This window comes from Pteropus medius, unplaced genomic scaffold (genome assembly GCF_902729225.1).
Source record: "Pteropus medius unplaced genomic scaffold, Ma_sr-lr_union100, whole genome shotgun sequence".
NCBI lineage: Eukaryota > Metazoa > Chordata > Mammalia > Chiroptera > Pteropodidae > Pteropus > Pteropus medius.
This window is the reverse complement of record NW_024344378.1, coordinates 24,381,888-24,453,976: the sequence shown is the minus strand read 5'-3', so window position 1 is coordinate 24,453,976 and position 72,089 is coordinate 24,381,888. Positions and strand designations below refer to the sequence as shown.

The 72,089-nt window shown below is 36.7% G+C and overlaps 2 protein-coding genes and 1 non-coding gene across 3 annotated transcripts in view; all 3 read right to left on the bottom strand.

Moving 5' to 3' along the window:
* Positions 1–16,326: 16,326 nt before the first annotated feature.
* On the bottom strand, positions 16,327–55,032 carry LOC120608941 (cytochrome P450 2C42-like). Its single transcript, XM_039870906.1, is given in 9 exon segments — positions 16,327–16,397; positions 16,400–16,486; positions 17,198–17,334; positions 23,072–23,190; positions 23,192–23,265; positions 24,659–24,800; positions 38,291–38,459; positions 39,655–39,808; positions 54,978–55,032. Coding segments are annotated over 9 exon segments (1,008 nt in total).
* On the bottom strand, positions 31,045–31,118 carry TRNAA-UGC (transfer RNA alanine (anticodon UGC)). Its single transcript has one exon. It is a non-coding gene; the product is annotated as a tRNA-Ala (tRNA).
* A 15,555-nt stretch (positions 55,033–70,587) lies between the features above and the next one.
* The window catches only part of PDLIM1 (PDZ and LIM domain 1), a 42,313-nt gene continuing 40,811 nt past the window's right edge, over positions 70,588–72,089 (bottom strand). The window contains exons 6-7 of the mRNA XM_039871686.1: positions 71,540–71,657; positions 70,588–71,130 (exon numbers count right to left, since the gene is read on the bottom strand). Coding sequence (XP_039727620.1) covers positions 70,944–71,130; positions 71,540–71,657 — 305 coding nt within the window. The 3' untranslated portion in view covers positions 70,588–70,943. The remainder of the gene's footprint in view (positions 71,131–71,539; positions 71,658–72,089) is intronic.

Below are 72,089 nucleotides of genomic sequence, written 5' to 3'. Positions count from 1 at the left end.
ACATGACCCGAGATGAGAAGTCTATTAAATGGAATAAACAAAGGAATAAACAAAGTGAATAAAGGATCAAATGAGAAAGCCAAGGACACGCAATCACAATTTTGTGATATAAGTATGTCTCTATAGGACATACTTAAAAAATAAAGGTCCTTATTGTTTATCTGAACTCACCTTTAAATCAATGTCCTGCATTTGAATTTATTCAATCTGGCAATCCTATCTACAGGAACACCATTGGTGCAGATGACAAGGAATTACTCTTGTCCACGACTCATTATTTGGTTCCACGTCCTTTCAACCAAGGAGTAAATCTCACCGGCAGTGTCCCGCCTGTCCAAGGAATCTTTCGACATCTATTTCTACTACCATCAAATACTTCTTCAGTGTATGTGACAGAGCGATCATTGTACAAGAAAAATAGGACAAGGTTAGTACCAAGGAGTTACGGAGAGTTCTGTGCAAGTGACTGGTGTGACCAGAGGTGTCATCCCACGTGGAGGCGGGGGCAGCAGGGGACGGGGTCGGAGGTGATGGCCCTGTGTCAGTTGGAGCAGAATCCATAGGTTTTGGCTTCTATACCTGGCTGGGAACGGAGCCCTCAGAGGGAGCCCTAGGGACTTCAGGCTTTAGTTGGACATCTGGCAAGTGTGACTGGAGGGCTGCCTCAGAAGTGAGCACACAACTGGGTCACAGGAGATGTGGGACGACGAAGAATTTGGTGGTGTTCATGATGCACTGTGGTCCCCGCAGGTGGAAAGTTCAAGGAGTCCTTCATCTAGAATCGAATCACGCATCCTCTGTGCAGGGCCTCCCAGTGTGAGGGGAGGGCTGACCCAGCTCGAGGTGACAGCTCCCAAAGCGGGCTCAGGGAACAGGAGGCAGAAGAAGTCAACCCTGGATTCCCAGGGATGGGGTGTTTGGGCTGCCCTGATGGCTGATTGAAGGGCCTCCTGAATCCCTCCAGCTTCTCAAGGGGAACACATGAATCCGGTGAGAGCCTGGGGCTTTCCTGGGAGTGCCTCGCCTTGGAACCTTCAGGAAATGGAGCCATCTTTGAGTGGAGAAGGGAAACCCCTGCTGAGGTGGAGTCCATGTGAGGAATGTCATTTCCAAGCCCACCCGCCACAGCGCTCAGACTGCTGAGCAAGGCCTTGTGCTGCAGGGGCCCTGCATAGCCAGGGCACTAGCCCTGGGCTTTTCACAATTGTCCACCACTCAACACTCAGTTCAAAACTATTCTTTAAATCAGCAGATATTTATTAAGGCCCAGAAGTATCGTTTGCTTTCTCTTAGCACAGTGTTTCAGAAAACATTAAAGAGGGCAGAATATATTGATATTTCAAGGGATTCTGGTGGCTGAACTTCTCACAGAAATATATTCCTTAGGGAAAGTAAGTGACCTGTCGGATCAAGATTTGCACTTCGTTATTTAGATAGTATAATAGAATAATAGCAGTATAAAAGGCATTTGCTTAATAAAACTATTCTGAAAACTGTAATACAGTCAAGTTACAAAGTGAACACAAGTGAAACCAGTCAGGAGCCTGTTCTTGGCTGAACAGTTTCACCTTCAGAGAATCTGGCCTTTACAGTTTTTTTCACAACTATTTCTTCCGGGGTCTGCCACAGTTGGGTCACTGTCCCGTGACTTCAATGAACTGTTTTCTTGAGTTTAACTTCTCAAGATTAACCCATTGTTATCCGTGGGAAAATGAAACTTATCAAGCTTCTCCATCATTACCAGAAGCATTAAGTTCACCTCGTCATTGGACTCAAGTGAATGGGAACTACTTCCATTTATCACCGCAGCTCCTGCCCTATAAGGAGCCACGGGGAACAGGGATGGGCGGCTGGTTTATCCCGTTTTCAGTCCTGCCTTCCGCATGTCCCCACTGTCAGGAGGGAGGGAGTCCAGCGGCAGTACAGCAAGAGGTGAGGTTCTGCACAAAGACTTTTCACTCTCAGGACCTGCCCCAGGGACTGGGCCTTCCCGAGATTGGTTGTAAGAAGAACGGAGACACAGGTTGTGGTCGTGCGGAAAGGAAGCGCTCCGCTTTCTTTGAGTTTTCGGACCAGTTATTTTGGATGCAGGGGAAACTTCAGATTGGGAATGAAAGGATGAGGACAGCCTGGCACTCAAGGAGAGGGTCCCAGGAGAAGGACATGGAACCCTCCTGTCTTAGAGAAGTGGCTCCCTGTGCACAGAGATCAGGGAGCATGGGGTGCTGCTTCCTGTCAAATGCTCCAATGGGATAATGAACTACCTGAGACTCCATGTCTGGAAGCTGCAAGGTCATCAGCGTTGGGTAGTTTCTTCATGTCAAGTCTGCAATCTCCTCTCTGCAGATGGTGAGGTGTTTTCCAGCCTCCTGAGCTCTCAAGCAAGAGGACTAACTTCTTTTGGTGACTGCCGCATAAGGTATATGAACATCAAATTGCTGTGTTGAACTCCTGAACCTAACTTGATATCGTATGTCAACTGTAATTGAGAACAAGTTTTAAAAATATCTCCTGGGAAGTTCGATGGCATAGGAAGCGCTAACTCAATAGGTTTCCTATTGCTCAATGCTTTTTCATTTCTGCACATTGACTTTAATTCAAGTTATTCCTAATTATATCAATTGATAGGAAACGGGGGGCCTTATACATATTAAGTTCATGGCTCATTTGCATACGACGATTTTATATTACAGGTCTCCTAGCAAATAAAGAAAGCCTTTCCACTAATTTAATTTCTTTGTCTGTGTTTTTTTAACCTGTTTTCTGTGGATGGCAATACAGAGCAATATAATAGAAGTCCACAAAAAGGCAAATCAATTAAATTCCAAGCTGGTTGGAGGTGATGGACACCGTCTCCTCGAGAGGGAAATTCTTTTTTGCTTATAACGAAGTGAAGAATTCAAAAGATTCCACTACTCAATTTAATATTTGTGGTTGCCCTCCCAATGACTTGAATTTGAGATAAAATTTTCTCATTATACTTTTACTTTAGGCAATCCGTTCGGTCCTTATTTTTTGTTCATTTGTGTTAGTTTTTCTTCTCAAACAACATGGGTGGCTTCTGATTTTTTACATTTGTTCTTTCACATACCTGAATTTACTCATAATTTCTTGCTCTTTAAGGTTTGTCTTTGATTATTCTACACATGGATTCTTTAACTATTCATTATCTCTGAAAAGTTCCCAGGTCACTAAACATTTTCTTTCTCTGTCAGTGTTTAATTGCCTACAAGTTTGGCAGACAGATATGACTCTGTGCTGACAACTTGAATTACTAATCTTTACAAAAGAGGCCTACGAGGTATGGGAGCATAAATAAAGGCCCTGGATGAGAATAATGTATTAGAAAAAATACTTATTTAGCTAGAATGTACGGTCAACTCAAGTTTAAGGAAAAAGTCATATGCTGATTTTATGCATGCTGAAATTTTTCTGATAAGAGCATTTATAGGTAGGTATTTCTTGGAAGCTTCTAAAGTTACCTTTTACCTGATATACCAAAGACAAAGACTTTTTCTTTGTGTATTTAATGATTTAATAAAAATGTTTCTAATTCTTTAGCCTCGCCCTGTGATCCCACTTTTATCTTGGCCTGTGCTCCCTACAATGTGATCCGCTCCATTATTTTCCAAAACCGTTTTGATTATGCAGATCCCAATTTTCTTATCTTGATGGGAAAAGTCAGCGAAAACCTCAATATTATGAAGCTCCTCGTAGATCCAGTTTAAGCCAAGATCCTTTCTTCCTGACATACCATTAATGCTCTTTTCTCTGACAAGTCCAAAATTCTATATGGACCAAGCCGTGAGGGGAATGTTTGAACACCACAGTCCTACCCAGAGCTTAGCATTATGGAGCGCACATATGGGAAAGATGGCCGATCCATTTACTTCTCACACGCACAAAATGAATGTTCAAACACAGAGCTGGAATTCAAGCCAACTGACTCCCTGTCTGGTGGTTTTTCCACTAAAGTGCAGCTTTCAAAGCCCAGTTGCCATGAAGTACTTTAGTAACTGTTTAAAAGCATGGCTATGGCACTAAATGGACATCAGGTCCTTTCTGAAAGGCTTTCATTACCCACAGCACGTGGAGACCTCTTCTTCACATTACTTGGCAGCAATATCCTAATTTAGGGTATCGAAGAGGGAGAATGTTTGGGACCACAGGTACTGCCAGCAAACACTGACCAGAAGAAGAGTGTTGGATTCTTCAGCTAGGATTCTAGCTGACAAAGTAAGTGGGTTAGTGATGATAAATCAATGGGTTTTAAGGCATAGTAACCATTAACAAAAATCACAGTTTTACCCTGTGCTGAGCTGACATGCCTTGTATTGTGTCTAAAAGATAATTGTGTGATCTTAGGGCAATCACTTAACTGCCCGTGTGCACAATTACTTTATCCATAAAACGTTCAGTTGGATTTCTTGCTGTCTTCAAGTCTCATGCAATTCTAAACTACTGATTTCATTTCTGAGGCTGCTCGATAAAAGTCAAAACAGTAGGGACCATCTTTGTGCTCTCTATCAGGTTGCCCAAACTCAATCTCTGTTTCATCTACAAAATGTATATCATAGTAATTCATGCCATCCTGTTCAAGGCTTTAAGGAAGAAATGATGAAAATAAACCCAGATAATTGGTATAAATATGCTTTAATACTCCAAAATTATGTGTGAGTATTGAAATGATTATCATCTTTCATCCTCTGGTCAAAATTTTCTTCCTCAAATCTTTCCACCATCATAGAGAATTAGTTTATATGTATAGTAAAATGTTCCTTCTAAAGAAGGAGAATATTTTGTAACTATCTTTGTAGCTTCAGGATCTAACCAGGGCTTAACATATGGTGTATATGTCTTCGAGAAATATTTATTTAGTAAATATAGTTTTTCTCTTTTAGGTCTGTAACAATTTCCCTGCTCTCATTGATTATTCACCAGGAATTCATAACAAATTATATAAAAATTGCTTATTTAAAAGTTATGTTTGAGAGAAATGCAAATTAAAACCGCAATGAGATATCACCTCACACCTGTCAGAATGGCTATCATCGATAAATCAAAAAACAGCAAGTGTTGGCGAGGATGCGGAGAATAGAGAACCCTTATGCATTGTCGATGGGATTATACATTGCAGATTGGTACAGTTGCTGTGGAAAACAGTATGGAGGTTTCTCAAAAATTAAAAATGGATATACCTTTTGACTCAGCAATTGCACTTTTGGGTATTTATCGAAAGAACACCAAAACAATGATTTGTAAAGATCTATGCACTCCAATATTCATGGCAGCACAATTTACAATAGCCAAGATATGGAAGCAACCTAAATGCCCATCAACAGATGATTGGCTAAAAAAATTATGGTTCATATATAGAATGGAATATTACTCAGGCATTAAAACAAATGAAATCCTACCATTTGCAACAACATGGATGGAGCTAGATGTTATTATGCTGAGGGAAATAAGTCAGACAGCGAAAGAGAAATACCATATGATTTCACTTATACGTGGAATCTAAGGAACAGAAAGAACAGACGAATCAAAAACAGACTCACAAAAATAGTGGACAATTTGGTGACAGACAGAGGGGAGGGGGTTTGGAGGCTGCGAGAATGTGGTGAAGGATTAAAGAAGTACAAATTAGTAGTTAGTAGTTGATAGCTGGGCACGAGCATGAGGAGCACGGCCCAGGGAATGCAGTTAGCATTAATATGATGGCTAAGTGGAGGGCAAGGGGAGGGAGGGAGCAATTGGGGGAATCATTTTATGAACAAGGTAGATATCTAACCAATGTACTGTATACTTGAAACTAATTTAAATAAGTTCATTTAAAAAGTTCTGTTTGGACAATCATTTAAATAGCTTTACTTGTATTATTTAAACACTTTGCTGTTATGGTATGTTTCTCTGAAAGCAAACAACACAACATAAAGTTGGATCTGAGGAAAATCTTCATGCCATAAAAGAAGTCACAAAATGAAATTTAGTCATTATATTTTATTTTCTAATATAAAATGTTCAATTGTCTCTTTAGGTAACATTTCTATCATGAATTAAAATTTATAGTGAACTTAAAAAAAGTTATGTTTGAAAGAAAATGAAAGATCACTAAGACAAATCGTCATACTTCATTGATTATTTTCTGATCAAAATGGAACAGATACATTTTGATTTCTTGTGATTTTGTGGTTTATTATTTAATTCTGTAGTAACTAGGGTTGTTTAAATAGTGAGGCAATAAATGCCTGACTAGCATTTTAAGTACCTATTGTATGCATGAATCTGCACTAAGCATCATGGACCACATAGAACTGAAGTATTAAATAACTAGAAGACATAGACCCTGTCCTTTAGATATTAATAATAATCTACCTGAGAGACAGAAAGCATATATCAGATGAAATGTAAACAATTACAAACAAGTTAGAAAATATAAAATATTATACTGTAATATGAAAATGGTTACGATCGATACATATGGTATGTGGGAGAATGGAAAGGAATGGCTTAACTTAGGTAGACTTCCTGCGTGTCATGATGTTTGATGTAGATCTTAAAGTATTTGCAGTGGTGGACAGTGTAGGGAATTTCAGGTGGGCTGAATGATGCAGGTAAAGGTTCAGAGGTGTGTGATGGAAAAGGTTTTAGGTGGGTGGTAGAAAGTAGACTTAAGAATGCATCCAAAAATAAATTTGGATAAATATGAGGTTGAATGCTGGCATGGAAAGTTTTGATTTGATCAGGCAGATGCATAACTAGAACAAGAACAGAATATAGATAATAGAGAAAACTATTCTCTTTCTGTAGAACAATCTATACAATAAGAATGAAGCCTAAGGACAGGCTGAGCAATATTCATTTTTTTTAACTCGGTTCTTCTGAGAGAATGGACCATGGAAATGCAGGGGAGTCAAAACCAAAGTTATCCCTCTTGTCATAGTCTCAGAATTCTAGGAACAGAATCAAGTATGCAGTCTCATGGACGTCAAAGAATCAGCACCCTTTTAGAAAAAAAAAATCAGATATTAGATAAAATTTGGAAGTAAAGATGCTATACTTGGGAAGGCCTTTTAAAGTGGTTAAGAAAGTTTTAGAGCAGCTCTGTAGAGAAAGGTTTTAGTAGAGAGAGGACGATGAGAGCCAAGTTATAGGAGCTCATGTGAGAAATTTCAGCATGAGACCAGATACCCTATTTGGAAAGTTTAACCAAGAAAGGAAAGATTTAGATCATGAATTTGAATAGCGGTAGGATTGAGTTCAAAACCTGTGTGAGCGGGGAAATATAGGTACCATAAAGACACTAGTGTAGGTGAACTGAGGCAGAAACCAGAACACACTTCAGAACTAGTTTCAGAGAAGAAAATCCTTCCTTTGAGGCCACGATTTTTTATTCAACCACTTTGTAAGAATAGGTAGAAATGAAAAATTATCGAGAAGGCCAAAATGGCAAGGAGCCAAAAATATTGAAGGAGATAACTTTAAAAGAATTATCTATGGAATTTGAGCTAGATATTTTTGACTCAAGTGTTGCAGACGGCATACCATTAAGAAGCTGGAATGGTTTAAAGAAACTGGAACAATGAAGAAATTACTTCCATTCTCTGCCTTCTCTTATGGTAGGACAATGATTCTTATCCTTTTCTGTGTGTTTTTAATTTGAGAATATGATCAAATGTGTGAACTCCTTCCCATATTCTTCCCAGAAGAATGCACCTACATGAGTTCTCCATATTTTGCACACATTTAGAAGGGTTTCCTTAATGCTATGAAGCCTCTTTATTAATCAAGGAGAGATCTAAGATCTCCAGAATTTCAATTTCAAACAGCCGTTTTCTGAATACAGTATTTTAAAATAACATTGTTTTCTGTGTCTTACTATTGCATTTAGTCTGCCTAAATTTTTTTTTTTTGGTTACAGATTTATATTGAGATACAATTCACGTACCTTACAATGTACCCACTAAAGTGTACAATTCAATGAGTTTTAGTATATTCACAGAGATGTGCAAGCATGACCACAATCAATTCTAAAACACTTTCATTGTCCTGAAAAGAAACCTCATACCCTTTAGCAGTCATCTCTCATTTCCCCCCAACTAGACAGTCCTAGGCAACCACTAATCTACTTTGTCTCTGTATATCTTCCTAATCTAATCATTTAACATAAGTAGAATTTATACTATATAGTCTTTTATAACTGGCTTCTTTTACTTAGCATAATGTTTTCAAGATTCATCATTGTTAAAGATGTATCTATACTCCAATTTTTCTATAGTTGAATAATATTCCATTGTATGGATATAACATTTTATTTATTCATTCAGGTGTTGATGGACATTTTAGTTTTTCCATTTTTGACTGTTTTGAACAATGCTCCCATGAACACTCATTTACAAGTTTTTGTGTGGGCATAGTTTTTATTTCTCTTGGGTATATATCAAGGAGTAAAACTGTTGGGCCACATGGTACCTTTTCACTTAACCTTTGAGAAACTGGCTAAATTAAAGACCTAAACGTCAAAACCAAAACCATAAGACTGTTAGAAGAAAATATATATGTAAAAGTGGATACAATATTTTAAATTTTCCCAATAGTGTCGGAGGGTTCCCGTTTCTCCACATTCTTTGCTATGAACATCGGAGTGCAAATATCTTTTGGGATATGGATTTTCAAGTCTTTGGTGTAAATACCCAGTAGATGGATTGCTAGATCACATGGTAGATCAATTCTTAGTGTTTTGAGAAACCTATATACTGTTTTCCATAGCGGCTATACCAATTTGCAGTCCCACAAGCAGTGTATGAGGGTTCCTTTTTCTCAGTGTCCTCTCCAACATTTGTTATTACTTGTCCTATTGATTATAGCTATTCTAACGGGTGTGAGATGGTATCTCATTGTGGTTTTGATTTGCATTTCCCTAATATCTAGCAATGTTGAGTATCTTTTCATATGTTTGTTAGCCATTTGTAAGTCGTCTAGAGAGAAGTCTCTGTCCAGGTCCTCTGAAAATTTTTGATTGGATCATTTGTTTTTTTTTGTTGTTGTTATTGAGTTGTAGAGTTCTTTGGATATTTTGGATATAGGCCCTTATCAGAGGTGTTGCTTGCAAATATATTTTTCCATTCGGGTGGTTGTCTCTTTACCTTGTTGACAGTTTCTTTTGCAGAGTAGAAGCTTTTTAGTTTGATGTTGTTTTATTTATTTATTCATTTATTTTAGCTTACTTCTCTTGCTTTTGAGGTCAAATTCATAAAATCCTCTTTAAGTCCATTGTCCTTGAGTTTAGTTCCTATGTTTTCTTCTATGCATTTTATTGTTTCAGTTCTTATATTTAGGTCCTTAATCCATTTTGAGTTAATTTTGGTGTATGATGATGGACAACAACCTAGTTTCATTCTTTTGCAGGTGGCTTTCCAGTTTTCACAGTACCATTTATTGAAGAGGTTTTCCTTTCTCCACTGTATGTTTTTGGCTTTTTGTTGAAAATTATTTGCCCAATTTAAATATGGGTTTACTTTTGGACTCTCGATTCTGTTCCACTGATCCGTGTGTCTGTTTACTGCCAATACCATGCTGTTTTGATTACTGTTGCTTTGTAGTATAATTTGAAGTTGGGCAGCATGATGCCTCCAGCCTCATTCTTTTTTCTCAGGATGGCTTCGGCAATTAGGAGACGTTTGTGTTTCCATACAAATCTGATGATTTTTTTAACTATTTCTTTTAAAATGCTGATGAGATTTTTATGGGGATTGCATTAAATCTGCATAATGCTTTAGGTAATATGGTCATTTTAACTATGTTGATTCTTCCCATCTAAGAACACGGAATATCTTTCCTTTTCTTTGTATCTTCTTCGATTTCTTTCATTAGGAAGTTATAGTTTTCATTATATAGGTCCTTCACATGTTTTGTTTAATTTATTCCTAGGTATTTTATTCTTTCTGTTGCAATTGCAAAAGAAATTATTTTTTCCACTTCTTTTTCTCACCCTTCATTATTATAGAAAAGCTGTGGATTTTTGAACGTTGATTTTGTATCCAGATACTTTACTGTATTTCCTTTTGTTTCTAGTAGTGTTCTTATAAAGTCTTTAGGGTTTTCTATAACGAGAATCATGTCATTTGAAAATAATGAGAGTTTGACTTCTTTGTTTCCTATTTGGATGCGTTTTATATCTTTCTCTTGTCTGATTGCACTCGCTAGGACTTCCAATGTTATATTGAATAACAGCGGTGATAGCGGGCAGTCTTACTTTGTTCCTGATCTTAGAGGGAAGGTTTTAGTTTTTCACCATTAAGTATAATGTTGGCTGAGAGTTTGTCATAGACGGACTTTATTATGTTAAGATTCTTTCCTTCTATAGCCATTTTGTTAAGGTTTTGATCATAAATGCATGCTGTATGTTGTCGAAGGCTTTTTTCAGATAGGAATTAAAAAATAGGAATCATATGATTCCTATTTTTTAATTTGTTTACATGGTGTATCACATGAATTGATTTGCATATGTTGAACCACTCTGTGCCTCTGGGATGAAGCCCACTTGATCGTGGTATATAATGTTTTTAATATGTTGCTGTATTCAGTTTGCTAGTATCTTATTTAGGATTTCTACATCTGTGTTCGTGAGAGATATTGGTCTGTAGTTTTGTTGTGTGTGTGTGTGTGTGTGTGTGTGTATCTTTACCAGGTTTTTGTATCAGAGTGATACTGGCCTCAATACATGTCTTGGGAAGTATTGTCTCGTCTTCAATTTTTTGGAAGATTTTGAGGAGAATAGGTATTAAATCTTCTTTAAATGTTTGGTAGAATTCACTGGTGAAGCCATCTGGTCCTGGACTTTTACTTTTTGGTAGTTTTTTGATGATTGTTTCAATTTTCATCCTGCTGATCAGGCTATTTAGATTTTCCAGTTCTTCTTGTTTTAGTCTTGGAAGCTTGTATTTTTCTAAGAACTGGTCCATTTCTTCTAGGTTATTAAAATGGTGTTATATACTGTTTCATAGTATTCTTGTATGAGCCTTTGTATTTCTGTGATGTCAGTCGTAATATCCCCTCTTTCATCCCTGATTTTGTTTATTTGTGTCCTTTCTCTTTCTTCTTTAGTGAGTCTAGCCAGGGGTTTGTCAATTTTATTAACCTTCTCAAAGAACTAGCTCTTTGTTGCATTTATTTTTTCTATCTTTTTTTTCAATTTTATTTATTTTTGCTCTAATTTAGATGATTTCTTTCCTACTGTTGACTTTAGGCTTCATTTGTTCTTCTTTTTCTAGTTTTTTAAGATGAAGTTTTAGGTTGTTCATTTGTACTTCTTCTTGTTTTTGGAGGTAGGCCTGTAATGATATGATCTTTTCTCTTATGACCATTTTTGCCATGTTCCACAAGTTTTGATATATTGTGCTATTATTATCATTTGTTTCTGTGTATCTCTTGATCTCTCTTTTTATTTTTTTCTCTGACACAGTTTTTCTTCAGTAGTATGTTGTTTAATCTCCATGTATTTGTGGATCTTCCTGCTTTCTTTCTGCAGTTGATCTCTAGTTTCAAAGCATTATGATCAGAGAATATGGTTGGTATGATTTCAACCCTCTTCTATTTGTTGAGGCTATCTCTGTGTCCCAGGATGTGGTCGATTCTTGAGAATGTTCCATGTGCAGTAGAGTAAATGTATAAGCAGCTGCTTTGGGATGGAAGGCTCTGTAAATGTCGATTATGCCCAGGTGGTCTAATGTGTCAGTTAAGGATGTTATTTTCTTATTGATTTTCTGTTTGGATGATCTGTCTATATCCAACAATGGAGTATTTAGGTCTTGTACTATGATAGTGTTTTGGTCTGTTTCTCCCTTTAGTTCTGTTAGTAATTGCTTTACATATTTCAGGGCTCCTTGACTGGGAGCAAAGATATTAATAAGTGTTATGTCTTCTTGGTGCATCATTCTCTTTATCATTATGAAGTGTTCCTTGGTATCTTTTTTTATCTTTTTTATTTCGAAGTCTATTTTGTCTGATATTAGTGCCGCTACTCCCCCTTTTCTCTGAATGCCATTTGCTTGAAATATCATTTTCCACCCTTTCACTTTGAGCCTATATTTGTTTTTGGATCTGAGATGTGTCTTCTGAAGGCAGCATATGGTTTTGCTTTTGGGTTTTGCTTTTTGATCCAATATGCAACTCTGTGCCTTTTTATTGGTGAGTTCAGTCCATTTGCATTTAGGGTGATTACTGAAATACGAGGTCTTCTTATAGCCATTTTATCTTTTGCTTTCTGGTAGCTCGGTGTTTCCATTGCTTCCTTGTCCTTGTGTTTCTGTTTTCTTTATTTTGGTTGGCTTTTATGGGTTTTCCCCTGGTCCTTCTGAATCTTTGCAATGTGGTTACTATTACGAATATGTAAAGGATAGTTACATAGATACAGTTGTCCATTTTCTTCTGTGCGTGCCTTGTCTTCATTCCCCTTTGCGAATTTGGATCTTTGAATCCTCCCCTTTTCTGTCATTGTTGCCTCAGTTTGTCTCTATGTATGCTGAATGTTCATTATTATCTTGCTATAGTAATTCTCTTTTTAATGTTTTGCTTATAATGCCCTGTTCTTAGTAACATTGCACTCCTCTGCTTCTATTTGCCTGATAGTCACTTTACTCCTAATTATGGGTTTTTGTTTTGTTTTGTTTTTTGTTTTTTTGTCATTTTGTTTTAGGTGAGCTGACCCCTTTCAGTATTTCCTGTAGTGCAGGCTTTGTAGTGGAGAATTCCCTCAATTTTTGTATGTCTGGAAAGGTATTAATTTCTTCTTCATATCTAAAGGGGAGCTTAGCTGAATACATTATTCTAGGTTGGTTGTTCTTTTTACTTAATAGTTTAAATATTTGATTCTGTTCTTTTCTGGCTTGTAAGGTTTGTGTTGAGAAGTCCAAGGATAATCTAATGGGTTTTCCTTTATAAGTAACCATTTTCTTCTCCCTGGCTGCCCTGAGAATTCTGTCTTTGTTGCTGATTTTTGATAATTTTAATATAATGTGTCTTGGTGAAGGCCTTTTGGGGTTGAGATAAATGGGTGTTCTTGAATTCGAAGCTCCAGCTCATTCCTCAGATTTAGGAAATTCTTGTCTACTATATGTCTTAAAATGCTTTCTGGTCCCTGCTCCTTTTCTTCGCCTTCAGTAATGCCCATTATTCTTACGTTTCTTCTCCTTATGGTATCTGCTAGTTCTCGTATTTCTCTTTCATTATTTTTTATTCCTTTGTTTCTCTCTTCTTTCTTCTGATTTATTTCTAGATTTCTGTCTTTGATATCACTGATCCTTTCCTCCACTTGGTCAACTCTATTTCCCAAGCTTGCTATTTCATTTTTCAACTCTTGCAGTGTGTGTATGTATTTCTTTTAATCTCCGGAAGAACTATTCTGTTCTTTTTGAGAGATTCAATCTCCTTGCTAAAGAACTCATTCTGTTCATCTAGTTTTTTCAATTCCTGAAATTGTTGACATGATTTGTTTTAGAACTCACTGTGTTTTTTCAGAAGTTCCATCCTGAATTCTGTCATTTAAGTTGCATATTTCTATGTCTGTAAGCTTATTTTCTGGAGATTTTTCTCTTTCTTTCTGATATGCCCTGTCACCTTGGTTCTTGATGGTGTTTAATGGACTATTTCTGGGCATTAATGGAAGTGTATTCTGCTTTTTTCCAGAAAGAAGATTTATTATATAAAGGTCTCTCTTTAGCCTGTTGCAAAGAAGGCGCTTTTCTTTTGGTTTTCAGTAGATGGCGTCTAAGCCTCTAGGATCCCTGCTTCATATAAAGTCTTAATAATGCCTTTTTTTTCCCCCCTTACAGAAGTTCGATCACACTCACTACCCTCAATCTCAATCCTTGTCAGTGTTAGTGGCAGTTTCAGTAGCGTTAGCTCAGATTCCCCTGGGGCTCCGCAGTGTTCAGTCTCGAAGGATATGGAGGGAGTTCCCCTCCACGTTGGAGAATGTGGGCTGCAACTCAGCCTCACCTGTTGCAACAGAGGCTGGTAATATCAACTGATGCTTCTCTGTCATCCTGCTTCTCTGCTTTCTGCCTTGATGACTAGGCCCTGTTGCAGGCCACATGTAGCTCACAGTACTCCTAGGCAGGGCTATTCAAGGATCTTACCTTCTCCTCCTCCTCCTACAGGGAGCTCCAGTGGCTGCGAGGGGAAGCTTCTTTATTTCTCCCAGTCCACCGCCTGACACCCAGGGTTCTAACCTGTGGTAGCTCAGATCCTACACTCAGACGTGCTGGTGTGCAGTTTGGGTGTTTTTTGTTGAGTTTTAGATGTTCAGCTTATTGTTATTTCAAGGGGAGAGATCTGAGGATGTCTCTCACTCTGCCATGTTTCTCTTAATCACCTCTTTTGACCAATTTAACTACCAAAAATAAAGTCTTGCTTCCACCCAACATGACCCAACTATTCCTGGTACAACCAAAAATGCCTTAACTCTCTCCCCAAAAGAGAATAATGATGTCCCTTAAATCACTTTATCCACCTGAGAGAATGTTTAACCCTTTCATAGCTGAGTCACACTCTCTTTTTAACATCCTGACATACAAGCTTAACCATTATTAACACATTTTATACTTGCTCATGGGGAACTAAGAAGGGGACAGACATGGTAAAAGTGTTGATATTATATTACATATGCGAACAAATTCATATCAAACTAAAAAAAAACTACTTTAAACCATATCAAACTAAAAAAAAACTACTTTAAACCAAACTAAAAAAAAACTTTTTAATTCTCATTTCTGTGATTGGTCACATGGTTTTAACTCATCTGTATAACTTCCTTCTTCTACTATCCATTCCAATTTAGACATCGTGATGCCTCGTGCTCATTTACATGATGGATGAGGTGACCCAGGACTTTATTCTTGAAGGGTCAATGCCATTAGCAGTTCTGTTAATGCTGTTTTTGTTCTAGCAGACTCAAGGTATCTAGAGTATGCTGAGTCTTCTCAGTGTTTAAATACAAGTAAGACAGAATCCTGTTCCTCATGCAACTCTCTGCAAATGTTATGAAAGTTTGAGATGACAGATGTGTAGTCTCACTCCTCTGCTCCTCAGGGAGAAGCTGGGGGCTGTTGGGTTCCTGCCCAACTCTATGGCACTTTGCTAGTGTTGGTAGTATGGCCAGAATGTATCTCCTCTTTTCTTTCTAGCTTTCAGGTGGCTAGATTTACATTGGCTCAGGGTACAGGAGTCTTCCAACTACTTTCTGGATTTTTACAAAGGGAGTTGATTCACGTCTTGTCATCAGTCAGTGTGTCCACTGGGGGAACAAGAGTTCAGGGCTTCCTATTATGACATGTTGCCAATGTTACTCCCTCTTGCGTCATTTTAATGGATTGTGTACCTAAGGAAATGACCCATTTCATCTAAGTTATCAAAGTTGTAGGCATAGAGGTGTTCATAATATTCCTTTATTATCCTTTTAATGTCTATAGCATCAAAGCAATAGGCCCTCATTTACCCTGATTTTTAGTCTTTTGTGATCTCTCTTTCTTAGGGGCAGACTGGCTCTGAATTTATTAATTCTATTGAACTTTTCAAGAAAACCAGCTTCTTTTCCCATTGATTTTCTCTATTGATCTCCTGTTTAACATTTTTAAATTTCAGTTCTGATTTTCATTTTTATTTTCTGTGGCTTATTTTGCATCTAATTCCTCACTATCACTGTTCTTAATGTTTCTCTATGTGATGAAGCTGCTCCTGAACACAGTTTTTCTCCCTTTACATGCATATCTCAAGTACCTCTAAGTGACACAGAGCCAAGAGAGCTTTCCTGCCTCATTCCCTTTGTCTTTCTCTGTGAGTATCCTTATGAGGATGAGCACGGCCCCTTTGGATTATTTTCTTTAATTTCTTACCTGCACTATGCACAAAGGAAGGAAAGTCTGAGATCTTATCCAGCAAATCATGCTTTTTAGCACATGCAGGAGAGAAATGGCTCTGCATTGGCATACACAAATCATCTTGCTCTATTTCATGTTGGCTACGTAGTACCATTCAATATCAGATAAGTTTTGTATAGGTGATGGCCCATACAAATGTTTCAGAGTATGAAGAATAACAGACACATTTCTGCAATGAAACTCAGGAAATTCTCCTTTAATTGAGGTTGAATGTTTCTGGATCTTGAGAGAATAAATGGGTGATGAGAGAGGAAAGGTCAGAGAAGAAACTCCGTGGGTAGGGATGAAAAGGGAAGCAGGTGAATGACGTCCCGGATGATAGGGAGTAGCAGACAACATCTCAAGAGAAGACCTATGGTTTCTCCTTTCTCACACAGAAATGAAACAGCTAGTAAGGAGGTGGCACAGAAACCAATTCTTTGGCAATTGCCATGGTGTCAATGTCTTTTGGATCAACCCAGATTTCAGGGTGAATTTCTCCAAAATGATGGTCAGGAATAAAAAGAGCTCCATGCGGGCCAGGGCCTCTCCTACACACATGCGTTTCCCTGAAAATAGCAAACACGGAGACACTAAGTTTTTGGATGCTGGAAAGAGAATATGCAGTAAATATTTGATTAATGGTTGAATAATGGACAGAAGGTAGAACGGCTCATACACAGATGGACAAAGGTTGGATGCACATGCTAGCCACCTAACATCTTATCCTAATGAGTATTCTCCTTTAACAACTACTATTGAGTATCAGTACTATGCCAAGCACTCTATTAAGTATTGTCACATTATAACTGCTCTTTCAAGTTTCCAGCAAGCTTTTTGTAGAATCGTACAGACATTAGTTGTACGTTCTGTCCCTGGTCTGATGTTTCATGAATTTCTTCACATTCTTCATTGCCTTTGTTCTCGCTCTCAGTATACCTACTCTTTATCAATTTCCAACGCACCGCAAACTTTCAACTTTTCTATAACACTGTTCCTTTTTGGCTAGGATGCCCTTCTCTTATTTGTTGAGGACCCAGCGCAAATTTTAGTTCTTAGTTTGGAAGACCCGAGTTAACTCTCCAAAGCTCCAATGATCTGGCCTCATGATGAGGATGTATCACGAGGCGGGAATGTGCACGGGCATTGGTATCGGGTATCGTGGCCCGATCATGGACGAGTGATTCTACTAGTCCCCGAGTGAGGATTACGAAAGATCCAGCTGATCCCCAAAAGGTATTCTGTCTTCTGAAGTGCTGAAGGGAATAAAATTCTATTACCTGCTGAGAAAGCCATGAAGTAGTCACTCTTCTTAAAATTGCCACACTCGTCCAGAAAGTGCCCGGGGTCAAACACCTCCGGGTTGGGAAATTCTTTGTCATCATGCAGCACAGATGTCAGAGATGTTAATATAGTTGTGCCCTGGACAGAACAGATGAAGATAAAGTGAGCGATGAAAAAGTCATGGGGCTGGAAGCAATGTTGGAAGTCACTTAGTCCGATCTTATGATCTGTACATGTGAGACCCAGGTCCAAAGAAGGGAACTGGCATTTTGAGCAAGAGGTAACAATAAACAAGGACAGGTTTAAGACTAGTGGCAAAGAGGTTGTTAAAGTGGATGCCAATAGGGTTTGAAATTCTGAATCCACAGGTCTCAGGGTGCCCAACCTTCTCAATCCATCCTGTTGATCACCATGTTTGGACAGTAGGCTATGTCCCCACCAGTTGCTTTATTTTATCTCTTCACTTTTCATTCATCTCAAATGTGGAATTTTGTTTAAAATGAAAGTTTCTCTTAGAGTTTGAAATGTCTGGACTTATGTATTCATAGGGCTTTTGTAAGTAGATGTCTGATCAAATTAAATATAATCTTTTCTATGATAATAACAATAAGTATAGTAATAAATATTAGCATTATCATTGTCATGTAGAATGTTTGTCTCAATTTAAAACCATAGAAACAAAGAACAAATCAATGGTTGTCAGAGGAAAGAGGGCTAAAGGAATGGATGAAACAGTAAAGGGGAATATAGTCAGCAATAGTGTTATATGTTCATGGTGACAGATAGTTACTAGACTTAGTGTGGTGATCATATAAGTATATAAATGTTGAATCACTATGTTATACACCTGAGACTAATATAATACTGTGTACTAACTATACTTTAATTAAAAATTAAAATAAATAAATAGGGTAGATTTCATTGCCAATTAATCCTTGCTTGTAAAAGCAGAAGGAATGATAAAATCAGAAATTCTTCAATTTACAACAATTCAGTTTAGGATTATTAATTCGGGAAAGTTTTACCAATGAATGCTAAAACTATTGGATAAGTAATTGGAAAGCATTATATTCACAGAGTCCTATAGTACCATGCCACAGATTTTTATTAATCAAATGTAAAAAAGAAACTTTGCCATAAAGAGAACAGCAGATATCACTTTATTAGATGAGGAACATAGCATAACCAATAAGAGCATTATGTGACCCACCTCCCCAGTGAATTTCAGTGGGACATATAAAGCATCTATATAGTTCTCTTGCCAAAATTGTAGCTAAAATCTAATATCTAGAAAAAAATTGCACAAAAGCAACCTGAGAAATATTTTACATGATTACTGGCCTGGTTTCTCCATGAAGTCAAAGGCATTGAAAGAAAAGAAACAGAGCAAAGGGAACCAATCGCAGGAGACTAAAGGGAAAAGAGAATCAAATTATCTGCATGTTCCTTGGCTGAATACTGAATTGCAAACAAAAGAAAACGATAAACATTTCAATAGAAAATATTGTAGGAAAATATGGAAAATTTTGATATAGGCTATACATAAGATAATATTGTATCAATGATAACTCATGATTGTGAATGCTATTATTATCTAGTATACAAAAATCATTGTCATTGGGAAATGCATACTGAAGTTTTAGGTGTTGATAGACAGATACGTGAATAAATAGATAAGTAGAAAAGTAAATATATTCACAAATTTATATGTTATATATATATGTATATGTTTTTAATGTTTTCAGATTTTAAAAAAAGTTTCATACAACATTGGGGGGAAATACCATCCCCTAAGTTTATCATATAAAAGATGTATAACTCTTTTTATAAAAAATAATCTCTTGTATATTTTTAAACAAGCAATATATGAAAATTTCTCTGAGTTTTATGATTTATAATTTTTTAAAATAAATTCATTTATTTAAATTAGTTTCAAGTATACAGTACATTGGTTAGACATCTACCTTGTTCATAAAATGATTACCCCAATTGCTCCCTCTAAAGAAGGGCACTGGCACTTTGAGCTAGAAAGAACTGGCCCTCCCCTGGCCCTCCACTTAGCCATCATATTAATGCTAACTTCATTCCCTGTGCCATGCTCCTCATCCTCATGCCCAACTATCAACTACTAATTTGAACTTCTTTAATCCTTCACCCCATTCTCCCAGCTCCCCAATCCCCCTCCCCCTCTGTCTGTCATCAAATTGTCCACTATATTTGTGAGTCCATTTTTGATTAATTTGTCCTATTTGTTCCTTAGATTCCACATATAAGTAAAATCGTGTGGTATTTCTCTTTCTCTGTCTGACTTATTTCACTCAGCATAATAACTTCTAGCTCCATATATGTCATTGCAAAAGGTAGGATTTCATTTTTTTAATGGCTGAATAATATTCCATTGATCAATGGAACAGAATAGAGAGCCCAAAAATAATTCTATGCCTATATGCTCACTTAACATATGACAAAGGAGATAAGACTATACAATGGGGTAAAGACAGTCTGTTCAATAAATGGGTTGGGAAAATTGTACAGATACATGCATAAAAAGAAGCTGGACTATTTTCTTACACTGTATACAAGAATAGACTCAAAATAGATTAAAGAATTAAATGTAAAATATAGGCAGTAAACTCTCTGATATTACTAACAAGAATTTCTTTTCAGATATATTTCTTCAGGCAAGGGAAACAAAAGAAAAAATAAACAAATCGAACTACACTGAACTAAAAAGTTTTTGTACAGCAAAGGAAACTATCAACAAAACAAAAAGACGACCAACTCTTTGGGAGAAGATATTCGCTAATGATACATCTGATAAGGGGTTAATATCCAAAATTTATAAAGAACTTATACAACTCAATAACAAAAAGAACAAACAATTCCATTAAAAAAAAAAATGGGCAGAAGACCTGAACAGATACTTCTCCAAAGAGGAAATACAGATGGCTAACAAACATATGAAAAGATGCTCAAGGTAGCTAATTATCAGAGAAATGCAAATTAAAACCACAATGAGATATCACCTCACACCTGTCAGAATGGCTATCATCAATAAATCAAAAAACAGCAAGTGTTGACGAGGATGTGGAGAAAAGGGAACCCTCATACATTGTTGGTGGGATTGCAAATTGGTACAGCCACTATGGAAAACAGTATGGAAGTTTCTCAAAAAATTAAAAATGGATATACCTTTTGACTCAGCAATTGCACTTATGGATATTTACCCAAAGAAAACCAAAACAATAATTCGTAAAGATCTATGCACCCCAATATTCATGGCAGCACAATTTACGGTAACCAAGATATGGAAGCAACCTAAATGCCCATCAACAGACTATTGGATAAAGAAATTATGGTTCATATATACAATGGAATATTACTCAGCCATGATATAATTTTTAAGATACAAGAAAAGAACTGAGACATATATATTTCACCAGTTGTTGTTTGAATTATTGGCTATTCATAAAGAAATAAAGCATGACCATTACTCTACACCATATGTAAAAGTTTACCTGAATGGATCCACGATCTAAATTCAAGTGCTAAAACTGTAAAGTTTAAAAATAGAAGAGAGTATTCTTTGAGACCTTGTTCTGGCAAATATTATTTAGACAGGAACCCCCGTCCCCCAAAAAAGCACTGATTAATCTCACATCATTGCAAAGTATTCTGTTAGACAGTTTTGGACACTGACCAATACCATCTATGTGTAAATCCAGCTTACCACCTGTTTTTGTACAGCTCATGATCTAAGCATCTCAAACTGAAAAAATCAAGGAAGAATAAAATTGTGTGACACACAAAGATTATATGAAGTCTAAATTTCAGTTTCAAAACAATTGAGATATAGCCATTTTCATTTGTTTACATGTGCTCTATGACTACTTCCATGCTATGATAGCAGTTTTGGATACCGCATCAGACATTGCAAGGCCCACAAAATATAAATACTTACACATTCACATTTTGAAGGAAAGTTGACCAACTCTTGTCTTAGGACATGATATCCACCTAGCTCAGTGGGCTCCAGCCTTCGGTAGGAGAAATCACTTATTTCATTGGAAAGAAGGTAGAATCCGCCACCCACTATGGCATATTTCTACACTGGGGTGTCCCATGCAGAAAGAAATGGTCATTCCCACATCCGATGTAGTGGATAAAGGGGCAATTCCATTCCATTTCCCCGTCAGTTATTTCCCATTTACTTAGAAACAGGAGAAATGAGTTTTAATAATTACTCTGAGACCACAATATTCAAATAGAAAAGTTTTCTCTTCATTGCAGTCTATGTTGAAAATACAGTGGACTTGAAGTCCTAGTCCCTGTACCCAATTTGTGATCATCGAGGCAGTCCCTGTTACCTCTTATTAAAGTCATCAATTCAGTCTTCTCCAAAGACTGGCATCAGCACTCGGAGCCTTACTAATCTCATTACTTTCTTTCACCAAAAAACTACAAACTTTGTCATGTTATTTTTAAAAATGAGATAGTTATATGTTGTGTCTTTGAGTGAAATATGGTAGCTTATAGTATACCAAATGGAAAAAATGGAAATATATACAGAAATTATGTCTTAAAAAGCATTGGAAATTTGCTCCATTTAGTTTTATTATAACAAAGCAACTTGTACACTTTTAACATTTAAAACTGAGCATCTTTCTTTTCCAGTGAAACAAAAAGAAAATTTAAAAATAAACAGAAACAAAACTACGATAGAGAATATAAATTCCGAATAAGATCTTACAGGTTCTGCTGATTCTCTCATCTTGGACATCATTAGGAGAGAATTTTATTTTAAAAGTGTCATCTTAAACTGCAAGGATATCCATTAAACATCACAATTAAACATGCCGAAGGAGAAGCCATGTTGTCACAATGTCCACTTAACCCACCCAAACATCTCAAACTCACCCTTTGCTGACCTTCTATAACCTCATTTTTTTTCTTTTTTTTAAACAAGAGAAAGAAAATGCTAACTGTCCATATTCACATAGGGACACAGTGTAATCTCTGAGCCCAATATACAGAGAAAGGAGGAAAAAAGCTAGAATTCTATGCACTACTACACAGGGGCCTAGCACCCTCCAGCTGCCAGCAGAGCTAAGGGAGCAGAAGGTTTTTCTTTTTTCCCACAGAGCACGGTGAACTTCAGAGAGAAGCTGATACCTAAATTAATTTTAGTCTGTGTCTATGTCCAAATTCTAATCAAAAGAAGATGTTGCATCATTCTGACTGCCTCATAGGAGAGGGATGAACCCATTCTTGAAAAAGATAAAGAGCATCTAAAAAGTTTTATAATCCAATAAAGTTTACCAAATGTACAGAAAACATCATTCTATGTGAGATGTTAAACCTCCACTCTCCTGCAAATCAAACATGAAAGAAAGATGAAACAGGGATATTGACTCAGGTAGCAGCATTCTGTATGTAGTAACTGAAGAATAACAAAAAGACAAATTACTAGCATGACTTTAAATTTACCATGGTACTATATATGAGTCATAAAATGATAAAATTGATTATATTTGCACGTACCAGAGTAAAAACATGCAAAGAAAGATTTTAAAAATTCACGACAAAAATAATAAGTACCTAGAGAACAAATGAACGAAAAATTCACAAGCCAAAGCACTAGGGAAAGAACGTTATTGAGAAAATTAAAGAAAAGACCCCGAACTGGTAGCCTATACCATATTCTTTAATGGAAAGATTATAAATCCTTATAGTCTAAATTGAAGCCAACACAGTCCACCAAGCTGCCACACATACGATTTTTGTACTTGTCTCATCTTTTCTTCATAAAAGACTGGACCCATACCGTGAAAATAGGAACTTCCAGACCACTGAGGTATAGAGAAGCAAATGTTCCCCTGGGGATGAGGTAGTTTCTGGAGTTCACATCACAGGTCACCGCGTGAGACAGGTTGATGGGTGCGAGGTCCATGTATCACTGGATCTCGTGAACCACAGCATCCGTGTAGGGGCATGTGGCTCCTGTCCTGTATGCAGGGGCTCCGGTGTCTGCCAATCATGCGGTCAATCTCTTCCTGAACTTTAGCTGAGAAGGCACAAGTAACAGTGACAGAAATATGGAAAAACACACATCACATTACATACCAATTCAGGGATGCATGAAGCACTATGAACATATCCCAACATCATTATAAACATCAGTTATATGCCCAGAAATACACCTAGACACAGGGAAATAATTGCCTTAATAGGTACATATAACTCTCCTACAAGTTATGCTTAAGATACATCAACACGCACCTGAATATCAGCATACATGATAATACAAAGAGAACTGATGGAATGTTTCAAAAAATAAACAGAACATCATTGTCAAGAAATTACAGGCCTTCACGAAAGAGTTAAATGTTAATTTTATATCAATATAATATGTTTGTTGAAAAATTAAATTATAATATATGTGTATTGTGTACTTTGTGTACTATGTGTGTATGCAATTTGCAACTCTCTTTATCTTCCAATTTTCTAATGTTACTACTTTGAACATCCTAGAAGATTCTTTGACAATTTGTTCTCTTTCTAAATAATGACTCTTTCATTTCTTACTTACCTATTCTTAGACAATATCTGATTTACTGGTATGGTAGGTGAGAATTTACTTCTCCATCTCCACCTCACACAAAATATACCCAGACAATTTCCTTAAATCCATTTTCCCCAATATAGTTGGATCACAACTTCTGGCTCTTAGAATATTCATGTTAACATCATTCTGACTACATGAACAATGCTCCTTGGTAAGACAACGATGATTATGTTTCATTTTTGGTTTTTCTTGGACAGAACCATGTCTTTTTCATTCAAAAAAGATAAAATTATTGACACCCTTCTCAAAAAATTTTATCGTGACAAACACCACCTTTCTGGAAACAGATCCCTGAAATAACAAAATTCCTTTAGGCAATACCTTAAGCCTGAATACTAACACATTCAATGTGAATCTAATTTTCATAACATTTCTTAGACTTGGAAATTATCTCAGGCAGCCTCACTAAATCTAGGGTTTCCATTCATGTTTCAATAAGCAGAGTTTCCATTAGAACACTGCACTTTCAGAATGAGGAGAGATCTCTGGAAGAATATAACTACTGTTCAAAGTGAGTCGCATTTTGTAATAAAAGCAATATCCAGTCCCAGGTCAGTACATGCCACCTGTGCCTGGCACAGATATCCTCCCACTAAATAGAGACACTGATTTACTTTTGCTACTTCCCACAGTCTCTTCACTCCTCTCAGGTATCAGCCTGTATTACATAAAGATGTCTCATTATTAACCCTTCTTTAAATTTGGAAAATTAAGCAGGTCTAACAGAAATTTCAATAATGAAGCTTCTCTAAGAGAAATAAGATAGAATGTAGTAGCAATGTCTCCCCAGCATCTTTTCTGAAATTCAGCCCGCCCGCCATGTTGGGCATACCTGTGACCTCTGGGTGCTTCAGCAGCAGGAGGACAGCATGTCTCAGGGTGGAGCTTGTGGTTTCTGTCTCAGCTCCAAGGATATCAAATACAGTGGTTGTCAAGTTTTCGAAAGTAAAGTCCAAATGTGGATTGTCCTTTTTCTAGGAATAATTTGATGAAATTATTTGACAAATTAATTTGCCAGAATTACAGTTAATCCAAAATAACTCACTATTATAAAGTTAAGCCAACACACAACCTGTAAGGTACACTTTTAGAGAAAACTACTATGTTCAATGGTAAGAGACTATAAGTTAGTTGACTCAAGCATCATTTCCTACTGCCTTATCCCTCATTTGCTTGAAGTTCCATTCATCAGCCTCTTTTGCATTAAGTAGCCATGCAGCACAGTTTTTGCCAGTGAGATATAAGCAGAAGCTGTTGAAGTCACTTTCTGTCTTCCTTCCTTCTTACTTAAAAGAAAGATGTGAAGGAGGTGGTAGAGTAGACACCATCTTGGGTCAAGAGGATTTAATCATGAAGTGTGAGGCCCATATACTAAGTCTGCATGATGGAAAATGGAAAGTATTTCACTCTCTGACACTTTAGGGCCTCTGTACCCTAAACTGACACATCACAAGTCTCCTTTTATGTGAGGTAAATAAACCCACTATTTGTTAAAGCCATTGTTAATAGGTTTTCTTTTATTTGCAGACAAATACAATCTTAATTAGTGGGAATAGGTAACTTTGGGCCATATCATGAAAAAGATGTTATAATTGTCCTATTTTACTATTAATTATTGTTCTTAATCTCTTAATGTGACTAATTTATAAATTAGAATTTATCAGTTTGAAGGTACAGGAAAAACATGGTATATATAGGGTTCAGTACTATCTGTGGTTTCAGACACCCACTGAGGGCCTTGGAACATATTCTCTGTGGATAAGGATGGACTACACACCAGGCAGCTGCTGATCACAGCACATGGCCCACTCAGGCAGGGAAAGAAGTTCAAAGTTCTGGTCATCTGAGACTACTCGGAATCCTCCAAAAGAACATACTCTGTGGCCTGCATTGGCAGGGAAGGAAGTCAGCAGCCTTGCCCCACTGCTGAGCATCGCCTCCAGTATACATGTATAAAAATGACATGCTGTACACTTTAAACATATACAATTTTTATTGTCAGTTATTTTTCAACTGTGTGGGAAAATGGGAACCTTTGTACATTCCTAGTGAGAAAGTAAATGTTGAAGTCACTCTGGAAAAGTTTGGCTGTTACTCAAATGTTAGACATAAAATTACCATATGTCCCATCAAGTCCACTCCTAGAAATGGACCCAACAAAAATGAAAACATGTCCATGAAGAAACTTGTACACAATGTTTATAGCAGCATTATTTATAAGTGTCAAAGGTAGGCACAACACAAATGTCCACCAATGGATGATGGATAATCGAATTATGTTAAGTACATAAAATGGAATATTATTCAGCCATAAATAATAACAAAATGTTGATATATAGTACAACCTAGATGAGCCTCCAAAGCATCATACTATGTGAAAGAAGCCAGAAAAAGAAATTCATAATGCTATGGGTAATTTATATGATAAATCCATAACAGGCAAATTTATAGAGACATAGAGCTTTTTATAGGTTACCACATGATGGGGTGGGAGGAATGAGGAGTGATCATTTAATGGATATGGTATGTGTCAGTGGAGTAATAGAAAAGTTTTGAGATTAGAGAGAACTAGTGGTTGGACAATAGTGGGAATGCACTAAATACCACTAAATTGTATACTTTAAAGTGGTTAATTGTATGCTATTTTAATTTCATCTCAATTTTTAAATTGGCATTACTCCATGAATTGATCCACAAATTCAATGCAATTCTCACTGACTTCTTTGCAAAAATTGACCAGTTTATCCTTGAATTCATATGGAAAGTCAAGGCTCCTAAAATAGCCAAAACAATTTTGAAAATCAAAACAGTGTTGGAGGACTCACACCACTTTACTTCAAAACTTATGAAAATGCTGGTAATTAAGACAGCCAGCCAGATGATGTGCTGCTGGCATAATGACCAACATATATGTTACTGGCATAGAACTGCAATCAAAGAAGTACATCCTCACATTTGAAGTTAAGTGATTTTTGACAAGAGAATCAAGGTAATTCACATGGGAAAAAATAGTCTTTTCAACATATGATGCAGGACTCATGCTTACAGACACCAACCTCCAACTCCATCCCTATGCCGATTCATTTTATTTTACACTCAATTAAGGTTTCTCTTTTTTCCCCCTCTGGCTTTATTGAAATATGATAGATAATTTGTTGCTCGTATTTACATTGTACAATTCTATGATTTTTTTTCAGTTACAATTGGCATACAATAACATACCACTTTCAGTTTTACAGCATAGTGATCAGAGATCCACATGACTCAAAAAGTGATCATCCCACTAAATCTAGGACTCTTCTTCCTCCTTACATATTTATTACAACATTATCATCCATCTTCCTCATGCTACACTCTACATCTCCATGTCTATTCTGCAACTATCCATTTGTACCTCTTAATCCCTTTGCCTATTTTTTTTGCCATCCCCCCCAAACCCCCTTCCACCTAGGAGCCCTCAAAATATTCTCTGTATCTATGAGTTTATCTCTACTTTTGTTGCTATCGTTGTCTATTTTGTTCTTTAGATTCCGCAGGTACGTAAAATCATACATTATTTGTCTTTCTCTATCTGACCCATTTCATTCAGTGCAATGTCTTCTAGATCCATCAAGGCAATATCTTTTTCCATCCTCTTCCTTTTAGTCTGAGCATGTCTTTCAATCTGAAGTGAGTCTCTTGTAGGCAACATATGTCGGGGTCTTATTTTCTAATCCATTTGGCCACTCTATCTTTTGGTTGTAGCACTTAAATCTTTTCCTTTTGAGGTACTTGTTGATAGGAATGTAGTAATTACCACTCTTTATTCCTGTTTTTGATACATGTTTTTTCTTCTTAAAGTTGTCCCTCCTACATTTCTTGTAATATTGGTTTGGTGATAATAAATTCCTTTAGCTTATTTTTGTCTGAGAAGCTCTTTATCTGTCCATCAACTGTAAATGATAGCTTTGCTGGATAAAGTATGCTTAGTTGCAGATCCTGGGTTTTCATCGCATTGAACTTTTGTGCCAAGCCCTTCTGTCCTGTGTTGTTTCTTTTGAGAAATCAGCTGCCAATCTTAGGGATGTTCCCCTGTAGGTAACTAACTGCTTTTCTCTTGCTACTTTTAAGATTCTCTCTTGTTATTTAACCTTTGGCATTTTAATTCTGATGTGCTTTGTTGTAGCCCTCTTTGGGTTCATCTTTTTTGGGACTCTCTGAGCTTCCTGGGATTGTATGTTTTTTCCTTCACCAAGTAAGGGAAGAATTCCATCATTATTTTTTCAAATAGCTCTTCAACTTCTTGTTTACCTTCAAGTAACACTATGACACAAATATTTTTACATTTAATTGTGTCCCATAGGCTCCTTAAATTATTATAGCCTTCTCTTCTTTTATTCTTGCTGTTCTGATTGAGTGTCCTTGGCTTCCCCATCCCCTATATCAGTGGTTCGTTCTTTCCTATCTGCAGCTGCCAGTTGATGCTGCTATAGCTTCTGTCCTGCTCAGTCGCTCAGGATCCGGCAGCCTTGTGACGTTGCCCCTTCCTAACTTCTACCTTTGCATGTTGATTATTTCTCTCCCTAGCTGTAGAGTTTCTATTCTTATAGATTTCAGGTGACATTCCTTGCTGTTTTCTTCATGTTTCTGTCGCCACTTTGATTTGGTCACAAGAGGGATGAACAAAGCCTCTTTCAAATATGCCATTTCTTCCCAGCAGAGTTTCTATCTTTTATCCACTTAGTCTTTTCCACAACAACCCATGCACGTCTACATACCTCATTCACCCATCTGAAATTCCCTCCCCTGTCCATCACTGCAAATATGCTAAGGTTCATTTCAAGACACCAGACATGAAGGAAGCCTAGCTAGGTTAAGCCATTCTTTCCCATTCTCCTACACATTGTGTGTAATGGCCATGTCCATCCTTACATTGCAGCATTCTATTATGCATTTTTTAACTTGTTTGTAATTGTTTCCATTTCACCTGAGGTGTCATTCCATCTCTCCTCAGGTAGATTATTAGTACCTAAAGAACAGGATTAACGTATTCCACTTATTTAACAATTTTTCTAATTTAACAATTTTATAGCTTCCATAATACTTAGTGTAGACTTATGCACTAAGGTCTTTAAAATGCTTCTCAGAATTTCTTGCCTGACCATTGAAATATCTCAGGTAAATACAGAAATAGTCAATGAGCCACAAAGTGTACAAGCAATCAACTGAGTTCTTGTTAACGTCTTACCTGCTCCATTTTGATCAGGAAACAATCAATAAAGCCCCAAGGATTGTTAATGTCCAGGAATGTTTGATGTTCCCTTCTTTTCTCCATAACATAAGTTTTTTATTTAAGCAATATTTTTCAGTAATTTGTTATGCCTCCCTGGGATATAATGGAAAATAGCAAGAAAAGATTTGGAGAGCTAAAAAGAAAATGATACTTTATTAGGTAAATAAAGAAGTTAACAAAGACATATATCATATGCCAAGCTCTATGTAGATATTGTACTGTAAATATTAATTAATATTAACAAAAGATGGCTCCTGTATTGAGGGGAATTTTATTTTACAAACATGTAATTTTCTACACTGATAGGTATACTTGAGGGAGAAAATTCTGACCTGAAGATCACAGATGATAATGATGTCCTATACTCAGACATCATGTTTATAGTAGAAAACCATCTTTTTATCATTTCTTTCATTTTTTACATCAGTTGTTCCCTATAATCTTGAAATATGGGATGGCATATAATACTATGATTCACATTTTGCAGATGACAACAGGGGCAAAGGAAGTTTGGGCCACCTGATGTAGAACATAAAATTTGGGCCGCCTGCTGTTTCTAGTTATGTCTAGTAGCCTCAGACATTGAATCAGTTTTTTAGGACTGGGAAGATTCTAAAGATACTATGAAACACAACTGAATATTTTATATATAAAGCAACTGGGCATCAGAGTGACTTCTCTAAGATCATATCATTACCTTTTAGGCAGAGTACAGAACATGTCAGTTAAGCATAGGTAAAACTGTGATTTTTGGTTATGGTTTGTACACCACAGTAACCAATCAATTTGTCATCCTGAAAATATTTACCTTGTCAGTTAGAATGCCACCTGAAACCTCTAACACTCCTACCTTAGTAGTGTTTCCTGGGAGCATCTGTGGTCCTAAATAGTCCCCCTTCTTGAAGGAGATATACTCTTCCTTCCTAAATGCTTATATTACTACCAACCAATGTGTCAAAGAAGTCACTAAGTGTTGACTGGAAGACAAGTTTTGTGAGTAACGAAGCCTTTCACGAAGAATCCAGAAGTCCATTATCTAAGCATACTAGATAAAGGTAACTTTGGAAACTTTAAAGCGATGTCTTACCTAAAAATTCCCTTACCAGCAAAATATTCAACATGCATAAACTCAACACATCACTTTTACCTTCACTTGAGTAGAGTATTTGAACCCAGTTAGTTAAATAATAGTTTTCTAAAAAAATATTCAATGCACATTCACTGGCGTTATTTGTATCCTTTTCTCCCAAAGGGCCTGTTAATTTTCAGGGAAAAGGAAGAAGAAAACATCTTTATTGTCCACGTAACTAATAAAGTTGAGTATCTTTTCTCATGTTTATTGGCCACATGAAAATCCTCTGTTGTAAAGTGACTATTCAAACATTTTGCCCATTTAAAAAATATTTGAGGTATCTTTTTTTCCTTTGTTCTTTTTTTTTTTAAGCGAGACAACCCTTGGTTGACCTCACAGATTACAAGAACCTTGTCAGCATACAATCCCTTATTTTTTTATTTTTTTATTTTTTACACCTACAGTAACTGGTCTTCCTAGGTGGTCTTCATCCAACTACTAACCAGGCCCGACCCTGCTTAGCTTCCGAGATCAGACAGGATCGGGCTTGTTCAGGGTAGCATGGCCATAGACTTTTCCTTAGTTCTTTATATGGTCTGGATATAACTCCTTTCATGGATATATATTCTTTTCCCCCACCTTCTTTAATTCCCGCCCCCCCACTTCCACCCCGACCCATGGATGTTACTGTTCCCCCACAAGAAGTGGATCTCTGAAGGCAGGATGTTCCCTCCCAACGCTCATGGCATGCACCCAGGGCTTGGCGCACCTGGGGCCTGACACACCTGGGGCCTGGTGCACCAAGGGCCTGGCAACCCTGCCGCACTGAAGAGGCCTGGTGCACCAGGGCCTGGTGCACCCGGGGTATGGTCTGTGGCTCCACCTGGGACTTGAACCCAGGACCTTCTGCGTGCAAAGCAGACGTGCTAACCACTACACTATGGAGCCACCTTCTCATGGATATATATTCATTGCCGATATTTCTCCCAGTCTTGTGATGATCTTAAGTGATATCTGTTGATGAATAGATAGTTTAAATATTAAGACCTATTTATAATTGGTGCTTTTTGTGACCTATTTTTAGAAACATCTTTGCAGAGTTCAAGATTGAGATTACTTTCTCTTATTGATGATAATGTCAACTGTAATTGAAAAAAATATTTTTAAGGAAAAAGAAAAACAGAAATAAGACTTTATGTTTCACACTAGAGGTTTTATAGTTTTATTTTTTAAAGGATATGGCAAATTTGAGGAGATAGCTCAGGAATGTCATTACTGCTGTTCAGGGAGAGATGGATAATGGCTAACACACTAGACAGAAAGCATCCGGCTTGTTCAGGTGAGGGTGGAGAGACTTGCTCTGCAAACTGGTAGCCTGCTCTTTCATCAGATTGGAATGAAACAGAGCTCATAAGGGGGTGCTATAGAGCCTACCCCACTGAAGGCTGTGGTGGTGTCTATGTCCTTTGGATCAACCAAATGTTTTAAAATAAAATGCTGTAAAATGTGGGTCAGTATTAAAAACAGCTCCATGCAGGCCAGGCCTTCTCCAATACAAATTCTTTTTCCTAAAAATGACACATAAATTAAATATTTATTTAATGCCGTTTCTGTGTTAGCATGCAGGGAGGCTTAAAAAATATAGAACAAATAAATAAATAAATGTCAGTAAAAGGCTAATTAACCTATGTCTTCTCCTATCTACATTGAAACCCGGTTTCTTTCATTTCCTCAGCACATTATTTCTACATGCACGCTATATGACTAAATATTTTCTGGATTTGCTTTGCTGAGTCTCGTCAGTGACATTTTTCTACACGCACACAGACACACACACACTTACGTATTCCAATTGGCATGAGATACACACTGTACTTTTCTATCTACCTCCAACACACAACTCAATAGGTTTATCTCTCCTCATCCTTATTCTAAAATATAACCTTAACCTTGTCGTATCTCTGCTTTAAAAAAGTTCAAGAGCTTACCATTACTAAGTATAAAAAGAAACATCACAAACTAGCCACAAGCATTACTACCTATCCACTAATCTCAAAACAGACTGGCAATTTCGACTGTTATCTCACATTCCAGTCATTCCCTCAAATGAACTAGTCTTCTCCTCTGCTCTTCCTGCTGATATTCTCCACATCCTTCTAGATCTAGCTCAGATGTCATCAATTGTACGCAAACTTCTTTGACGTGCTCAGGGTATGTAATTCACTCCCTCTCTGTTTTCCACACCCTCGTTAATGCTCCTGATACAGCACACTTCACGTGAAATTATAATTATTCATCTATCTCACAGACTGGAACATAAGCTCTTAATGTAGGGCCTTAGATCTTGTAATGGTACCCACAGTGTCAGAATAAAAGTAAGCCTGCAAATGTGAAATGAATAGAAATCTTGAGCAGGCTCGTTATGCAACAGTGGGCCCAAAATACAAGGAGAAAGATAAGGAACAGTATAGTAGTGTCTTGTTTTGGGATCATCTCTGGGTATTGCTCATAATCTTGGGATGACAAGACCAAAATTTTCTTGATACTTATTTTCTTAGATATTCAATCAGGAGCAAATCTCCCATTTTTGTCTCTGTTTCAGTGACTTCTATAGGAAAAACCCTTCACCCTCTACTCTTCCCACTGTTTCTCCTTTGGAGTGTGCTGAATATTCTTTGTTTCTTCATCCTTCCAGGCCCATTCTGTGTGTGTTTGTCTTTTATGGTTACACTATGTTAAGAAAGCTGATTTCTACAGAGTGCATAAACCCAGAAGTTAGTTCTCTCTCAATTCAGAGGATTAGATATTAAAATGACCAGAGTATGATTTCCTTAATTTCACCCTGCCAGGCCACAGTTTAGGCAGTGACTATATTCCTCCACCTATAGACACATCTCCTGTTGAGGCATACATTCTCTCTTTGCTAAAGATCTACTTGGGTTCCAGTAACATCTACCTTCCCTTGTTTCTTCCAACCTAGGATGGTAACATCTTCCTGCCGGTGCTAGTCCCTGAGTAATTTACCACATCTTGTTACTTCCCTTAATCCTGTTCACACCTCTGAAAACATTCTTTTCATTAAACTTTCTTTAATTGGCCTTTTTGAGTATGCCACCTATTTTTTCCAGGACCCTGACAAATTGAAGGGTGATACTCAAATGCTACTTTCTGCAAGAAATTTTCCCTTACCCTCCAACTACTTTGCCCTCTGCTCCTGCCCCACCCCCCCAAAAGGCAAGAATCAGGAGCTTCTCTTTCTGGGCTCCCACAACGTCCCCACAAAGAGTATTTGTCTCTTTGGAGTCTCAATGCCTGTTAATTTGCCTTCCTCTCTCTTAGAGAAAAGATCTGTTTCTTATTTACATTTGTATCCTTGGGTCTGAACATGAGTCCGCTCCACATAGGGTCCTCAGTGAAGTGTATTGAGTGAACTGGCCTCCCTGGGTGGGTAAGGAAAGTATGAGTGGAGTCAGGCTTCTAGGAGGAGTTCTTAAGAATCTCAGTGGTGGGTTATGGAACAGAACTCAGTGATCAGCCTCCAATCCAATGAAAACCTAGACTTTGGGGGTTGTGCCTCTGGCCTCATACAAATGACTATTTGTCTAATGCAGAGTCACCTCCATGCAAAGCCTTCCTCATCTAGTTTGATCCCTGATGTATAGATAAAAATGAAGCTTGCTTGCCTGCTGAAAAAGCTATGAAGTAATTACTCTTCTTAAAGTTGCCCCTTTCATCCAGGAAGTGGCCAGGATCAAACTGATCTGGGTTGGGAAACTCTTTGTCATCATATAGGACAGAAGTCAGAGATATAAATATACTTGTGCCCTGATTTAAGAAGAAACAGATAAACTAGATTATAAAGGAGGTCATGGAGCTTGGAAAAAAGTCCTTTAACTTATCCTTTTGTTTTATAGTGAGGAGATTGAGGCATAAAAAGGAGAATTTATTTATTTCATGTCACATAAATTAATGACTAAGCCCAACAGGTCTTAAATCATATAATGCCAGTCCAGGGCACTGTTCATTGACTCCAAGGCCATCCTCTCCAATTTGTAGGCTGACCCAAGTACTTGCTTTTTAGAAAATTAAGGAAGCTCCTTGAAGTACATTGTTCTCAACAAATAAATTGCACTATTGTCTTAAAGTGTTGATGTCACTGAAAATCCAGCTCATTCTGTTTGGAACCGAGTATGAGGTCTTCTTAAAAACTCCTCTTAAGTGGCTGTATTCTGAAAACCCTTTACTTCCCCATCAGGATGAGAAACTATTAAATATTCCCTCCTTCTACTGTGTTCTTTCAATTAAATTGTTGCATATTTTATTTATGAAAAATTTGACAAGTAAGTGATACAGATAGTTGAGGAAGCAAGGAGAGTATAAGATACTGGTTAAGTGGTAGGAATATTAAGACATACACTGTAAAGCAGAGAAGTAGACAGCAGATTGGGCTAATGGACCAGCAGAGTGTACTAAAAATCCTGTGGTGATATAAGCAATATTATATCTATAAGATTGTATCAATGAACTAGAAGGAAAGGAGCATGTGATCAGAGCACCAGTAAGATGCCTGAGTTATGATTAGCAATACCTGTAGGAAGTTAGGCAACCTGTAATTCTACTACTGTGATAGTTGATAACCTAAGATTCCTAAGAAGGAGTATCAGTGAAAGATCTCTCACCTTGGGAATAAGATATTCTCTGAACTTAATATCCTGAGTAATCTTATAGGGTAGGTTGTTGGGGATAAGGATAATGTATCTCTGGATCTCATGAACCACAGCATTCATGTAGGGCATGTGACACCTGTCCTGCATGCAGGGGTTCCGGTGTCTGCCAATCACAGTCAATCTCCTCCTGGACTTTAGCTGCAAGATAGGAATCAGAATTTATGTGAAATGGGAAAGACCTTTAAAATAATCTTCTTAATTATGGTTACATTGTGCTGGGAGATGGGGAGACAGAAAATTACGTATGGCTATCTCCGTAAGGGAAAAAAAAGAAACAATTTCAATTTCCTGGACAAATTGTAATCTCTTTAGAGACTTAAATACATGTGCATATAAAACACAATTGAATCATGAACTTCATTTCTCAACTTCGATTTTCTATTTTGTGTACTTTTGTTTGATAGACTTAGGGGTCTGCAATCTTGAAGGCTCACTATAAACCATGTAGTATAACCTCTTTGTGTATACCAGTTGTTTTATTTTAAATACATAAGTACCAAGAAGGTAAGTTCTACCCACTGTAGTAAATGGTTCATAAATAAAACAATTAAAAAAGATGTTTAGTTGACTCAGCACATAGGAACAAGAAGTAAGTTAACATTTATTTAGAATGCAAAATTCGAAAAGCATGCTGCATTATTTATTATATTACTTTATCATTCCTTAAAATGATTCTATGTGTTGGGTATTATTTTGTGTATCTTAAAAATTAGAAAACAGGTTCAGAAAAGTAAATATATTTCTTAAGTACATCCAGATATTATGTGGTCTTTCTGATTCCCAAAACCACAATCTTAGAAATCGAATAAGATTACTGAAAGTAATTTGTGTTAGTGAATTATATTTTTCTTTTACCTATAAAATACATGTTAATAATATATAGTTTAAGTAGGACTATTCATTAGTTAAAACAAATACTTATTAACTTTTTTCTATGAGGAAAAACCATTGCTGATAGAGTCTATAAACCATTTTCTCCAATACCATGTTGCTATTTGGGTCAAATGGTATTTATCTACAACCTGAAGAATGTTTTTTTGTAAGGAGCATATAAAACTCTGTGACTTAATAGCTATAAAATAAAAGGTTAGGAATTTTAGAGAATTTTTACACTTTCTCAGATTGAGAGGCTGGAGTTTTGTCTAGAAGAAAGTGATTATATAAAGTGATTAGGAACTGCTTATAAAACCAGATGTTTAGTAAAATGGTACAGTAAGAGATGAAGGTGGGAAGAAAAAGAGAAAAATATAAATGATATAATGCAAAAAATGTTTTTCCATTTGAAAAAATCCAATGGAAAATGAAAATGGAAGCAATGGGGAGATATGACATGAGAAGGGCTTTTGCAACGTATATAAGATTTAAAAGTTTAAAGAAAAAATGTCATATACTATTTATAATCATAATCAACGTAGGTCTTAGAAGTATAAGTGAAGTTATTTGGCTAAACGAGTCCGTGTCACATGAAAGAAATATATCATCATATCTCACGTGTGCACAAGCAAAGGAATTTGAGGCTATGCTTTTAAATTGTACCATTTGGAAAGAACCTCATTCATACTGGGAGGGAAGAAGGACTTTAAACAAAGTAGAAAATCTGGTGTTGATGTCATGGAGATGAGCTTTGTGAGATTTAATTGTACTAAAAGTGTTTTAATGTGCCAAAACACAAAATGTGATATAGTGGTGATAGAAATAATCCTCTTAGATGAGGACTCAACAAAAAAAAAGAGGAGGAAAAATGGAAAAGTTGCATTTGCAGGAGAAATCATGTTTGTGAGGAAAAATCTGTTTGCCCAAAATGGTATATTTGAAAAGAAATATTCGTTTGTGTAATTTTTTACTTAGAGAGTAAGTCTCTTTGGTAGAAAAAGAATGTAATTTTGTTGAGTCAATCTTTAGATTGCCAGTGCATTTGAGTAGAAATATCTTTTGATGAAAATATACTTATCTGGACATGGAAGGTATATCAAGTGCTATCTTTTCAGGGAAAGAGGAAGGCAAATTCTTTCCAGATCATAAGACAACTCTGTTTACTTCATCCATCCCAATGCAAATCAAGGACTCTCCACCATAGCAGGGAAACAATGACCTTTCAAATCTCTGCTGCTATTTAAATTGTTTTTCTCTTTTTGTACTATAATCTAATTTGAAATTAATATATCCAATAATAGGAAGATGTACTAGTGAAATTTTCTCGTACATCGTTTAGGCAGGTGAAGAGTGGAATAGTTATCAATGTTGCCTGCCAATTTCCACCTGGAATTTCATTCTGCGCATCATCTGTGATCATATCTGTGACCTCTGGGTGCTTCAGCAAGAGCAGGAATGCATATCTCAGGGTGGCGCATATTGTCTCTGTTGCCCCAGAAAATATATCCATTACCATAATGATCAAGTTGTCCATGGTAAATACAGATTGTTTATTGTGCTTTTCCTAAGAATGATGTGTTAGAATTGCCTAATAAAAGAGCCTTAGAGATAACATAAAATAGCTCAATAACATCATTATTTGCTTAATTTGCTTATTTGGAAAATTAAGCCAGTCATCAGAGAGTGCTATAGCTGAAAGATAAAGTTAGATGAGTTGTTAGGATTCCTTCAAACAGTTAAAATAAATTCAGTTACAAATTTCCAACAAGTCCTTTCTGATTCCTCACTTTCTTACCCACAAGAGCCAATGAGTTACTCTATAATTTTTTTTGGACATAATTTTTATCAAGTCATCGCTGCTACTGTCAATTCTATCAACTATTGTCTATTTTATCATGTCTAAATTTCTTATTCAAGCCTCCAGAACCACCTACCCCCCAAACTGCATCCCTATTCCCAATGTCATCAGTTATTATACTCTCAACAGTTTCTCAATTACAATCAAGATAACCCTTTTGAAAATTCCACATACTTGATCACTGCAATTTCATTCCCTAGATCTATTTTGTCTTCTCTGTTAATCTAAGCCAGAGTTCTCACTAAATCTGTGTCATCTGGGAAGATTTCTCAGTGTTTTTCCAAAGGCAAGCCTTTCTAGATTCCTATCGATTCCTATGTTCCCTCATGTGTTACATCTTCCATTTATGGAACTTATTTTATGAACAATAATATGTTGCTTATCATTAATAAATAATGTGTATGTGCTTGTTTGTGTGTGTGTGCTTTAATCTGCTTCTAAATAAAGAACCAGCTTTAACATGGCAAATATAAAACCTTCTAAGTCATTTTAGGTGAGAATTTAGAAGTATTTCAAGACACTCAATATGGTTTGCACAAGCAATTAATACATCTTTAAGAAGAAACACTGTTTTACTATCCCAATTTCATCAGGAAGATCAAAGCTAATCCATGAGTCATATCACCCACAAAGATGAAGTAGCAAATCTGGGTCATTTATACCTTTTCCATTTTAATCAGAAAATAGTCAATAAAGTCTTGAGGGTTATTGAGGTCCAGGGATTTTTGGTGTTCTTTCACTTTCTCCAAAATAAATTTTTTTTGTTCAATAATTTTTTCGATTAATTTATTATGACTTCCTGGGAGATAATGTATTATAAAAGAGAAAGCACTGTAGAGATGAAAGAGTAAAAAAATTATTCGTTAATTCACTCAGCAAACTTTTAGAGTCCCATATTATGTATCAGACACTCTTCTATGTGCTGAGTAGATAAAGATGAATAAGACATGCTTCCTGCACTTGATTCCAAGAACATACTTGGAACTTGAAGGAGAGGGAACTGATATAATGGCCAGAGTTACAGTATACACAAGTTGTAAAGCAATTCCAAAACTATTTAAATTTATTTCGTAACCATAATTATCTGAAGGAATTCAGGAGCATAGCATCTCCTTCCAAATGAGGATACTGAGGTTCAGAAAGGTTAGTCAACCAGTCTAAGAAACCAAATTAGTGATAGAGCTAGAACCCAGTGTGTATCCCAATTTACCATACACATATTTCTGCAAGTCACCTAAAAAGTCAGTAGAACTTATATCCCTTTTTTTGTAATGAAGAAACCATGCATTAGAAAGATTAAAATTACTTAGTTTATTTTTATTTAGGCATTTTTATACTCCCAAGAATGTGCACATTGCCCTCCTTCATCTGGCCATTCCCAATCTTAAAGTTTGCTGACTGCTTTAGACAGCACCTTCATAACTTAATACCCTCAGTAGGCACTGAAGCATTTTATTCAGGCTGGTAGCTTGTATCAAACTAGATAGATAATCGAGAAATCTAGATCCAGGTGTAGCTCATTCCTTGTCTAGGCTAGGCTACTTTGGAAAATATGCTTAATATCTCCAGGTGACAGTTTCCTGTTCTAAAAATGAGAGGTCGACTATTTGTTCTCCAGGGTCCTTCCCAGGTGGAACACATTATGACCTATGATCCACATTGAATTTTAATTGTTAATGATTGTATATTATAGGTTACTAACATTTTTGACAATGTACTATAGTAAGAAATATACTTTACACCACCACCTTTTTCATCTATAGATATACAAATCAGGAAAAAATTTTTCTCAAAAATACCTTGTTATTTTTTGATGCACTATGACATAATATTTTTCTTTCTATTACTATAGTTCATGTTTTAAAATTCCTTTCAACACATTAAATTGATTTGATAACTCACTAAGTGGTTACAAATAATAGTTTGATAAACATTACTTTAGCCATTTTGAGAAAAAGGCAAAGGGATGGGATAGGCATGAAGAATAAATTACCTAGAAAATTATTTCCTATTTAAAGGAAATGACTTTACCTGTATCCAGGCTGTGCCTAGAATCATGAAGTTTTCATACAAACACTTTATAACTTTTAGAAATATCTCATTGTTGTACTCAAAGCGATGCTGGAAAAGTATGGAACAGATCACATTGCAGCGAACACAGCCCAGAAGGAAAGTAGGATCTCAAAGGCAGATGCTAAAAACAATGTAAGTTAAAAGCTAGAGCAGAATTTTCACATGAATCATAAGTTGATTGTTTAAAATAATTGAGAAGGTTGACTTCTAAGATTTTTTAAGTATAGGAACTACCTGGATATGCCATCATCATTAAAAAATCAACATGCCTAAAATAAAATTTACTGTGTTTCCCCAAACAAAACTGTAACCCAGTCCAATTTATTTATTAATTCCTCCCCTGCCCCAGTAGTCTCCCATTTACATCATTCTCCAAATAAGAGCCACAGATAATTTACAAGAAGGACTTCACTTAAAGATATCTTTAAAGGCGTAAAATTTAGCTCTCAGTGTGACTACTTCCTGATGCCCACAAGAAACTGAGCAACCTAATAAGAAAATAAGGAAACTGAAGACACTTGAAATCATATTTTATAAAACACAGTTGAAAAAAGTCGAGTGTGCTTTTCTTATAGAAGAATAATGAAAAAACCCGAAGGTACATTCAGATATTTGAAAAAATATGTTATAGTATGGGAAACAGGGTCTCTATACATGATAAATATGACTCCATTTTTTGGTGTTTGGCTGTTGGCAACTTCTCAGCCTTACTTTTTCTTCTACTCACATCTGGATAAATTGATATAAAAAAAATTCTAGTAGTCTCTCCGTTGGTACAAGCAGAGTGTTTAAACCACCCAAGCTCTGACGGGCATACAGAGCTCTCATCCCCTAACCTTGAGCCAGTATTCTTTTCCTGCTGTGTCAGGACATTTTGGGATCTACTTAGGGACCACCCTAGCCTCCACAGAAAGCTTCATTATGTCAGTGATAAACTTTTTCATATCCTATTGGGGTGTGCATGACACCTTTGATCTCAACTTCTAAATCAAATTTGGTGCAGGAGGTCCATCCTGCCTCTGTGTGGTAACTGCCACAACACTACAACTCAAAAAGAAAAACTTAGCAGGGATCAAAAAGTAGAAGTTGCAAGGAGAAAAGGTTCTGCTCAACATGTGAAAGAAACTTCTAATGGTTATAATTATCCATTGAGGAAATGGGATACCCCAGCAGTGTGAAATCCTCGTAGCTGGGTAGAATCAAGCAGAGTCTAGGTGATCATAGGTCAGGAAACCAAAAGGTCATATTCACTATGGAAAAAGTTGAACCAGTTAATAATAAATTCTGCTTGGAATATGAATTAAGTGCACAAAATAATTTCCCAGGTAATATGTATCAAAACTCAAAATTTATTGACTCACTAATTCCATTTCCAAAGTTTTAGTCTAATAAAGTAGTCAGAGATGCACAATAATTAATACTAATTGAATTTTAAAATATTAATAGCAACAACTGAGAATAGTTTATCTAGCCAAAAATAAAAGACTGGTTAGATAAACTATGATACATCTAAAATAATGGAATACTGTACATTTCATTAATAATGTTATTTTAAACATTTAAAATTAAACATCTGAAAATATTTATTTAATATATTAAATTTAAGCGTAAGGTTACAGAACAATAAATGCAGTATAAGCCTCATGTTCTTATGCTTTCTGCTAAGTCTCCCTTCATTCCTAGATAAAATGTGTCAAAAGTTCACACAATGTCCATTGATACACTGCTATCATGTTCAGAAATTTATTCTAAGGAAAATCCCAAGAATTATGAAAATATTTGCAATAATTGCATTTTAAATATTAATATCAGCAAAAGAAAAGGGAAACACCCCATCTGGACAGTAATATAACATTGGTTTTAAAAATAATAATGGTGTCACCATAAAGAATATAGTATTATTGAGTTGATAATGTTCTTGAAAAATATTTAAATATTGAGGTTAAAAACCACATGTCTCATGATTTTGATCTTACTCCTTTCCTGCTAAGTCTCTAGCCCACCCCTTTCTCTTCTACCCCACTCCAAGTCCTGCATGTGCACACACATAGGCACACACCAAGCAGATTTACACTGCTGTTTCTCCATCCCTTCACACCTACACTCCTCCGGGTGATCTGTAAAGCAGCCCTACGCATTGAGAAGGTTTTGGTGTGAACCACCAATGCTTTTTCCCCTCAGTCTTACTGAGATAAAACTGACATTCAGCACTGTATAAGGTTAAGGTGCACAGTAGAAGGACTTGACATACATATATTGTGAAACATTTGCAATGTTTATCAAGAAGCTACTAAAGAAGTTGCTTAGTTTTTCAAGTTATTGTGCCCAAAACTACTAGCTGATTACCATAATCTATGTTCTCTTCTTCTTCCTGGGCACACAGATACCCACATTGCCCAGTTCCTCTGAGATTTAGGTATAACCCTGTGACTAAGTTACAGCCCATGCAATGTAAAAGAAGTGTTGTGTACCACTGTCATATCCGATCCATTAAAAACACTATTTGCTCTTTTCCTTGTTCTTAGCTCCCTCCACTACCATGCAAAGAGATGAATCCTGGGTGACACTGGAAGCCACATGTTGAAGATATCAAAGCCCTTATTAACTTGGTGTCTAAAAAGGTGAACCACTCCACTTCTTACTACTGTTATGTGAACAAAAAGTAAAGATCTATGCACTCCAATATTCATGGCAGCATAATTTACAATAGCCAAGATATGGAAACAACCTAAATGCCCAGCAGACGACTGGATAGAGAAATTATGGTCATTGGAGGTCCTAGCAAGTGCAATCAGAAAGTAATAAAAGGCATCCAAATAGGAAACAAAGAAGTCAAACTGTCACTATTTGCAGATGACATGATTCTCTATATAGAAAACCCTAAAAACTCCACAAGAACACTAGTAGAAACAATAAGCAAATACAATAAAGTCTCTGGATACAAAATCAATGTTCAAAAATTTCATACCGTTTCTATACTCTAATAATAAAGTGTCAGAAAAAGAAGTGGAAAAAATAATTCCTTTTAAATTGCAACAAATTGGAATAAATTTAAAGAAACATGAGAAGGACCTATATAATGAAAACTATAAGACCCTATTAAAAGAAATTGAAGAAGATACAAAGAAATGGAAAGATATTCCGTGTTCTTGGGTGGGAAGAATCAACATAGTTAAAATGACCATATTACCTAAAGCATTATACAGATTTAATGCAATCACCATCAAATTCCCATTGGCATTTTTTAAAGAAACAGAACAAAAAAACATCAGATTTGTATGGAAGCACAAAAGACCCTGAATTGCCAAAGCCATCCTGAGAAAAAAGAACGAGGCTGGGGACATCACACTGCTTGACTTCAAATTATACTACAAAGCGATAGTAATTAAAACAGAAAGGTATTGGCAGAAAAACAGACACACAGACCAGTGGAACAGAATTGAGAGTCCAGAAGTAAACCCATATTTATATTGGGCAAATAATTTTCAACAAAAAGCCAAAAACATACAGTGGAGAAAGGAAAGTCTCTCCAATGAATGGTGCTGGGAAAACTGGAAAGCCACCTGCAAAAGAATGTTGTCTATCACCACACACCTGTTGTCTGTCACCACACACCTGTTGTCTATCACCACACACCTGTTGTCTATCATCACACACCAAAATTAACTCAAAATGGATTAAAGACCTGAATATAATACCTGAAACAATAAAATGCATAGAAGAAAACATAGGAACTAAACTCAAGGACCTTGGACTAAAAGAGGATTTTATAAATTTGACCTCAAAAGCAAGGGAAATAAAAGCAAAAATAAATGAATGGGACTACATCAAACTAAAAAGCTTCTGTTCTGCAAAAGAAATTGTCAACAAGGTAAAGAGACAACCATCTGAATGGGAAAATATATTTGCAAGCAACACCTCCAATAATGGCCCACTATCCAAAATATACAAAGAACTCGTACGACTCAATAAAAACAAAAAACCAAATGATCCAATCAAAAAATGGGCGGAGGACCTGAACAGACACTTCTCCTGAGATGACATACATTTGTCAATAAACATGAAAAGATGCTCAACATCGCTAGATATTAGGGAAATGCAAATCAAAAGCACAATGAGATAACATTTCACACCTGTTAAAATAGCTATAATCATGAGGACAAGTAGTAACAAATGTTGGAGAGGATGTGGAGAAAAAGGAACCCTCATACACTGCTGATGGGACTGCACATTAGTACAGCCACTATGGAAAACAGTATGGAGGTTCCTCGAAACACTAAGAATTGATCGACCATATGATCCAGCAATATCTCTACTGGGTATTTACCCCAAAGACTTGAAAACCCATATCTGAAAAGATATTTGCACATTGATGTTCATAGCAGCATTATTCATGGTGGCCAGGACATGGAAGCAATCAAAGTGTCCTACGACAGATGATTGGTTAAAGAAGCTGTGGTACATATATACAATGGAATAATACTTAACCATAAAAAGAGATGAAATACTGCCATTTGTGACAACATGGATAGACTTCGAGATAATCATGCTAAAAATTACATGATATCACTTATATGTGAGATATAAACCTAAAAGCAACATATGAACAGGACAAACAAACAGAGACTCATGGACATGGACTACACAGCACAGTCTGAATTTTCATTGGCCTGGTGAGCCCTGCTCACTCCACCCTGGTGACTCCCTGGGACTCTACCTCTTCCAACTTGCACAACACCAGAGACCTTTTCATGACTGACAGGCAGCCGTCGTTGGCTCCCACTGTAGTTTTTCTTGGACAACTCTTGGGGGTATATGGCCCCCAGGCAAACAGCAGCTGGCCTCAGTGGGCTCTGAGACTTCTGTGGAGTTGCCCCAGGCTCAGCACTTGTCCCAAATCTGAATCTGCATTAGCCCACTGAACACCACTTGCCCCACACTGGTGATTCCCTGAGGCCCTGTCCCACCCACCTCCCATACCATCCATACCACTGAGGCTCTTAAAGTGGCTGAGCCTTATGAACAGATAGCAGGCAGTGGCAGGCTTAGGGGTTCTCTGGGAATTTTGCTAAGCTTTCCCAAGCCTGGTACTGGTAATGGCTGGCTTCAATTTGGAGAAACATGGCCTCTCTCATGCACCTCCAGGTCTAGCACATGCAGCAACAAACCATGGATCACTTGATAGCTCCTACCAGATAGCCCCCAGACCAACTAGTCACAGGCAGCAGCTTCCATGAGGCTCCAGAACCAGCACACGCGAGAGCTGGCTTCAAACCATAACAGACCATCAGTAATTAGCCCACAAGCAGCACATCCAAAGAGGGTTTCAGCAGGCACCAGAGCCTGCTGGGGTAAATCCCACTCCATCATACAGCAGCACATATGCTGTAGTCGTGGCCAGTCCTCACGGCCAGTAAGCTTGAGGGTTAATTCCACCCACTGATGTACTAAGAGCAATCAAGGCTCAACTACAAAAGGAAGGCAAACAAAACCTACACAAGGGATACTCCTGGAGCATTCAGCTCAGGTGACCAGAAAGACTGCACCACTGGGCTCCACAGGACACCTACTACATAAGGCCACCTTCCCAAGACTAGGAGACATAACAGTTATACCTAATGCATAGAAACAAACACAGAGAGGCAGCCAAAAAAAAGAAAGAAACAAACAAACAAATAAACATGTCCCAAATGAAAGAACAGGCAAAAACTCCAGAAAAAGAACTAAACAAAATGGAGACAAGCAATATATCGGATACAGAGTTCAAAACAATGGTTATAAGGATGCTTAAGGAACTTAGTGAGAACTTCAGCAAGGAGATAGCAAACACTGAAAAGGACATAGAAATTATAAAAAAAGAACCAGTCAGAAATGAAGACTATAGTAACCGAAATGAACAATACACTAGAAGAAATCAACAGCAGATTAGATGAAGCAGAAGATCAAATCAGCAATTTAGAAGACAAGATAGCAAAAAAGACCCAATCAGAACACACACATACATACAAATTTTTTTAATGAGGATAGTTTAAGGGACCTTGGCCTGCACAGGAGCCTCTTCGAGTGTAACAACATTAGCATTATAGGGGGTACCAGAAAAAAAGAAGCGAGGGAACAAGGGATTGAGAACCTATTTGAATAAATAATGTTGGAAAACTTCCTTAACCTGGTGTAGGAAATAGACATACAAGACCAGGAAGCACAGAGAGTCCCAAACAAGAGGAACCAAAGAAGCCCACAACAAGACACATCATAATTAAAATGTCAAAGATTAAAGACAGAGAATCTTTAAAGTAGCAAGAGAAAGGCAGTTAGTTACCTACAAGGGAGCCCCTGTAAGATTGTCAGCTGACTTGTCAACGTAAACTTTCCAGGCCGCAAGGGATTGGCAAGAGATACTCAAGGTGATGAAAAGCAAGGAATTACAACTGAGACTACTCAATCCCATGAGACTATCATTTAAAATTGAAGGAGATATAAAGAGCTTCCCAGATGAGAAAAAACTAAAGGAATTCGTCTCTAAAATAACTAGTATTACAAGAAATGTTAAGGGGACTTCTCTAAGAATTAGAAGAGGGAGAAGAAAAAGAACATAAATATGAATAATAAATGGCAATAACTATGAACCTACCAATAACCACTTTAAATGTACATAGATTAAATGCTCTGATCAAAAGACATAAAGTAGCTGAATAGATAAGAAATCAAGACCCATACATATGTTGTCTCCCAGAGACCCACTTCAGATTGAAAGACATACACAGACTGAAAGTAAAGGGATAGAAAAAGATATTTCAGGCAAACAGAATCAACAAAAGAAAAATGGGGTAGCAAATTATTTATATAAGAGAAAATAGAATTTAAAACAAAGGCTATAAGAAGAGATAAAGAGGGACATTAGATAATGATAAAGGGATCAATCCAAGAAGAAAATGTAACCCCTGTAAAAGTTTATGCATCCAAAATAAGAGCAAAACAGTCATAGTAGGGGACTTTATCACCCAATTGATTTCAAGGGATAGATCGTCTAGAAAATCAACAAGGAAGCCATAGCCTTAAATGGCACATGAGATCAGATAGATTTAATTAATATTTTTAGAGCATTTCTCCCAAAAAAAAAAACAGACAAGAAAAAAAGAAATAAAAGGCATCCAAATTGGAAAAGAAGAAGTAAAACTGTCATTATTTGTAGATGACATGATACTATATATAGAAAACCCTAAAGATTCCACTAAGAAACTATTAGAACTGATAAATGAATTCAGTAAAGTAGCAGGATACAAAATTAATATTCAGAAATCGGTTGCATTTCCATGTACCAATAATGAATTATCAGAAAGAGAAATGAAGAAAACAATCCCATTTATGACTGCATCAAAAAAATAATATATCTAGGAAGAGATTTAACCAAAGAGATAAAAGACTTATACTCAGAAAATTATAAGACATTGAAGAAAGAAATTGAAGAAGATACAAATAAATGGAAGCACATACTATGCGCATGGATAGAAAGAATTAACATCATTAAAATGTCCATACTACGCAAAGCAATCTACACATTCAGTGCAATATCCATCAAAATACCAATTTTCACAGACCTAAAACAAATAATCCTAAATTTTATATGGAGCCATGAAAGGCCCCAAATAGCTACAGGAATCTTGAGAAAGAAGAATAAAGTTGGAGGTAGCACAATACCTGATATCAAACTATAGTACAAGGTATGGTAATCAAAACTGCATGGTACTGGCATAAAAGCAGACACATAAATCAATGCAACAGAATAGAAAGCCAAGAAATAAACCCACGGGTATATGGTCAATTAATCTGTGACAAAAGAGGAAAGAATATACAATGGGGTAAAGACAGTCTATTCAATAAATGGTATTGGGAAAACTGGACAGATAGATGCAAAATAAATGACCACATTCTTATACAATTTATAAAAATAAACTCAGAATGAATTAAAGACTTAAATGTAAGACCCCAAACCATAAAACTCCTAGAAGAAAACATAGGCAGCAAACTGTCTGACATTGCTCTTAGTAATATTTTTTTCCTGATACGTTACCTTGTGCAAGGAAAATAAAAGAAAAAATAAACAAATGGTACTACATCAAACCAAAAAGTTTTTTCTCTGTAAAGGAAACCATCAACAAAACAGAGAGACAATCTACTGAATGGGAGAAGATATTTGCCAATGACACATCCAATAAGGGGTTAATATCCAAAATTTATTAAAAAAAACTCATGCAATTGAATATACAAAAAAACTAAATCCAAATGAAAAATGGGCAGAGGACCTGATTAGACATTTCTCCAAAGAGGATATACAGGTGGTCAAGTCACATGAAAAAATGTCCAAAGCCACAATCATCCGAGAAATGCAAATTAAAACCACAATGAGATATCACCTCACACCTATCAGAATGGCCATCATCAATGAATCAACAAACACGTTTTGGTGAGGATGTGGAGAAAGGGAAACTGTTGCGCACTATTGGTGGGATTGCAAATTCGTGCAGCCACTATAGAAAACAATAGAGATGTTCCTCAAAAAATAAAAAATAGAATTACCTATGACCCAGCAATTCCACTTTTGGGTATTTATCCAAAGAAATTCAAAACAGTAACTTGAAAAGATATATGGACCCTCTGTGTTCATTTCAGCATTATTTACAATAGCTAAGATATGGAAGCAACCTAAGTGCTCATCAATACACGACTGGATAGAGATGTGTTGTATATGTATATGTATATGTATATGTATATGTATATGTATATGTATATGTATATGTATATGTATATGTATATGTATATACGTTGGAATATTATTTGACCATAAAAAAATGAAATCCTACCATTTGTGACAACGTGGATGGACTTGAAAGGTATTATGCTAAGGGAAATAAGTCAGACAAAGAAAGAAAAATACCATATGATCTCACTTATATGTGGAATCTGAAAAACAAAATAAACAAACAAACAACACATAAACAAATTCACAGATGCTGGGAACAAGCTGATGGTTGCCAGATAGGAGGGATGTTGGGAGTCTGGGTGAAAAAGTAAAGAGATTAAGAAGTATAAATTGGCAGTTACAAAATAATCATGGGGATGTAAAGTAAAGCATAGGGTATATAGTCAATAATATTGTAATAACTATGTATAGTGGAGGTAGTAGACTAGTTGAAGGTTTCACTTCATAAATTATATAAATGCACAATGAAACTAATATAAAATAATATTAAATGTCAATTGTAATTGAAATATCGAAAAGCAGGGAAAAGATAAAGGGAATAAGTGGTTCAAACTTCCAGGTATAAAACAAATAAGTCATGAGGATGTAGTGTACAGCATAGAGGATATAGTCAGTAATATTGTGATAGTGTTGTACAATGTCAATGGTTGCTGGACTTATCATGGTGATCACTTCCTTAGGTAAAAAAATGTTGAATAACTACGATGTACACCTGAAACTAATACAATATTGTATGTTAGCTACATTTTAACAAGAATCTTTAAAAAAAGATTTCCACCTGAAACAAATATAACTAATATAATATTGTATACCAACTATACTTAAATTTAAAAAAAAAAAGTATACTTTGGAAAAATAAAATGAAATAATAAAAGTCACCATATCCAAATTTAAAAAAAAATAATTTTAACTTCTAGGTCCAGTAATCTAATAAAAATTACATTACTGAAATGATAATTATTATTACTAGTAATATTACTATTATTATCACCATCAATAGTTATGCTTTATTCAACTCCTACTATGTGACAGGGGCTATATCATTAATTTTATTCATATTATTAAATTTGCCTACCAAACCTATAATTGCTCCAAATTTCTCCTTCCTTCTTATACTTAAAATAAATATGTTTCTCCTCCTGTTTAAGAGAAGTTCCTCCATCTAATAATTGTCCCTCATTATTCATTTTCTACATAATCTTTTTAGCACTAGAGAACTCTATGTTTTACTAATACATAAGGACATTTCCCAGCTTCCCTGTGTGGCCATAAAACCAATTTTCCATGAACTAAGTTTACCAGAATGATGTTTGTAAATCTTATGCTGTTGCATAAAGGGTAACAGCATGAGCTCCTTTTCTCCCCCTACCCATGGACTGAAATGACAGCATGGAGATGGCCCCACTGTGACCACGCAAATGAAAACAATAGACTAGGAGCACAGGATGGTAAACCACAAGTCTGAGAAAAACTGGTTCCCATGGAAGAGAGGCAGCCTGCCAGCACTCCTCTCTATCATGTGAGATGAAAATAAATTCCTAACTTCTTTAATCCATTGTATTATTTGGGTCTTCCTCTCATGGCAACTTATTCAGTATACTAAACTTATAGTCTTTCATCTTTTCCATTGTTTGAATCCTTCTGCTACCTTATAATTCATTCTCTATAAAGCACCCAGAGTGATCTTTTCATAAGGCTAATGTTAACATGATAATCCTTTAGGCACATTAATGGCATCACATTGCTCTTATGCCAAAGACGAATATTCTTAAAATCCTTGTAAGACCTACAAGTTTTAGCTCTTGTTTACCTCTCCAATCTCATCTCATACAATGTTTTTACTTACTGTCTGGGCTACAACCAAATTGGTCTTTTTTCCCATATTCTAACAAGTAATTCTTCTCCAGATTAAAAAAGCCTAGAAGAAACTTTTATCTGATTTTTGCCTGGTTGATGCCTAATCATTCTTTAGATCTCAGCTCCAACTTCGCTTCCTCAGAGAACCTTCGCTGACTGTTCCTCAAAGCTACATGGCCTCTTTCTACTGTATCTCTGATATATGGTTTAGAATCACACACTTATTTGTATGATTATTTCATAACTACATGCCCACCCTCTAGACTGTAAATTCCATAATGCCAGGGTCTTTTTTTCATTCATCATTGAAAATTCCCAACATCTGACATAGTGTCTAACACAAAGTAGGCATTCAATAACTTTTTGAATATACAATATACTAATAACTTGTGCAAAATAATTATTATTCAGCTTTTAAAGAAATTGAAATTAAAGCTCAGAGAGATTTTAAAAACTTCACCAAGGTTGTAAATTAATAACATGGATGCACTGAGGTCCTGACACAATCTCTTTGAATCCAGAGCCCAAAACACAGGAAGAAGGAGCTTCCAGGGGCAGTGTTCTCATAACTAGCCAACTCGGGGAAAGTAGATTTCAGATAATTCCCTCGAGATTTAGAGAGCTATTGCTATATAAATAGGTAAGAGTAAAATATTATTCACTCATTCATTGAGCAAATATAACAGAAACTGTGAAAGTTCCTAAACATTTAGTTATTTCCTCAACTTCGCATCAATGTGTGCTTCTAGGAAAATTTTAGTGCCGTGACTCTGCAAATCAGTAAATTCTCTTTTACAATTGAAAGCAGTTTCATTGCTATTAGAGTTCATCAAAGAATAATTACTAAAAAGATGACCTAGATCACAATATATGCAATTTCAACAATCATCTTATGGACCTCATTCCATCTGGCAGCCTACTCGCTATACACCATTTACAATAATTTCTGGGTGTCCAGTGGACATTTCCCTTTAAAACTATTTCTTTAAAACATCGTGCCTGGAACCATATTTTATTTAGATAGAAGCCTGTCTTATTTACTCATTGCAAACAATTAGGAGAAAATTAATCATATTTAACCTTGTTTAAGTATGTGTTGATATCAGTATTTATCTGCAGAATATTTCCAATGAGTGGGGCCAGGTGGCAGCTTCCCTTGAGCATGGCTTCAGTTCCATAGGAAGAGGAGAATCAAACAAAAAAGATAAATCACCAGGACTGTGAAGAGATCCATTGATGTGCTTTGTGTAAGTGCAATTGAAAACTTATAATCCAAAGATTTTATAAATACTAGATGTGAGTTGATCATCAAAAATGCAATGTCATCGAACTTTTGGATAAATATTATTTAATCTTCAGTGTACTTTGGCCTACTAGTAAAGATTAAAACAAAAATGAACAAACAAATAAGCCAAATAAACTCATTAGGTACAGTCAATAAAATGGTAGTTACCAAAGGGGAAAGGGTGTGGGGGAAGACGAAGAGGGAAAAGGGAGTCAAATATATGGTAATTGAAAGGGACTAGACTTTGGGTGGTGAGCACACAATGTAGTATACAGATGATATATTATAGAATTGTACACCTAAAACTCATATAATGTTATTAATGATTCAGAGACCTCCCTGCCCAGTTAATGAAGGGCAAGACTTGAATTTGAACCTAGGACATGTGACACATCACATATGACAATTATAATTTAAGAAAAAAGAAATGAGTGCTGATACAGCAGCCTGGAGGAAAAAATGGCCCAGTCTTAGGAGCCTTGTAGGTATGGAGGCCAACACAGGATTCCCAATGTTTTACTCTTCTACACTGCTGGAGACAAAGTGTTCACAGTCCTGCAACAGAAAGAGTCAACCTCAGAGGATGTCAGCGGGAAGGTCCTGAGAGTCAGGAGCTTCCCTCCAGAGCTTCTGTAGCAGCACAGAAACAAGGCTAATAAACAGTCACCAGCTATTCAAGCTTAGGGTGGAGGATGGGGAACTAACTAGTCAAAAATATCTCAGTCTGGAAAGACTACCACATCCAGATTCCACAGACGAGAACATAATATATTTACATCAACTTGTAAGTGTAATAAAATAAAAATACCACTTTATATCACATAAAAGAACCTATTTTAAAAAGTCTTCTGTAAAACCACTATTAGATTTTTATAAAGTGCCTAGAATCTTAAAGTGCTTTTTTAAAAGAAAATAAATTGAATTCAAGAGGAATAATTCTTTTTATCTGTAGAATTCTATGAAGTCAATGAAGCACTTTTGTGAATATCTTATTATTTGAGTCTCATAATCAACTCGTGAGACAGGTATTTTTTTATCCATTTTACAAATGAGGAAAATGAGAACCAGAACTGAAAGAATTCACCCAAATTTCAACTTCTAAGGTAGAGTAAAGATTCCAGTTCTGGTTTTATAACTTGTGAATTCTGCATTGGGAAGTATTTCCATTTAATTATATTTCTCAAACATTTGTTGAGTAATTATTCTGTATCTTGCAGTCTTGCTTTGGCATTAAAAATTTAATTAAAAATTAAACAGAGTCAATAATATTATCATGGATAAATAAAAATGAGAGTTCAGAAAAGTTTGTACCTTTCTAATCTTTAGAACTTCTGGAAGCTAGGGTTCAAAGATTCAAAGAACTTGATTTCAAAAGAAATGCAGTTATTAGCTGTCCAATCCCACATCTGATGTACACTGCCTCAGATTTCCGAAGATGAGCAGATTTTAAAACAATTACATATGCAAATTGTTTTAAAATAATTCTCTCTCTCTCATTCTCTCTCTTTCTCTCTCTCGCTCTCGCTCTCTCTCTCTCCTCTCTCTCTCTCTCTCTCTCTCTCTCTCTCTCTCTCTCTCTCCAGAGTAATTCCTTTGCCAATTCCTTTGCCTAAGAAACTTGTGTCTTAGCTCTGTCTATGCAATCTTTCTGGAGGTTCCTATGTCATATGCTTAGGAATTTTACTCTTCGTGGAAGGAAGAGAACAGAAATAATTAAGCTGGAATGGATCTTAGAAATCATCTAAAGAAATTCTTTACTTCTTATATTAAGAGCAATGTAATAATTTGCTCTTAATATAAGAGGCAAAGACCTTTACATATAGTCATACAGTGGGGTAATATCAGAGCTGCTAGTTGAAGGGTCTTTATTTCCTAAATATGAGATTTTTTAAATTGCTTGAATCTGAAGAAATTTTAACATAATATTGAGTGTAAGAAACACTTGCTTTTAAAGTTTAACTCTCTTCTACACAAATGTGAGCTAGCCTAAAGACTGTAAAAATTTGTGATAACCTGTCTTACCTCAGATGGTAGAGACATCGAAGGTTAGGGAGAAGTATCCTTTTACTTGAAACTCTCAGTCAGAGCTCAAAAAGAAACTGGACTATTAATCCAAGGCATGTGGTCTCTTTCCCTTTGCTCTTGGTGACCAACAAAATCTTTAACAAAGATAAATGAGAATCTACTTTCTGGATACCCTGGCCAGTATTCTAATTTGTGGGTAGGTAGAGGACAGGCATAAATTCATGATAAAAATCATTCTATTTTCCAAGCCAGCATTGTTCGGCACCAAGAGGGAACTTCCAGCTTGAAAGAGTTCCCTTCGCCAGGAAAGAAAGAATAGAGTGAGCAACTAGCTTCTCAATCCTTTTGGGTTACTATGCAAAGGTCCTGCTTCAGTTTCACCATCCCCGTCCCAGATTGGCAAAGCTGAGATGTACAGAGATGACTAGGAACAAGGAAGAAAATCAGGGCCTGCTGATAGCAGTCACACAGAAGGAACCATTACAGTCCACAATGACCTGCTCAGCAAACAAACCCAGTAGATTTCACCACAGACAAAAATCAACATAGCCAGCACAGCCACCTGGAACCCCACTCCCCGCCGCCCAGATTACATCAGCTTTTGCCCCATAGGTATTCACATTTTTTGATGTCAGCCACTAGAGTCCCTCTCTACTTCCTGGCCCTGCTCCAGCTGGAATCCAAGAACCACATCATAAGCCAGCTCAAGCCTCTGCAGTTTTGTGAGGGTAAAACACCAGCCTAGACACACACACACACACACACACACACACACACACACACACACACACACACCTGCTGTCAATTAACATCCACTGCTGGGCACATACTTGGAACTAGCTTCTCCAGCTGAGCACCCAAGTGTTCTTAGCCTGAACCCCATCGCTGGCCTCCACTGCATGTACTTGCCTGGGGGGAGAGTGTGCAGCCATGAGAGAGCTTGTGGACCCAGATCAGGTCCTGTTTTCTGCACTGGCCAGTATAACCATGCATATCTATAGTTAGACCCTCCAGCTGAACACCTGCATGCCCGTGGCCTAACCCCCACCACTGACCTTCGCAGCAGTGCACACACCTGTAGGAAAAGTGTAGACCCTAGCAGGGCCTGCACAACTGCCAGTGAGTCCTTAGTTGGCCTGATCCTCCCTGCCTACCCTGACCCCTACATAGTACATATGTGTCTGCACCTGGCCCCATCCCCGACATGGAAACTGCAGCTGAGTGTGTGCTCACCACTGTCTCTAGCTACCCATGTTTCCTCCCCCTGGTCCCTAGCTGATGGACCTAGAGGCACTGTTGAGGACCCTTATAGCCCTTACAGCCACTGCAGACTCCTGGCAGTGCTCACCAAGGTCTACACAGTTGGCAATGCTGTGAACCCCAATAGCTCTAGCCAAAGACATCGTGCCTTCTCAGAGCCAGTACTGCTGCATGTTCCCACACTTTGCTCTCTGCACCACTTGACTTGGGGTCACAGCATATTCCAACATGCCCCTACTCACAGCTTAAAGTTTTCTCTTACTGATGTCAGTCCATAAAGACTAAAAAGGTGACTGCTTTTTCAAATCTGCAGACACCTATAGAAGTCTCCAAGGATCATGAAGAATAAGGGGGAAATGACTCCACCAATGGACTACAGAAATCTCTCATAACTGGCCCCAAAGAAATGAAGATCCAGGAATTGCTCAACAAAAAATTAGAAACAATTGTTCTAAAGATTCTCAGAGAGCTACAAGAGAATATAGATAAACAATTTAGTGATATCAGAAAAACAATAGAGAAAAAAATGAGAATTTCAGCAAAGAGAAAGAAAACATGAAAAAAGAACCAAATAGAAATTTTGGAGCTGAAGAATACAATGACTAAACCAAAGAATTCAATAGTTTCAACATCTGACTGGAACAAGCAGAGGAAAGAATCAGTGAGCTAGAAGACAAGTCAATTAAATTATCATTGCAGAGGAGAAAAAAAATAAAAAGAAATGGAAAAAGCCTATGAGACTTATTGGACACCATCAAGAAAAATAATGTATGCATCACTGGAGTCCTAGGAGAAGAGGGGAAAAGGGATAGAGGGCTTCTTTAAAGAAATAATAGCTGACAGTTTCTCAAACCTGGGAAGGGACTTAGATATCCAAGATCATGAAGCTAATAGGTCATCCCAAAAATTCAACCCAAAGCAATCTTCTTCAAAGCACATATAATAAAACCATTTAAAATCAAAGACAGAGAACTTTAAAAGCAACAAGAGAAATTTCTCTCATAAAAGAGAAAGGTTATTAGCAGGTTTCTCAACAGAGACCCTGCAGACCAGGAGAGAATGGATGATGTACTTGAAATACTGAAAGAAAGAAACTGCCAACAAAGAATACTTTACTCAGCGAAGCTATCCTTCGGAAATGAAGGGAAGATAGACTTCTAAATTCTTATACATAGTAATTACAGCTATCACCACAGACTTATAGTTCTTTGCAAAGCCTGGAGATAATTAAGCATTGATATAAAAAAGAACAGAGGAGTTAAGAATGGTGAAACCCTTTTATATATTGAGAAGCTGAAATGACTGAGTGTAGGTCCAAAGAGGAGAAAAGCAAAGAGAAAGAGAGAAGAAAGATGAGGTCAGATGTTTGAAAGATTACAAGTAAGAAAAAAAAGTCCATATTGCTCTAGAAAAAAAACTTTGAAAAAAAGAGTAGAAACTACTAAAGGCAAGTTTATTTTTATTGTTATATTTTGGATAAAGGAATAAGATGTTTTCTTTAGTTTGGTTTTCAAACACAAGTAAGGAAAGGAGAAGAAGGAAAAGTTCTTGTTTCCTTGTTTTAATGAAGCAAAAAAAAAAAAACCCAAAAAACAAAAAACAACAACAACCAGATTTCAAGGAAAGGTTATCCATTCAGGCCTAAGGTTCTACTTGCACAGGGGAATGCACACCATCCTGTGGCATATTCGGATATTGCCATTACCGGAATGCAGCGAGTTTGCATGTATTTTAAATTTTGACCATAATGTAACTCAACTCCTTTATTTTACAAATGAATTTATAAGGAACAAGAAAGTTTATTTTGGAGAGGAGTGCCTGTAAAGTAAAACTATTACAATAGTCAGGCTAAAATCTGATTTTTACCCTATCTCTTTATTTAGATTGAAGAATAAGCCAATAAAAGAAAAAAGAAAGTGGAGGGACAATTTGGAATGCAAGACAACAATCAGAGTTATTGTGTGAGTCGATTCTAGGCCCTTGCCCAGGAAAACACCATAAGTCATTAGAGCTGGCAGTGGGGGTTAAATCATTACTATAAAAGTTTTAACCCATCATCCAACATGAATTTGTTTTAAGATAAGCAATCCTGTGACTAGAATTGAATTATTGACAGTGAGCAAAGGGGAAAGAGTGACTTAAATATACACATACATACCCTGGTATTTGGGTATATTCCAGAATTGTTCTGTGGTATATCTTTACTTAAAATATATACAACAAAACAACAATTAGTAATTAAAGAAATTTATGTTTTCGATTTTTATTTAAAGACAAACCACACTTGATAAGGTTTGCTATAACAGGCACCTAGACAAGCAAACCCATTAAAAGGCACTATAATTGGTCTGATGGCACAAAATCATCACAGGCATGGACCCAGGGAGAAAAAAGCAAATATTTCTCTGGTTATACAAATACAATCTTATTAAGTGGCAAATGCGTCTTCTGGATATGCTTGTTTTATGTCACTCTAATAATTTCCACATAAAATATTCACAGAAAGCTAACACACAATTATTCTGTAAGAAAACATTTCCCTTAACTGATTGTGAAAATGTATTCAAAATGTTGTATCGTCACAATATTCTGTTTAAACTGGGGAGAAAATACTTGGGTCTGAATGGGACTAAAAAGTAAAGTTTTGCTTTTCAGATTGTAGATGGTCATAAGGACCATGGCTCCCATAAGAACATCAAGAAAACACTAGATGAGCAACAAGATTATATTTATCTAGCAGAAGAGTTCAGGTTACAACTCAGTTCTAGAGGACAGCTTCTTCTTGATGACTCTTTTTCCCCTAGGGAGTAAGGAGAAATCAGCTGAATTTTGAAAGACCGAGTGGGCTAGAGTGGCAGTTGATAATATGGAGGAGCCTTAGACATAAAGCTATTCCTCGCTGCCAGCCAGTTTTCCCCACCAGACTTTTATCAAGCACATAGCCAAGTATGGGATACAGCAGGGCGGGGCTGGAAGAAGAGATCTCCCATTGTATGAAACGCTGGGGGTTGGGCTGGTAAACGAAGAGTTTCAGATGCTTAGATCCCAAGCCCTGCTGAAAAAGATGCGTAATCCTGCTCTCAAGACAATGAAATTAATCGTTGGCTGAAACTAACCCAAAATGAATCCTAACCCCAAAAGAGCCCAATTTGGGATTAGTGCAAAGAGTTTAGCTCTTCACTCTGCCATATAGAGGAAAGGGCATGCCTCTTCAGGGAAAAAGATAGTCAGTCTCTACTATTGTTTTTTTAGTATGCAATAAAAATTTATGAGACACACAAAGAAGCAAGAAAATATAACAGATAATTAAGAAAAAAAAATCAATCAGAGGAAAACATACCCAAGATGAGGAAGATGTTGATATTATCAGGCAAAGACTTTAAAATGGCTACTATAAATACCTTTAAAATGTAGAAAAATGGAGGAAATGGCAATAATGGATGAAAAGATTAAAAGATTTTGCAGAGAAAGAAAACTCTAAAGGGAACCAAATGAACACTTCCAAATTTAAAATTATATCTGGAGTAAAGAATCCATTGGGTGAGCATAACAGCAGATTGGGTAAAGTAGAAGAAAGTATCAATAAAAATTATGCTAATTGCAGTACAGAGAAAAAAATGAATGAATAAAAAGAAAAGAAAAAACACCTCAGTGCCTTGCAATATTCAAACAGTCTAGTATATGTTCAATGGAGTCTTTAAAAGAAAGGAGAAACATAATAAGGAAAAAAAATATTTGAAAAAAATAGTGTAGAAACCTTTCACAGTTGATGTCTTAAAACTGCATAAAATTATATATTGAAAATAAGTCTCAACAAAATGGCTACATTAAAAGATTTCAAACAATTCAAAACTAAGTAAAGTTATCACCAGCAGATCACACTAAAATTATGACTAAAAGAAATTATTTATGTTTAAGAAAAATTATCCTAGACGAAAGCATGGATCTGCAGGAAGGAATAAAGACCACTGGAAGGGGTAATGTGGAAATTACTTAAATAAAATTATTTAGAATTTTTACTTTTGATATTCTTTAAAGACTATATATGTAGAAATAAAATATAACAATATCATAAAAGATAAAAGGCAGGAAATAGAAGTATGCTATTGTAAGGTTTTCATACTATACTTGATATAATATTATTGAGACACTGACTACAGTAAGTTGATGCTATAAACTGTAAATTGCTAAAAAAGAAAGAAAATATAGACCCAATAAACAAAGAATTTAGATCAAACATAACTGTAAAAAATACACAGTTGAACCAAAAACATTCAAGAAAAAAGGAAAATAGAAACAAAGACAAAAATGACTAAGAGGAGCATGGCAGAGTGAGAGATATCCCCAGATCTTGCCCCTTGAAACAACAATAAGCTGAACATTTAAAACTCAACAAAAAAACACCCAACCAGCAAGTCTGAGCCAGGGATATGCAAATAAGAGATATTATGGGTCAGAACATCGGGAGTCAGGCGGTAGACTGGGAGAAATGAAGAAGCTTCCTCTTGCAGTTGGAGCTCCCTGCAGGAGGAGGGGGAGGGAAGAAGGTGCAGTGGGTTCCCCTAGCAGTCCCGCCTGATAGAGCTATGAGCTTCACATAGCGGCAGTGCCCAAGGATCAGGGCAGAAAGCAGAGAAATGGGGACGGCAGAGAGGTGGGGACAGCAGAAAAGCAATAGTTGATTATTATTAGCCGAGATTGCAAAATGTGAGGCTGAGTTGCAGCCCCCATCCTACAACTCGAATGGGAACTCCACCCATATCCTCCAAGACTGAATACTGCAGAGCCCCAGGAAAATCTGAGAAACGCTACTGAAACTGTCGCTAACACTAACAGGGACTGAGATTGAAGGTAGTGAGCATGATTATATATCTATAAGGAAAAAAAAGGCATTATTAAGACTTTATATAAAGCAAAGATCCAAAAGGCTTGGACGCCACCTACTGGAAACCAAAAGAAAAATGCCTTCTTTGCAACAGGCTAAGGAGAGATCTTTATATAATATATCTTCTTTCTAGGGGGTAGGGGGGAGCAGAATACACTTTCATTAATTCCCCGGTCGGAGAAATAGTCCATTAAACACCATGAACATCCAAGGTGACAAGACAGCTCAGAAAGAAAGAGAAAAATCTCCAGAAAATAAGCTTACGGAAATAGAAAATTGTGACTTAAATGATAGAGAATTCAGGATGGTACTTCTAAAAAAACTCAATGAGTTCCAAAATAATTCATATCAACAATTTCAGGAATTGAAAAAACAACTAGATCATCTGAATGAGTTTTTTAGCAAGGAGATTGAAACCTTCAAAAAGAACCAAATAGAACTTCTGGAGATGAAGAACACACTAAAGAGATGAAGAATGAACTAGCAAGCTTGGGAAATAAAGTCGACCAAGTGGAAAAAAGTATCAGTGATACCAAAGACAGAAATCTAGAAATAAATCAGAAGGAAGAAGAGAGAAACCGAAGAATGAAAAATAATGAAAGAGAAATACAAGAACTAGCTGATACCATCAGGAAAGGAAACATAAGAATAATGGGCATTCTTGAAGAGGGAGGAAAAGGAGCAGGGACTAGAAAGCATTTTCAGACAAATAGTTGATGAGAATTTCCCAAATCTAAGAAATGAACTGGAGCTTGGAATTCAAGCATTCAACAGAACACCCAATTATCTCAACCCAAAAAGGTCTTCTTCAAGACAAAAATTATATTAAAATTATCAAAAAATAATGACAAAGAAAGAATTCTCAGGGCAGCGAGGGAAAAGAAGATGGAAATCTATAAAGGAAAACCCATCAGATTATTATTGGACTTCTCAGCACAGACCTTACAAGCCAGAAAGGAGTGGTATCAAATATCCAAACTATTAAATGAAAGGAACTACCATCCAAGAATAATGTATCCAGCAAAGCTCTCCTTTGAGTGTGAAGAAGAAATAAAGACCTTTCCAGACATACAAAAATTGAGGAAATTCTTCGCTATGAGGTTTGCATTATAAGAAATACTGCAAGGAGTCAGCTCACCTAAAAACAAAATGACAAAAAATACATAACTACGAGTAAGGCAACCAGCAGGCAGATAGAAACAGAGGAGTGAAACTCTTACTAAGAACAGGGCATTATAAGCTTAAACAATAAGAAGAGAATTGCTATAGCAAGATAGTAAGGAACGTTCAGCATACATAGAGACAAATTGAGACAACAATGACAGAAAAGAGGAGGATTCAAAGATCCAAATTTGCAAAGGGGAATGGAGATAAGGCACGTGCAGAAGAAAATGGATGAGTGTATATATACTACCTTTACATATTCGTAATGGTAACCACACGCCAAAGATTCAGAACTGAAATATGTAACATAAAACAAGAAGGACCAGAAGGAAAATCCACAAAACCCAACAAAAATTAAAAAAAAAACAAAAACACAAACACAAGGACAAGGAAGCAATGGAAACACCAAGCTACCAGAAAGCAAAACATAAAATGGCTACAGAAAACCTCATATTTCAATTATCACCCTAAATGTAAATAGACTGAACTCACCAATAAAAAGGCACAGAGTTGCAGAATGGATCAAAAAACAAAACCCAACCATACGCTGCCTCCAGGAGACACATTTCAGTTCCAAAGACAAATATAGACTCAAAGTAAAAGGGTGGAAAATGATATTTCAAGCAAATGGCATTCAGAGAAAAGCAGGAGTAGCGGTACTAATATCAGACAAAATACACTTCAAAATAAAAAATGTAAAGAAAGATACTGAAGGACACTTCATAATAATAAAGGGAATCATGCACCAAGAAGTCATAACAGTTATTCATATCTATGTTCTCCATCAGGGAGCCCCAAAATATATAAAGCAATTAATTATTAACTAACAGAAGTGAAGAGAGAAACAGACCAAAACACTATCGCAGTAGGGGACCTAAATACTCCACTGTCAGATATGGACAGATCATCCAAACAGAAAATCAATAAGGAAATAACATCCTTAAATGACACATTAGACCAACTGGGCATAATTAACACTTACAGAGCCTTTCATTCCGAAACAGCTGCTTATACATTCTTCTCTAGTGTACATTCTCAAAAATCGACCACATACTGGGACACCAAGATAGCCTCAACAAATATAAGAGAGTTGAAATCATATCAACCACATTCTCTGATCATAATGTTTTGAAGCTAGAGATCAGCTATAAAAGAAAGGGGGAAGAACCACAAATACATGGATATTAAACAACATGCTACTGAAGAATGACTGGGTCAGAGAAGAAATAAAAAGAGAGATCAAGAGGTATATAGAAATGAATTATAATGATAGTAAAATGTAACAAAACATTTGAGACATGGCAAAAGCAGTCATAAGAGGAAAGTTCATATCATTACAGGCATATCTCAAAAAACAAGAACGAGTCTAAATAAACAACTTAATGCTTCATCTTGATAAACTAGAAAAGGAAGAACAATTGAAACCTAAAATAAGCAGAAAGAAAGAAATCATCAACATTAGAGTAGAATTAAATGAAATTGAAAACAAAAAACAATAGGAAAAATAAATGCAACAAAGAGCTGATTCTTTGAGAAGGTTAATAAAATTGACAAACCCTTGGCTAAACTCACTAAAGAAAAAAGAGGAAGTACACAAGTAAACAAAATCAGGGATAAAAGAGGAGAAAATATGATAGACACTGCAGAAATACAAAAGATCATACAAGAATACTATGAAAAAGTATATAACATCAAATTTAACAACCTAGAAGAAATGGACAGGTACTCAGAAAGATACAATCTTCGTAGAATGAATCAAGAAGAACTAGAAAGTCTAAATAAACTGATCAGCAGTGTAGAAATTGAAATAATCATCAAAAACCTACAAAAAAGTAAAAGTCCAGGACCGTATGGCTTCACCAGTGAATTCTACCAATCATTCAAAGAAGATTTAATACCTATCTCCTCAAACTCTTCCAAAAAATAGAAGAGGTTATACTTCCTAACTCATTTTATGAGGCCAATATTACCCTGATACCAAAACCTGGTAAAGATAATAGGAAAAAAGAAAACTGCAGACCAATATCTCGCATGAACACAGATGCAAATATCCTATATAAGATACTGGTAAGTCAAATACAGCAACATATTAAAAAGATTCTACACCATGATCAGGTGGGCTTCATCCCATGGGCATGGGGATGGTTCAACATATGCAAATCGATTATTGTGATATGCTTCATAAACAAATTAAAAAATAAGAATCATATGGTCGTATCAACAGATGCAGAAAAAGCCTTTGATAAGATACAGCATCCATTTATGATCAAAACACTTAACAAAATCGGTATAGGAGGAAAGTACCTTAACATAATAAAGGCCATATATGACAAACCCTCAGCCAACATTTTACTTAATGGTGAAAAACTAAAAACCTTTCCCTTAAGATCAGGAACAAGACAAGGCAGTGCACTATCACCACTGTAATCAATATAACCCTGGAGGTCCTAGTGAGTACAATCAGGCAAGAGAAAGATATAAAAGGCATTCAAATAAGAAATGAAGATGTCAAACTGTCACTATTTGTGGATGACATGATTCCCTAGATAGAAAACCCCAAAGACTGCACAGGAACACTACTAGAAACAATAAGCAAATACTGTAAAGTTTCTGGATACAAAATCAACATTCAAAAATCCATAGCGTTCCTGTTCTCTAATAATGAAGTGTCAGAAAAAGAAGTGGAAAAAACAATTTCTTTTGCTATTGCAACAAAAAGAATAAAATATCTAGGAATAAATTTAGTGAAAGACCTATATAATGAAAACTATAAGACCCTATTAAAAGAAATTGAAGAAGATATAAAGAAATAGAAAGATATCCCATGTTCTTGGATTGGAAGAATCAACATAGTTAAAATGATCATATTACCTAAAGCATTATACAGATTTAATGCGATTTCCATTAAACTCCCATTGGCATTTTTTAAAAAATAGAACAAAAAATCATCAGATTTGCTAAAGCCATCCTGAGTAAAAAGAACAAGGCTGAAAGTATCACTCTGCCTGACCTCAAATTATACTACAAAGCAACTATAATCACTAAACGGCATAGTTTTGGCAGAAAAACAGACACACAGACCAGTGGAACAGAATTGAGAGTCCAGAAGTAAAGCCATGTTTATATGGTCAAATTATTTTCGACAAAAAAGCCAAAAACATACAGTGGAGAAAGGAAAGCCTCTTCAATAAACAGTGCTGGGAAAACTGGATAGCTACCTGCAAAAGAATGGAACTAGATTGTTGTCTATCACCACACACCAAAATTAACTCAAAATGGATTAAGGACCTGAATATAAGACCTGAAACAATAAATATCATAGAAGAAAACATAAATACTAAACTCATAGACTTTGGACTAAAAGGGGATTTTATGAATTTGACCTCAAAGGCAAGGGAAGTAAAGGCAAAAATAAATGAATGGAACTACATCAAACTAAAAACTTCTGCACAGCAAAAGAAACCATCAATAAGGTAAAGAGGCAACCATCTGAATGGGAAAATATATTTACAAGCAATGCCTCTGATAAGGGCCTAATATCCAAAATATACAAAGAACTCATACAACTCAATAACAACAACAAAACAAACGATCCAATTAAAAAACAGGCAGAAGACCTGAACAGACACTTCTCCCAAAAAGATATACAAATGGCCAATAAACATATGAAAAGATGTTCAACATCACTAGCTATTATGGAAATTCAAATCAAAATCACATTGAGATAGCATCTCACCCCTCTTAGAATAGCTGTTATCAAGAAAACAAGTAATAGCAAGTGTTGGAGAGGATGGGGAGAAAAAGGAACACTCATATACTGCTGGTGGAACAGCAAATTGGTACAGCCACTATGGAAAACAGTATGGAGGTTCCTCAAAAAACTAAGAATTGATCTACCATATGATCCAGCAATATCTCTACTGGGTATTTACCCCAAAGACTTGAAAACCCATATCCAAAAATGTACTTGTACCCCGATGTTCATAGCAGCACTATTCACGGTGGCCTGGACATGGAAGCAAGTGAAGTGTCCTATGATAGATGACTGGAAAAAGAAGCTGTGGCACATATGTACAATGGTATATCGTTCAGCCATAAGAAGAGATGAAGTACTGCCATTTGTGACAACATGGATGGACCTTGAGATAATCATGCTAAGTGAAGTAAGCCAGACAGAAAAAGTTGAAAACCATGTGATATCACTTTTATGTGGGATACAAACCTAAAAGCAACAAACAAACAAGACAAATAAACAGAGCCTCATGAGCATGGACAATAGACTAGTGTTTACCAGAGGGTGGTGGGGAGGGAGAAGTAGATGGGGTAAAAGTGATCTAATATGTGGTGACAGAAAGAATCTAACTCTAGGCAGTGAACACACAATGCAATATATATACATGCCTTACTGTTGAATTGTACACCTGAAACGTACTGGATTTCATTTGTTATGTCATCATAACAACAACAACAACAAAATGACTAAGAGAAAACTATCAGCAAGACTGCAGACACATACTCAGTGACATCAAAAATTGAATGAAATAAAAATGGTCAAAACCAAAAGGTAAAGATTGTCAGGCTGAATGGAAAAGCAAAACTCAACCAAACTATATTTTCTACAGAAAACCAACCCTGAATATAAAAACACAGAAAAATTAAAAGGATGAAAAATGATTTAATATGCAAATTGATCAAAGAAAGCTAGGATGGCTACATTAATATCAGATAAAGTAGATTTCAGAACAAAGACTTTTACCAGAGATAAAGATGTTCATTTCATAATCACAAATGTGTCAATTCATTATAAAATGTAAATATCTTAAATATATACACCACTAAAGCAGAGATTTAAATATATAAAACAAAAACTGATAGAACTGAAAGAACTAGACAATGTTTGATGTTAACTAGCGATTTCAAGTGTCCACTCAGTAACTTATTGAACAAGTAGATAAAAAATCTGTAAGAAGATAGATGACTTGAACATCATTATCAACGAACTTGACCTAATTAACCTAATTTATAAAACACTCTATCCCAAACAGCAGAATACACATTCTTTTCAAGTGCATATGGAACATTCAGCAGTATAGACCACGCTCTGGGCTACAAAAGAAATGAATAATTAATAAATTTAAAAGGATTTCATTCCAAGTCACAGTGGAATTAAATTAGATTATCAATAACAGAAAGATAGCTGGAAAGCTGCCATATATTTAGATATTAAACACAATATTTCTAAATATTCTAGGGGTCAGAGAAAAAATTTGTAGAATTTGAAAACAATTTTGAAGTAAATGAAAATGAAAACACAATATATCAAATTTTTGGCATGCCACCAAGGAGTGTTTAGAGGGAAATTTATAGCACGCCATGCTTATATTAGAAAAGAAAAAGTCTCAAACCAACAATCTAATCATCCACCTTAAAATAACTAGAAAAAGAACAAACTAGCCTAAAGCAAGAAAAAAGGAAATAATAAAGATAATTACAGAAATCAATTAAATAGAAACAAAAATTAAAAAAAAAACCAGATTCATCAAGAAAAGAGAAAACATAAGTTACCAACATCAAGGATGAATGCAGGGTTCTCACTACAAGAAGGTAAGTGATTTGGCTAAGTTCTTACAACTAGGAAGTAGTGAAACTGGTTGCCAGAAAAAATACAAGCTCAGTTCTTTTCCGAGTAGGATGACTCTCGGAGAGTGGAAACCTGGCTGAGGCAGGTCTCTCTCCATCAGTTACCAGGTATTCAGAAACCTCTCAAGAGGGACAACTCTCCTTAGCAGAAAGGTACAGCAAGGAAGAGAGGGGAGGACAGTAAGAGCAGGACTCGAAGATAAAATTAACACCAAGATGGCAGATATATACCTGATGACACCGGAGCAGAAAAATAAAAGAGTATTTCCTCAGCCTCAAGTGAAGCTCAGAGCCCAGATTCATTCTGCTGGTACTCATTTTGATTCAGTTTGTTTGTTGCCCTTGGCTTTCACCTACCTGCACCCACAAACCACTGCCAGAATGAGACATGTGGGCAAATCAAGAAGGGCCTGGGGGACAAAACAACAAAATCCCAGCAGGAGAAAAATTTACCCAGCCCTCAGCCATATAATGCACACATGACAGGAAACAGATCAGCTTCTATAACACAGGCCAGGGCAAGAAGGTACTATTGCTAGATTATTTTATTTTAGTTATTAGTGTTTAAAAGCCCACGCCATGTTCTTTCCTCCTGCTTCTAGGCTGTGCTCACCTGTGTTTCAGCACTGACTGACCCTCACCCCAGGACTTGAACAAGAGCCTCTGACCATGTGCAAGGCTGGTCACCTTTCTCCTCAGACTCCAGGATTTCTTGTGAATGCAGGAATAAAGTGGACTACAGTTTTTTAACTGCTGTTTCTCCTATAGCTGCTGAGAGGCTAAGAAGGCTTTAAGCTACAAAGAATGCATGAAAATTCATTATGTGTCAGAAGTTAGAGAAAATTCACATGCCGCCTCCCTTCAGCAAATGTTATCCACAGATCACAGGGTACATAAATGTAATCACAGTGGAGTAAGTCCTTTCATTATTCAATAGTAGATGTTCCACTATTGGAGGTTATGTTTGTGTCATCAGAACTATCTGCTGCAATGAAATGAGTGTCTTCTGCCAAATAGTTTCTGCACTTTAATTCCTTGTTGGCCTAATCCCATTAGTAGGAAATGCTTTATTTCTTTTAAATTGATTTGACCACATTGAGTCTAGAGAATATTTAGAGGGAGGAGAGAGAAGTCGATCACAACCCAACCACTCTTAACAATTAATTTCCTGGATGCTGTCAGTCCTCGGCCATAGGCATTCTTCCACAGGGCACAATTCACGGTGTTCTTTACAACTTACAGCTCCTGTTTGTTCATGTGCCTATACATTCTAATTCTCATTTGCACTGAGTCCTGGGTTTCCCACCTATGAAATTGCCTATCAGTGGGGTTCATAATACTCACCAGATAATACAATGGATGTGAATGCATTTTGTAATCTGTAAATTCCCATCAGCATAAGTGAGCATTATGCCCAATGTACTTTCTAGATGCTTCTCTTTCATCTAGAGAGCAGGGCTCATGGGGGACACTGGGGCTTAATCCTGAAGGACCACTGATGTAAACTAAAGTAAGAAATGGAATAAGAGAGTTCCAACTCAGAATAGTTTGATCAAAGTCTGTGTGACTCTGCCTGAGTTTTCACTCTTTAGGAAGTTGTCCAAAAGCTTAGTAATTAAAGAATGATGCAAGTCAGATCAGAGATATTCCAGTACATTCCTTCCATTCTGCCTTCATTTTAGAGTAAGCATGACAGAAAAAATAAAATCAGATATGGCAGGCAAGAAGCACGAGAAATAAGCCAAATCTTAAGTTGATCTTGGCAGGAAATAATTTTATAAACCAAAGGCTGGGGAAGAAAGAGGTGTTCTTAGCTACATAACACAACTTGCACTTGTGATGGTAATGCTGATATCCTGCTTCGTTCTTTGGGAAATGAATTAGCCCTGGAGACCATGGAGAATAGCCATAGTGGCCACTTGACACTCCTGGTACCTGGCCTCCTCTAGAAGTGAGGCACTCATATGTGATAGTGTTGCTGAACAAGGTAAGTGTCAGACATTTAACTGGCACATTATCTGAGAAAAAGAATTGGAGAAAGTTCTAAGAATCTATTACCCATCCATCCCCTCCCAATCAATAAACCCAAATCATAGCTATTACTGTATTTGTAAGTGAATCAAGTTGTGGTTTAGAGAGCTTTCATTTCATGTGATTTCCCCAAATTGCAAAGTTTAAGCCACCTTGCCTTTTACAAACTCAGAAACAAGTGGAGTTTAAAGTAAGGATTGTTAAAACCAACCAACCAACCAACCAACATTGAGATTTAACATGAAGTAGTTTCTGCCTAGAAGGTTTGTTCTGGATTTTGTAGACCAGAACTGCTTGTATCTAAACTGTGCATGCATGGTATGTTCTAGTTTCAGAGATCTGTGGTGTGAAATCCTACCACTGCTAATTAAAATCTTTAATATTGGAATAAGCACTGCCAAGTTGGTTCCTTCATCAATAAAGGGCATAAGCTATTACCTGTGGTGGTGAACACTGCTTAAGGATGATTTGCTCTTTCAGAGGAAAGAGAGTTAGCTGGAGTGCCCTGTCCACCTCTCTTAACAAATTGCTTAGTCTGTCTCTGGAATGATAGGGATGCCACTGTTTGAGCAAATGACTTCATTAGGGGTTAGTCACCAGGAGATGATCTATGGTGACTTTAGAGTTCTGACTCAAGACCCCTTAATGGCCAGGGTCTCCAGTCTCTTCTGTGAAGAGAACACACTTACCATTTCCCTCAGCCGTCTACAGGTTTAGGACCACGTTCTAATTTGCTTTAATTCAGAAAAGAGAGGGGTATGATGGCAGTAACCTAGAGAGGGACTTATTAGGGAATATTTTAAGGCCAACTGGTAAAGCTCATCATCTATTATTTGGAAAACGTTCAGATACTAAGATAAACCCCAGAATGACCATTTCCTTACAACTAAATATCTTACATCAGTATCGAAGAAAAATAATTTGGAGCAAGCTCCAAAAATATAAGAACATGGCTCATTCGGATGCCAGTTTTCTCACACCTGGAGGAAAAGGCCTGCAAATCTCAGATAAGTGGGAAGCCCAGAACAAGAGGAGAGGCCTCAGAAATCTCATGTGGCTTGAGATAGGAAAAAGGACATATGGTCAAATGACAAATGAGAGGACATACGGATGGTCAATAGACATAAGAAAAGATGCTTGTCACTAGTCATCAGAGAAATGCAAATTAAAAGCATACAGATATCACCTCACACCTGTCAGAATGGTTATCATCAATAAATCAACAAACAAAGTGTTGGCGAGGATGTGGAGAAAAGGGAACCTTCGTGTACTGTTTGTGAAATTGCAAATCAGTACAGCCGCTATGGAAAACAGCATGGAGGTTCCTCAAAAAAATTAAACATAGAACTATCTATGACCCAGCAATTCCAATTCTTGGTATTTATCTGAAGAAACCCAAAACACTAATTCGAAAAGATACATGCACCCCCTATGTTCACTGCAGTATTATTTACAATAGCCAAGATATGGAAGCATCAAGAGACGATTAAAGATGTGGTACATATATACAATGAAATATTACTTGGTCATAAAAACTGAAATCCTACCATTTGTAACAACATGGATGGACTTAGAGTGTACTATGCTAAGTGAAACAAGTCGTACGGAGAAAGACAAATACCATAAGATTACGCTTACACGTGGAATCTAGGTAACAAGATAAACAAACAAAATGGAAACAGATTCAGAGATACAGAGAACAAATTAATAGTTGCCAGATGGGTGGGAAGTTGGGGGGCTGGGTCAAAAAGGCGAAAGGATTAAGAAGTACAAATTGGTAGTTACAAAATAGTCACGAAGATGTAAAGTACAGTGTAGGGGAATATAGTCAATAATACTGTACTGTGTAGGGTGCCAGGTGGATCACTTTGTAAATTACATAAATGTCTAACCCCTATGCTGTACAGCTGAAACTAATAGAAAATAATATTGAATGTCACTGTAATTGAAAAAAAAACAATGATAAAGGACACCGCACTGACAGAGAGTCTATAAATTTATTGAGTAAAAACAAAATCAATGTCAGCTATATTGAATTCTGTTTGGTTCAAATTTAGTTGATGTCCATTTGCAACAGAGATGAATTGAGGTGAAGAGAAGCACAGTAATGCCGGCACGGGGACACCAAACGAAATGACCTTTCATGAATCACAACAGCAGGCATCACACAGCAGTGTGAGTCAGTTAGCAAAGGCAGGGGGACACAATGTTTATCAAGCAGGGATAAAACCAGACTAAGCAGGAACTTCCCAGAGAAGAGAGGGGTGGAGCATTTAGAGGACAAGCTGCAACAGGGGCGAGCTGCAGAAGAGTGTTCGGTGCAGATCTGCGGGTTCACTTGGGAAACACAGTGACCACGTCGTAGCCTTCAGGCGGTGTGACCCGCTCTCGGGCATGCTTTTCACAGTAGATCTGATCTTCCACAAAGAAATGGCCCTTCTGTTTCAGGTTTGTGCCGCAGTCGGTGCACACGTAACACTCAGGGTGGCGGTGACGATCCCGCAGCTTCACAAACACACCGCTGCAGGAGGGAGGGAGGAAAGTGGCTCCGTTAGAAATGAGCACACCAAAGTGGCGCGGGGACCGGGGCTCCTCTCAAGAGGCCCCCTGAAGGGCAGATTGGGGTCTCTCAACTGGTCTCTCATTCTTGGGGTCCAAGGACATTAGTCTTGAAACCTCCCAGAAGTCTCTCCTATTTCAACAGAGTGGCCCTACTTCTTCTGATTTTACATGTTCATATTCCAAGGGTGCTATGGCCAAGGAACACCTTCACCACTCGGCTCTGAGACACAGGACCTACCCAGCCTCTCTGCTCCACTTTCTAGGTGGTGTGTTTTTCCCATGACACTTAAAATGTGCAACATCCAGCACTCTCCATGTTTCCATGGTTTACCCAACCTGCAAGGCACCTGGGGAAGGCAGATACTTACACAATGCCAGTGCCACATTTGTCACACATGGGCAACTTCTGGGCATTTCCAATAGATGCGGCCACTTTGGTGACTGGAGCCTTAACACTTCTGAATCCTGAGGGCTTGTTGGGATCCCCTAAAATGAGGAAAACAAAGGTTGGCCAGGAAGTACAAGATTGCAACTTAAGGGTCACTTAGTTCTTTCAGATGCAGTTATACAAATGTTCCAGCAAGGTCATAGGCACTGGAGTCAAAGACACCTGACTCTGCTGTGTGATCCTGGGTGAGTTACTTAACCTTTCTGGTCCCCAGTGTCTTTGTCAATAAAACAAGACATCAAAAAGATTCAAATATACACACGAAGCCCTCCCACAGTACCTGGTCGGCTCTCAAAACACACGTTACATTCTGATTAAATACATGTAAACACTCATGGGAACTTAAAATTGCCATACTCAGATGGAATGAATGAATGAATGAATGAATGAATGAGTGAATGAAAACAACATGGTCTGATCATCCAAAGACAGTGTATTGAGATGCCAGAAGAAACTTAATTCACAAGAAC